Consider the following 72,089-nt stretch of genomic DNA (forward strand, 5'->3'; position numbering starts at 1 on the left):
TGACATGATCTGTGTCAAATTCTCTAATTGTAGAAACAACTGGTACCATTAGGAGGGTACCTGTATTAGGTTAATAACTACTAACAGACATTAGTACATTGTTACATGATTTCATTAAATGTAGAACTAATCTATCATGTTGAAACATTGCCAGCATAGATGGTATTTATGATACTTTGTTTAAAGCAGTCTCTATACTTACTATTCTTCTTAATTAGATTCTATAATCTAAAGCTTGCACTGCAACAGGTTGATGAATCCATCATCCTGATGATGCATGGAAGCTGTGGCTCTGTTTTCCTGAGGTCAAGCCAGTAGTGAGGCTGAGCACATACTCCTCAGGCATATACAGAAACACACACAAGTACATACAATCAGAATACTCAAGCACACAGCAGGCCATGCAGATCAACAAGCACAGAAAGTACCTGGCCCTATCAAATGAAATGCCTCGAAAAGTTGGCTGATGACTCTATGAAGCCATCAGAATTAGCAAGACATTTAGAAACTAAGCACCCAGAACATGAAGACAAACCCCTACAGTTTTTTTAGTGATGTTTCAAGCTATGCGATATTCAATCCAGTGCTTTACAAAATGTCACTGAACTTAATGACAAATGTTTAGAAGCCTCCTTTGAGGTTTCTTACTTCATAGCAAAAGACAAAAAGCCACATACCACTGGGGAAACACTTGTTCTTCCTGCCATGGTAAAAATGGCTGAAATAATACACAGAAAGCAATACAACAGCAAACTACAGTGCATTCCAGTCAGCAAACACTGTTGGAAGACTCATAGAAAACATTGCTGAAGATTTGAAGAGGCAAGTGTCAGTACAAATTACACAGTGTGAGAGGCTTGCTATGCAGCTGGGTGAAAGTACAGATGTTTCTAACATGTCTCAGTTTATGCTATTTTCTCTTTCGATAGTGAAATACATGAAGAACCACTTTCTATAAGCCACTAAAGGAAAGATCTACCAGAGAATCATAGAATCGTAGAATCTTTGTGTTGGAGGGGACCTTTAAAGGTCATCTAGTCCAAGCCCTCTGCAGTGAGTAGGGACATCAACTAGATCAGGTTGCTCAGAGCCTCATCCAACCTGACCTTGAATGTTTCAAGGGATGGGGCATCTACCACCTCTCCAGGCAACCTGTGCCAGTGTTTCACCACCCTCCTTGTGAAAAATTTCTTCATTCTATCTAGTCTATATCTACTCTCTTTTAATTTAAAACCATTACCCCTCATCCTACCGCTACAGGCCCTGCTAAAAAGTCTGTCCCCATCTTTCTTGTAAGCCCCCTTTAAATACTGGAAGACTGCAGTAAGGTCTCCCTGGAGCCTTCTCCAGGCTGAACAACCCCAACTCTCTCAGCCTGTCCTCACAGGAGAGGGGTTCCACCCCTCTGATCATTTTGGCGGCCCTCCTCTGGACTTGCTCCAACAGCTCCATGTCTTTCCTGTGCTGAGGGCTCCAGAGCTGGATGCAGTACTGCAGGTGGGGTCTCACCAGAGCGGAGTAGAGGGGCAGAATCACCTCCCTCAACCTGCTGGTCACGCTTCTTTTGATGCAGCCCAGGATACAGTTGGCCTTCTGGGCTGCAAGTGCACATTGCCGGCTCATGTCCAGCCTTTCATTCACCAGTACCCCCAAGTCCTTCTCGGCAGAGCTGCTCTCAATCCCTTCATGCTCCAGCCTGTATTGATACCAGGCGTTGCCCTGAGCCAGGTGCAGGACCCTGCACTTGGCCTTGTTGTACCTCATGAGGTTCTCAGGGGCCCATTCCTGGAGCTTGTCCAGGTCCCTCTGGATGGCATCCCATCCCTCAGGCGTGTCAACTGCACCACTTAGCTTGGTGTTGTCTGCAAACTTGCTGAACGTGCACCTGATCTTGCTGTATATGTCACTGATAAAGGTATTAAACAGTACTGCTCCCAACACAGACCCCTGAGAGACAGCACTCATCACTGATCTCCATCTGACACAGCCTTTTGAGCTTCCTGCGCTTGCTGAACTAGTAATCAGCATCTCTGTTCCCAAGAAATAGATACATTGTAAGACTTTCCAAAATCCCATGATTAGAGCTAATATGACAAATAATTTCCTTCATATCAGACTCTTCTAAAGAATTAATTGAAAAGTTAATATTTGGGTTGTGTTATGGAGAACAGATTTTTCAAATCAGAAGCATGTATTTGTGTCATTTAAATATTGTCAAATATCATTAAATTACTAAAATATTAAAATTAATTAATTAGTATTATTGAGGAAATAGTTCACCAATATTTAAATATATGGCTTGAAATTATCTTTAAAAGTTTCTAGAAATTGTACATCTCTATGAATTGTCTCAATTTTGAAAAGCTGTGTTTGTAATTTTTTTCTACACAGGAATTCCTTCACCTTTAGTAATAAATTACAATTTCCTGGACAAATTACATGTTTTGGCAAAGTCCAAAACTCAGCACATTATTGTTACATTAGGGCTGGAACTTCATGATCTTTTTCAGTTGGAGTAGGAGTTTACAGTCTTTTAAAGTGATCACCACTGAAATATTTATATGGCTTCAGCCTTGTGTTGACTAAGCCCATTCTGATTTAAAATACCTAGGTTTGATGTTGCCACAATCAATCTGTTTGAAGCAATGTATTTGTATTTAAACTGAGTTTGTGCCAGAATTGGATTTTTTAAAAGATTTTAAAATACCAAGTTAAAGAATTATTTCTATTGGAGTCTTTCTTCCCCTTATGCCATAAACTGTTCCACAGGTGACAGCAGTGGCTTGCAGAAGAATTTTGTATGGCATTTAACAGAGCTGGTGAAAATTCAGGACCTGGCAATGACACCATGACATGGCATTTTCACCATCTGTGAAAAATGGTGGTTCCTAGCTTAGCACCATGAAACACTTATGTTGGGAGGTTTGTTCTATCCTCTGCCCCTCCATGGTGTCCCCTCACTGGTCTTGGGAAAAAACTCAGATCTTTCTGACCACAGGAACTAGCAAGACACACAGAGTATGGTCAACTCATAAAACATGTATTTTGTCCTGCTCCAGGCTGAGCTATAAGGTACGTGGCTGCTCAGCAGGGATACCCTGAACAGCCTCTATCACATAATTAGGTTTACATTGCATTATTTCTTTTCCATTCCCCCCCTCATGAATAAACAACCTAACCATGTTTCTCAGTGGACGTGAGATTTGAAAGAGGCTCCTGTGTTATTTTTCAGACTCTTTAAGTGGGTTTTCCTTTCAAAGCTTCCTTTGCACAGAGTTAAATGAAAAAGTTATCTGTGCATCAACATGTATTTTGGAACCTAAGAAGGAAAGTAGACAGAAATACTGGAAGGCAGCTTATAAGGTCAGTCTTCTGGTAGACCTTTCTTTCTGTGACTGACCAGCTAACTAACTTGTCATATTAATAAAAATATCTTTAAAATGCTTTTTATAAACAGTCCACTAAATTTTTGTTGTTCTATTTGACAAATGTTTATCAATCTTATTAAATAAGATTGATAAACATTTGTTCTGAGGGAAAAAACAACCCAGGTACTAGTAGGAAAATAGTAGTTACCAGAGTTATGATTCTTTGATGTCATGCATCTTATCTAACAGTAGGCATTTTTCTCTTTTCTCTGTTTTGTTTGTAAGCTGCAAGTTGGTTTGATTCCCCCATCTTAACCTTAACAGTTTACAACCTGAAGAAAGTTTGAAATTCATCTTATCAGACCCTTCTAAAACAACCCAACTATTTGCACACACACCAATGCCATTTAGAGGCACTAGCAGCTCTGTTTAAAATCTGGTACAAATCAGGAAACAAGCAAAGTTCAAAGCTCATCCTATTCTAACACTAGCAGAATGAGATGATAAAAATCATGTTGTCTTGTAGCTTTTTCACTGAGGAATCAGAAAAAAAAAATAATACAAGGTTTTCTAGGAAACTGCTCAACTATAGCATAAAACAAAAATGGCAGCATTTGAAATAAAGCTCTTTTCCACTAAAAAGACTTTTCTGGTTTTCTGTAATTTAGTAGTTCAATCAGAAGCCTTTCTTTTTGACTGAGGACAAATTCCTCATAAATGTGTTGTGATTTCTGTTCCCTGAAGAAGTATTACAAAATGGCAACATTATGAGTATATTTGAATAAGGTATATGGCCTTTAGATTCCTTTGTAGTGGACAGACAGAAAATTACTTTTGTTATACTGCATAGGACTGTGGACTATTGGATACTGATGAAGTCATACACAGAAAAGGCCCTGAAAAAAATGGTTAAGAAAAGAGGTCACAGTCAGAACTTCTGTTTTGTGATAATATCAATATATGGTATTAAAGTAGCCTATAAATGACTGGTAAATCATAAAATCCTTCATAATGACAAAAAATCATGAGTAAGTAATTCAGAGAAAAAAGGACAGCAGTCCTTATTTGTTTTCTGAATCACAGTCTGGCCTCTTTTCCAATTAATGCAACAGTAATTTGATTCTAGTAATTAGCTCAAGGCAAGAAATGCAAAGATGTGCTATGTAATTGACAGATCACTACAAGATTCTTCTCTGATTTATATACGTGTAAGCACAACTGGAATTTTCACAACCGAAATTCTGGAAAACATGCTATGGACTCTATTTTCAATGTCCATTAGAACATGATTTTAAGAAATAGGAAAACCTATCAATAGTACACAGATACAGCTCACTCCTCACACACCTTGCTAAAATGAACACTGCATGTACACACCAGCATATACATGCTCATGTTGGCAACCAAGTATCTTGTATGATGGTTCTTTATACCTCTGCATGTGCATATAAAAATGGAAGGCAGGACTTCAACATTAAACTGGTTATCTACTTAAGCCAAAATATACATCTTTTTAAAGGGCATAGTTTCTTAATTACATTTCATCTTCTTTCACCTTCACGTGGCTTAATTTGTGGAGATATGGCAATGCAACTGTTACTCATGTCGGTGAGTATGAGTATCTGCATGAGTTACTCATGCCTATGAGTATAAAACAGCGTACCTGATATGGCATGTTGCAAGAGTCTTACACAAGCCCAGTTTTGCTGTTTATTTAGGCCAATTCACTGAGCTCCCTTTGCATCCACCCTCTTACTTTTTACTTAAGCAGTGAAGCCTCTTACAACTTACCTCTTTTGTTGCATGAAGGAGAGTTAAAATTATGATACCTACACTTAGCATTTGAATAATTTTCCTCTATCCTATGGAATTGAGTTCTTTTCTTTCTTTTTTGACACCTGGAATGCTACACTAAGCTCAGAGATGAAAAATGGGATTTCTGTTATCTTCAAGTTGTTGCAAAGATATGTGTTGAATGAATCTAAAATACAGCATGGACAGAAATTCCAGTTTATTTTGATAGTATAAATGTTTTTGTGAAAGCCCAGGAGCAGTTTACCTCAGTACCTCCAAAAATGAAGGAAATTTCTGATAAAAGGAGTCATCATCAAAACAGTTCGTTCAAACACAATCACAGTAAGGGTGTATCTACAAGGGTATCTTACATTCATGTGAATTCCTAGATCACTTATTTTAAAGAGCAAGAAAAGAAACCTGAATAGAAAACCTCATCTTTCCGAGTAAAAAATGTACATTTTAACACATCTCAGCTTCTGCATGTGTGTGTGTGTGAAAAGTTGTCCTGAAAGTACATATTTTGCCAAACACATTTTCTGCAGAAATCACTTTTGTAAGGCTTCTAAATTTACACTTCTTCATTGATAGAGTGCTGCAATACATGGCTATAAGCTCTTCAGAAGAGATAGGCAAGGAGGGAGAGGCGATGGGGTGGCTCTGTATGTTAGGGTGTGTTTCGATTGTATAGAGCTCAACAATTGTCATGATAAGGTTGAGTGCTTAAAGATGTAAGGATGAGGGGAAAGGCCAACAAGGCAGATATCCTGCTGGGAGTGTGTTATAGACCACCCAACAAGGATGAAGAGGGAGATGAGATAAAGCATTCTACAAGCGGCTGGCAGAAGTCTCACAATCGCTAGCCCTTGTTCTTGTAGGGGACTTCAGTTTACCAGACATCTGCTGGAAGTATAACACAGCAGAGAGGAAACAGTCTAGGAGGTTGCTGGAATGTGTGGAAGATAACTTCCTGACACAGCTGGTAAATGAGCCTACCAGGGGAGGTGCCTTGCTTGACCTGCTCTTTATGAACAGAGAAGGACTGGTGGGAGATGTGGTGGTCAGAGGCTGCCTTGGGCTTAGCGACCATAGAATTCTCGATTCTTGGTGAAGTAAGGAGGGGGGTCAGCAAAACCACTACCATGGACTTCCGGAGGGCAGACTTCAGTCTGTTCAGGTCACTGGTTGAGAGAGTCCCTTGGGACACAGTCCTGAAGGGCAAAGGGGTCCAGGAAGGCTGGACATTCTTCAAGAAGGAAATCTTAAAGGTACAGGAGCAGACAGTCCCCATGTGCTGTAAGAAGAGCTGGCGGGGAAGGCGATCGGCCTGGCTGAACAGGGAGATTTTGCTGGGACTAAGGAAAAAAAGGAGAGTTTGCCACTTTTGGAAGAAGGGGCAGGCAACTCAAGAAGAGTACAAGGATCTCATAAAGGTCATGCAGAGAGAAAAATTAGAAAGGCAAAAGCCCAGCTAGAGCTCAATCTGGCCACAGTCGTAAAGGATAACAAAAAATGTTTTTACAAATATATTACCAAGAAAAAGAAAGCCAGGGAGAATCTCCATGCTTTATTGGATGTCGAGGGAACATTGTCACCAAGGATGAGGAAAAGGCTGAGGTACTTAATGCCTTCTTTGCCTCAGTCTTTAATAGCCAGACCAGGTATCCTCAGGGTATTCAGCCCCTTGAGCTGGAAGACAGGGATGGAGAGCACAATAAACTACCCAAAACCCAGAAGGAAGCAGTTAAGGTATGCCACCTGGACACCCACAAGTCTGATGGGATCCACCCAAGAGTACTGAAGGAGCTGGCAGAGGAGCTTGCCAAGCCACTCTCCATTTATCAGCAGTCATGGTTAACAGGGAGGTCCCAGATGATTGGAGGCTTGGCAATGTGACACCCACATACAAGAAAGGCCGGAAGGAGGATGCCAGGAAATACAGGCCTGTCAGCCTGACCTTGGTATCAGGGAAGATTATGGAGTGGTTCATCTTGAGGGTGTTCAAAAGGCATGTGCAGGACAACCAAGGGATCAGGCCTTGCCAGCACAGGTTCATGAAAGGCAGGTCCTGCTTGACCAACCTGATCTCCTTCTATGACCAGGTGACCAGTTGGTGGCCGGTCACAAGCAGTGTTCCCTAGGGCTCGGTTCTGGGGCCGGTCTTATTCAATATCTTTATCGAAGATCTAGATGAGGGGATCGAGTGCTCCCTCAGTAAGTTTGCAGATGACACCAAACTGGGTGGGAGTGTTGATCTGCTGGAGGGTAGGAAGGCTCTGCAGAGGGATCTGGACAGGCTGGATCGATGGGCAGAGGTCAACTGTATGCGGTTTAATAAGGCCAAGTGCTGGGTCCTGCACTTCGGCCACAACAACCCCATGCAACGCTCCAGGCTTGGGGAGGAGTGGCTGGAGAACTGCCCGGCAGAAAAGGACCTGGGGGTGCTGGTTGACAGCCGGCTGAACATGAGCTGGCAGTGTGCCCAGGTGGCCAAGAAGGCCAACAGTGTCCTGGCCTGTATCAGAAATAGTGTGGCCAGCAGGAGTAGGGAAGTGATTGTGCCCCTGTACTCGGCACTGGTGAGGCCGCACCTTGAATACTGTGTTCAGTTTTGGGCCCCTCACTACAAGAAGGATCCTGAGGTGCTTGAGCGTGTCCAAAGAAGGGCAACGAAGCTGGTGAGGGGTATGGAGCACAAGTCTTATGAGTAGTGGCTGAGGGAACTGGGATTGTTAAGTCTGGAGAAGAGGAGGCTGAGGGGAGACCTTATCGCTCTCTACAACTACCTGAAAGGGGGCTGTGGCGACGTGGGTATCGGTCTCCTCTCCCAACTAACGAGTGATAGGATGAGAGGAAATGGCCTCAAGTTGTGCCAGGGGAGGTTTAGATTGGATATTAGGAAAAATTTCTTTACGGAGAGGGTGGTCAAGCATTGGAACAGGCTGCCCAGGGAGGTGGTGGAGTCACCATCTCTGGAAGTGTTCAAAAAATGTGTGGACGTGGCACTTCAGGACATGGTTTAGGGGACATGGTGGCACTGGATTAATGGTTGGACTTGATGATCTTGAAGGTCCTTTCCAACCTTAGTGATTCTGTGATTCTGTGGAGAAAAGGAGGCTGAGGGGAGACCTCATCGCTCTCTATAACTACCTGAAAAGAGGTTGTAGTGAGGTGGGTGTTGGTCTCTTCTCTCAAGTAACTAGCAATAGGATGAGAGGAAATGGCCTCAAGTTGCATCAGGGGAAGTTTAGATTGGTTATTAGGAAAAATTTATTTACTGAAAGAATAGTTAAGCATTGTAACAGGTTTCCCAGGGAAGTGATAGAGTCACCATCACTGGAGGTGTTTCAAAAAACATGTAGACCTGGCACTTCAGGACATGTTTTAGTGGGCATGGTGGTGTTGGGTTGATGGTTGGACTTGATGATCTTATGGGTCTTTTCCAACCTTAATGATTCTATGATTCTATATAGACACTCATGTTTGAAAAGCTGAAGTGACAGACATCAGCCTTAATGGTGTCAGAGGAATTGGTGACCAAATTATTTTCCAACATTGTTTGAACAAAGCTTAAGAGGTGTGCCCTGAATAAGAATAAGGCATGAAGGAACTTGCACTCTCTAAAATGGGAAAAGAGTTGAAAGGGAAGACAAACATGACAAATACTATGTGTGGGACAGAGAGAGCAAAAGGCTCAGAGAAACACTGAAGGAAAAAAAGTTGTTTATTGTATGAGTGGTTACGAGTACAAGATACCAGCAATACAAAGGGAATTAATTAATTAATTGGTGGAGCTTTCCTTAATCATCCGTATCAGGTTTTTCTCAGCATCTGAGTACGTGTTTCTTTACCATTTACATTGCAGTTCAACACATTTTTCAACTCCTGGACAGGCAAGATCATCAAAGTCTTCACTGTTCAACAAATTCCTTCCAATTAGAGGCAGGAGCATAAGGACACATTATATGAATAGCCTATATTATTTCTCAATGGGTTGTGTCTTTTATGGCAAACCTGGGTCATCTTCTGGAAGAGGAACAGAGAGGGCAGCATGTTCATACATATTCCAGTTGGTAGAAGAACAATATAGCTTTTCTCAGGAAGAAAGAAAGTAAGAGGACATTGAATTATAGAAAAATTTCACATACCTATGGATTTTCCCTGCATATCTGGAAACAATTAAGACTATTTTTGAGGAAGTCACAGTTTTTATGTCTAACATTTTTTAGCAAAGTAGCTTATCTTACAGTTACACCATAAATGAGGCAGAATTTTGTATATTCCTGTGCTCATTAAACACAAATGTGTCTCAAGGGTTAAGTGGATGACTTGAAACTCCATGCATATTTTTTTACATACCCAATATTTTAATGAATAACTGAATGTAAGGTAATCTTTCCAATTGTTTTGAAACTTGTTTGTATAGTTAACATATAAGTGTATAATTATTTGGTTTGAATGTAAGATCTTACTGTAAATGGTATTACAGCTTCACATTATATTTACATACAGTTTCAGACATTTTATAGATAATTTCCCAAGTTTGAATAATTTTAGCTTTTGCATTTGTAAGGAAAATTTTTTATGGTTAAATAAAAGTAAACTGTGCTTAGTCCTATATTTTTTTCATAAAATAACACCATGTTATAGATTAAAGTGTTCTGCCTCTCATATCCAAATTTACAGGCATATGGTATCTGTGTGGATTTTTCACAGACTATTTTTTCACAGTTTTCTGACAACGGTGATTTTGAGAATTTTGAAAATAAGATGACTGTTATAACTGCTGTTATCTTGTACGATTCATCTTTACTAACAGGTAAAAACACTTATAAATTGTGGTATGCTCCTGCTCTCTGACCACACTAAGAACTCTGAGATACCAGGGCTGCAGATACTACATATTTAGGAGAAGACTACAGAGGAATTAGCTTGAGAAACAGTCTTATGTATGGGCATCATTATGCAAGCAGGTTTGCTATTCTTGAGGAGTAACTTTTCTCTGGTTATTGTTGCACTTCTTTTCATTTTTGTGACTTGACAGCAATAACTCATCCTAAACAATGGTAGTGTCAAATATAAAGATTAAGTCATTGTCACTCTGTTAGGAGCAACAACCATGCTATTTCTACAAGCCAGAAAAGGACTTAACCCTTAATATTTCCTTTGTATAACATGTTGTAAGAAAGACAGATTCGAAATAGAAGTCCAAAAAACACTGGAAGAAACTCCCAAAATTTTCTAGATCCCTCATTGCTTATCTTTGAAGTTTGTTTGTCCCTAGAGTTTCAGTCCTGCAAGCACCAAGGAGTACCCTATACTACTTCTGACTCGAATTCTGGTGGAATAAAAAAAAACCCTAGGTAAAACAGCACATATATTCACCTTGCATTATGTTTGCCCTGCCCACATGCAGCATAAATCAATAGAGTTGAGCAGCTTCAGAGATCTAATGACTGCTGCCTTATTTTCATTAAGGAGTTAACTAAATAACTAAGTTAGTAGGAGAGAAATGTGGTTCCCCTCCCTTTCCCTGTCTACTGTCTAGAATACTTCTTCAAGGAAGAGAGCCTGGATTTAGTGTTTTGTGCAACCTGATAACATGCCAAACAAACATACCAGCAAAACGTCACTAGGCTGTAAGCATGAAGGGGATTGGGAGGATATTCTCTCCACTCGCTTGGTGGAGATGCTTCCTAGTATAATACTAATTGGACACAACAGAGAAAGTGACTGCCACTTAAAATATTAAGTGTCCTGAGCTAGGAGCAGAGGCCTTGTTTCCAGTTCTTTTTCTATCCATGGATTATAAGGTTTACATGGAACATTTATTGGACAAAAATCCTGTAGAAATGGGGGAAAAAAAAGATCGGATGCAATCCTACACACAGGAGCTGAAGTGATTCACTGGGAATTTGATGTCATGCTCATGTTTGGGCTACATTTTTCTATAGAAAAGTCCTCGGTATTATTTGTTTGTACATAGACTATCATTTCCCTATGGGGATCCTATCGCTTTGCTTTACCAAATCAATTTCATACAACCTCCAGAGCCTCCGTTATTGAAATTAATTAGGTCAGCTCTCTTCTAGGTGTACGATACTCAATTTTACTGTAGACTGTTCAGGCAGCAGTTACAAAGCAGATGCAGTTTAACTGACATAGCTTGCAATGAATTCCTAATTTTTTATTGTCTGTTCTTTCTGGGCACAAGATGTAATTGTACAGAAAGGTGATACACAGGTTAAACTGTATTAAATGATGCAAAAGTTAAACGATCCAAACAGGATATGCAAGCACCCATTCACTGAAGTTTGCATCCTTGTAATTACTGATTGGGCTTTTACAATCAAAGCATTCTTTCCTGAGCTAAGAGAAATGAAAAACCCTATAGCATCTTCGAGGCTTTCCCAGAGATCCACAACTTTGTCTTTATCTGTGTACATATCTTAAGAGCAGTGCTATCATCATGACTTTAGTTTGATTAATGCCTGCACACTGATGGTACTTGTGAAAGGTGATAAATAATTTCAACACCTTGAAAGTATGCCAAATATATGTTGTATATAATATAAAAATATTAAAACCTCAAAAGATTAATCAAAGTGACTAACCATACTTGCTGCCCAAATTTTCAGTGCTGAAATTATTTCTTTGAAAAGATACAGGCATTCTTCTATTGTCCACACTTTCAGATTTAAGGATTCAATCAGACATACATAATAGGAGCATTTAAAACTGTTGAATAGATTTTTTCCTTCTGTATATCAATACATGTGACATTAGGGTTATTGCAAATTCCACTTTCCTTACAGAGGATTACACCATGGAGAATCCCAGACTACAAAATACAAACAATATTTAGTTTAATGTCTTTTATTAATTAAGTTGTTATTTTATTAGAATACATTTTTCATTAATAGATAGCTATTCACACAGTACATACACTTACTTCATTACACAGTTCCCTCTATCTCTCTATCTCACATACAGATCCACACACATCCCTGTATACACGCTCACTCATAGTAACCTGGTTAGAAGAATGGCTGAGAGACCACCCCCAGCTGTTTAATCAACAGCTATGCAACAGTAGCTTTTAGATCGGTGTTCAGAAAATTTCTAAAGCAATCCTTTCTTTCATCAGTTATACATGTATATGTGTACATACGTATACCTATATTTGCATATAATCTTCTACTCTTTGTATATAACAGCTATTGCCTCCTCGGCTATGTTTTGAGCTGTTCAACCTGCTGTTGACACCAGTGTGTGCTGGTGACTGTGCACCCATTCAGCAGTCTTCTCGTGGATTCAACAGTACCACTGGTCTCTGGAGCGTATCAGTTCTTGGGAGGCTTTCTCATTATACCTCTAAGCATATAGTTTTCAGTTTTTCCACCTGCTATTTTCAGGTAACTTTCTCCACCTACACCCTACACAAACTCACACAGAACAATTTTCTGGTATAGTGATGATAATTTTTGCAAGATCTTGAGATCTTGTGCTATAACAGCAAGGATGCTCAGATCTTTTTTGTAATTTTCCTTCCCACTCCTTTGGCTTCCTTTAAATGTATTTTCTTTCCTACAGTACCAGATCTAATTGTTTTTTTTTCTGTATTTCTCCTGTATGAGTAGGATTCACTCACACACTCCTAATGTAATTACAAAAGGAAAACAGATTTACAACATTAGCAATAATCAATCACTAGCACTGAAGGAAGAAAATACGCAAACATTGTTAAGCAGCACTAGAAAGTTAAGTATTGACTGATTTGCATCCCTAGGATCACCATCTGCAATCTTAGGCTAGAACTGAGTTATTTTCAGTATCACCCATTCTGAATCTTTCTTTGATACTTAGGGAAAAAAATCCTGAAGATATACAATCATGCCCTAGTAAAACTTTTCACCCCCGAATACTTCCTGCTGGGATTCTAGCCTGTGGAGTTATCTGGTGTTATAAATGATTTAGTCCCAAACAGGATTCCAATTCAAATTTACAATTTATTAAGCGAATAGAGGCAAGCAAACAGCACTGAGTGCACCGGGAGTCTCTGCTCCACCAAGACGCACACGGTACAGTTCCTGTTCCTGGTTTATATCCTGTCCGTTAATACATATTCATGAATAGGCGTGTCTTCTTCGGCGCATGCCCTCTTCTCCTTCTAGAATCTTCTCGAATCTTCCTCAGCGTGATCCTGTTCGCTAATACATATTCATGAATAGGTGTGTCTTCTAATACATATTAATGAACAGGCGTGTCTTCTTCAGCGCATGCCCTCTTTTCCTGCTAGAGTCTTCTCGAATCTTCCTCGGTGTGCCCCCAGGATGACCCCAAACCTTATGCATGCACTTTCTTTACACAATGCTATGCGGTCAGTGGTCAAACTGGTTTGAGCTGATATACCAGCAAAGTAGTTTCACTTTCTCCTGTAAAATACCCCTTTTTATGGTGCAGGAGAAATCCATGAAAGTACAGAAGATTACACTTCATCACACGAATCAGATAAACATATTTCACACTGGGAAAAGGCTTCCTCCAGTTTCTGAAATGCACTTAAAAATTACTTCTGCAAAGTAATTTCCTCTCATCCCTAACACATCCTGAATGTTTATTTGAATCACATAGAAACCTAGACACTGTGACTGTGTTAACAATGCTATTCACTTCAGGCTAGGTGCTCCTTTAGCATGATTTTAGCTATAACCCTAAAGAGGTTCTAGTATGGCCTGCGACTTGTAACAAATGTCATAAAACATTACTTTGTTAATCATTACCACAGAACTCCAAAGACACACTGTTATACATTTATGGAAAGTCAACCTTGAAAAACAGTTGTTTTTTATTTTTCCATTTGTGTTCATTGGCTTTATTTCTGTTTCACAATTTTTAAGACTCTTATCTGTCATTTTCAATTAACCCAGGTCACAGCATGTTTTAATGACAACTTGGAACTATGGTTCCTTTTTTCCCCCAGTGAATTTCTGTGTGTCACTTTCTGCATGTATGAGATGTGAAGACAGCCTAGCCTCCAGCACTACAGGGGGTAGTGCTCTCCTGACTCGACTCTGCAGAAGGCTGTTGCAAGTCAATATGAACATCCAAGAACACGAGTTTGACCCAATTGCCAGCACAGACAGCTCCTCCACCATACCCGAGTAGCTCAGGAAGAGAGTCCATAGCCACTGGCTATCTAATGCTTATTGGCTTTTTGGAGCACAGCTGTCCTTGGGACAGTATCCTTGTTCCTTCAGAAGGAAGTTTGTATCCATGAGGTGCCACCCCTTCCCTGGCATTTTTGGGCACAGCTGATTCCACAGTATCCCCAGGAGGTCCACAGTAGTCTTGGTTTCAGCAGTTGTCTGACAATAGTTTTTGTGCTGTTGTTGTTCTTCTTACATTTAGGGGTGCTTTGTAGCTTAATGTGGCATTTTTTAGTGTGGCACCATACAGATGAAGATGGTCATTTTCTTTCTCCCTTTAAGCCTCTCTGTCTGTTTATGGAGGTTCATAAGTAAAATCTGAGATCTACTGAAGGAGTGATTGTTTCTTTCAAGTATTTGGTGCCATGTTTCCTAATAATAACATTCTAGAAGTTCAAGAGTGTGTGCTCATTCAGAGTTTCCCTATTATAAGTAGTAGATCTCTGAACTATTTTTTTAATCTTATTAAGGATCAAGATTCCTGAGACACAACTAAGTTCATAGGATATATATTCTTCAGATTAAAAAGTAAAAATCTGTTAAGGATATCTGGCTAATGGCTATACAAATACACAGAAAACAATCAAAAGAACAGTGACAAATCAACAACTCAACCAACCTAATCCCTCTCAATCAGCTACTCCTAAAACCATTGAAGGTGACTAATTTATTAATTGTCCCTGTTGTAAAACACTCAATGGTGATTCAATTCTCTTTGGAATGCAATGCAAAGGGAGGCAGATTACTGCATAAAGGAGTACAGAAGTTAAAAAAGGGAAGCCTGGGGGAAGAGGAGAGTTTTGGGATTAAACTGGAATTTTTGGGTATGTAGAGGATAAATAATGGGATGTTTACAGGAACTGGGAAGGATCATGTTACAGAGGAAAATGGAGAAATGGGGGAAGGGAAGTACAAAAGATGCCATTGCACATAAGCAGTAAACTTGTCTAGCCTGCACCTGATCACTACAGACTGTCCTGTCTCCTTATTAAATTCTAAGCATGTGAATATGCTCACTATTTCTTCTGTATGTGTGGTCTGCCAGCAAACTTCAAGCTGGACTTGCTGGTGAGTAGAGAGAGAAGTTTAGGAGCTGGGTTCTAGAGAATCTGAGGGTCCAGAGGCCAGCTACCATAGAGAACTGATCCACTGTTTTTTATCTCTGCCTTCAAATTCATAGATGAAAGGTTTAAATATTTAGAGAAAAGGTTTAGAAACCTTATCTTACAAAAAGGGACAAACACAGACGAGCACACATCATCTCCTTCCTGTTGAGACTTGAAAGAATCATTTTGATCTGCAAAACTGAGATCCTGGCATTTAATTAGAACTAGAGGTGGCCTCACAATTCTCTGAAGCAAAGATCATAGCATAATGCACCATCATTAATGCAACTTTTCAGAAACCATTAGATCAGTTGTTCTGTCATTAGTTGATTGAATATTCATCATGAAATCTTGGACAGTTACCTCAAGTTAATTTTACCATACGTGGCTTGAATAAATAGTGATTTCATGACTACTTGCAATTAATAAAAACTGGAGGGGAAAAAAGTAACAGACAATTTTATTTTTTTTTTAAGGAAAAATGGTACAGAGAAATAATAGCCACAAAAAGAAACCACCAAAGTTTCCATGTATAAATTACAATGTCTCAGAGAAAATGCATCAAAAATATCTGTCTTAGACCACAATTCAAAGTCACTAAAACTTTAATTGCAATTTGTTTAACTCTTGGGAACAGAGACATTCAATGGATCATAAGATCAAAATATAGTTTATTCTGAAACTGAATGACATCTTAATTTTTCTTACGGTATAAATCATATTGGCTTGCACTTAAGCCCTCCCTAAAAATAAATTTTGTCAAATAGATATATATTTCTTTAAAGTATGCTTTCTTCAAGTCATACTTTTGTTGGAAAATTTCTAACTGCCACTTCTCCAAAAGCATTTGGGGCCACAAGAGAGTAACAAAATATATAAATAAGCTTTTGGAACTTTTTAAAAAATACATTCATAAAGATTCACAAAGGTCAATATGACTCCAGATTAATTCATTTTATATGTTTGTTTAAACCATTGTCAGTTTGAGATACAGAGATTAATCCTTCTCAAAGCTCAGGTTTAACTTAACCACAGGATACATCTCATTTCTCTGAAACTCAAAATCCTTCCAGCACAGCCTGAGTAAGAAGAAAGTGGTTTCCTTCCTAACTGCTTGTTTTCCTTCAGACACCCCCGTCTTTACCTTAGCATTAAGTGTATTAGCTCTATGTTTTATATCACGATAACAGCAATTCAAAGACACATATAGAGCCCCAAAACAAGTTTTGAAGCAGCCTGTATTAAATTTGGACCACAAGACCTATGTTTGTGTGTGTGTGTTTATCTTCCTCAACTATTTTCATAGGCCTATGGGACTGAAGGTCTTAAGAACTGGAGGTCGCTTTTAGAAATGTGTACCGCCTTCTGTACAAAAGGGTTCATATTCTAATTAAATCTATTGAATAGCACTGTAGGACAAATATTTATGAATTTTTTTTATCTGTAAGCCTAGTAGTTTGAAAGCTTACCAGAAGACCTTACTGATGGCATTGTCTGGTAAGCAGAATGTACAGCAGCTCTTCCTAAACTCTACAGAGCAACAGTTGCCACAGTGTTGGAGCAGTAGGGCAATAGCTCCTTCACCTGTCCACCTTTAGCATGCTAGAGAGGCTGACAGGGATAAGCAGCCAAGGGGCACCAAAAGCAGCTGCAGGATGACAGCCCTGGCTGTTCTGGATGGAGACTGACAAATTACAGAAAACGATTTGCTGCGCTTTGCCAATTTTAATTGGAAAACAGTGTGCCCCTGGAGTCAAAAGTGTGGAAAACAGAGCTCTATAGAGATACAGTTCCTGTCATTCAAGGGAAACACTGTGTCAGTATGTAGTAGTGACGTGTGGAAACAAACTTCACAACTCAAAAGACTTATAAAGCAGATATGTTTATTGTTTTAGATCCTTGTTTCAGTAGAGGGAATTAAAACAATCAGAGCTCTTTGCCTCTTAGTTATGTTACAGAGTGACATATTTTAAAATTCTAAGTTTTCATGTGCAGCAACCATAAGGTTTAAGTTTCACATAGATAACAAAAGAATTGTGTCCAAAGGGATTGGAGGTAAGCTGAAATCATGAGATAGGAGAGTGTCTTATGGGACACATGCTGGCTTTATCGATCAGCTCAGGTATTGTATTTCTGCCATAAAAGCCTGTATCAGGTGAATTTGCGTGAATGAGCAGTGTCTATATGTGTGAATGGAAAAACAGTAACGAGAAATCAGATCAAGGAAAGGATGGGTAGGTGCTAAGAGGCAGCATGTAAATGTCTCTCAAGAATACATAAGGTCTGGAGACTCTCAGTCCTGTGGATCCACAAGAACAGAAAAACTCAGAACCCACAAGAACAGAAAAATTCAGAACATCAAGAATGTCAAGTCTGTCAGGGCCACCAGCATACAATGATACCAACAGTGGGTTGTATAACTTAGACCACATCCTAGGATGCAGTGACTTCTCTGTACAAAGATAACAGAATTATATACAGACTTGCTGAAAAATGGACCCTAAAGCACCTTTCTGAGTTCAGTTAGAAGCCCCCTGGCATGACAACCCTTTTCTTCTGGGATAGGCCTCCCAGCTCTTGCTCTAAACAGGTCACTGTCAGTGAATGTCTGAGTATGAGGCAATAATTGAGCATACTGTGTGAATAGTTATCTATTAATAATAACAGTTTGTTTCTATTAACAGTTTAACTAGTAAAAGGTGATCTAATAAACATTGACTGTGATCTTTTTCTCCCCTGACTTGAACACCTATCAGGAAAATTTACAATTATACTTATGAAACCATACTGCCCTTGCTTGACTCTTGAGGATTAACACAGGCTCACCAGTGGTTGTCTGCCTGAGTCCCATCTGTACCTCACTTGACCACTAAACATTCCATTAATACTGCTCATTCTCCCTTCACTGATCTTCCTCCCTTGCATTTCGTTCGTGTCAGTGTAGGGAAATCTGAGATTTTGCATGTCTACAAAAGAGAGTCCGTTGTCAAGTACCAGGTGAAAATGCTACGTGCTCACTATGTAGTAAGGTGTTTTTGTCTAGTCTATAGCAATCTTCTCTTGTTCATATTCAGATTTACTTCTCTGGATAGTTCCAGGAAACAGAAGAGGTTGTAGTTCTACCACATCTTGCTCTACACTATATATTCTCTGTATTTTTATAATAAAGTATGATTTATACAGAAGGTCTGTTGTCGTAATTCCTGAATTATGCGGCAAAGAATTTAAGAGGACCTCCTCAGACATCAAGTCTCCACTTGTGTTAACCGAAGGAAACATGCCCAGTGATTCCTTTCAGTGATTATGACCATGGTTATTACTAGAAAAGTTTCCTTCTGTTACCATTTCTATTGGAAGCGTATCCCAGGACCTCATTTTTCTGATTGTCAGAAGCCTCCTTGTGACGTCCAATCTTACATGTCTTCACAGCAACTTTATACTTTTCTTCACATTATACAGTCCTTGTTCCAGTTAGTGTCGACCTTTCTTAAAATACTTAGAAGCAGAGGTTTGTTTTGTTAGACTGACATTTTTTGTAAGTCTTTTCATCACCCTTTGACAGTAAGATGGACATTGTAATCCCCTGTTCATCCTTGAAGGTCTTCTTTGTATTGTTCCAACTCTAGTGCATCATTTTTGTTATACGTGAACAAAACTGCTGTAAAAAATACTATCTAGAGTGATCTTAATAATCATCCATTTGTACTGCAGTTTCTCAACTGATACAGCCTAGAATTACATTTGCCTCTTTTTATAATTATATGGTCCCTCCTCATTGATTACAGAATAACAAGATCTAGGCATTTTTCTTCCTTTTCTGTAGTAATGTGTTTCCTCCAGTCATCTTACCCTCATCCTCAAGTTACCTTCTTTCTCCTTGGTACTGTTGACACATTCTAACTTTGCATCACCAGCCCAGATTCCTCTTCCCACTGTCTTAAGAGAACACCATGCTTGTTTGAGTAGACTATCTTGACCATTTTATCTTCCAAAACGTACTTTTCTTCTATATGGAATGGTAACAGGTCTGCTTTTAAGAATATTTCCCCAGAAGAACAATCTAAGAGATAACACAAAGGGCTGTTGGTATCACAAGTGTGACTTCCTCATGAGAAGAAAAAATCCCAGAGCCTTATAACAGAAACAATTTTGAGTTAAACTCAAAAACTCAAGTCCTAAAACCCATAGTGGAACAGAGTTTTGATAGGATTAATGTTGCAGCAGACCTGGGGTATAACATGACCCAGAAAACGGGTAAAACCTGAAATTAGGAATAGACAAAAAATACATTCCAGACAATTGCAGGGGAAAAAAAGGAAAGGAGCTTTAAGCAAAAATGGGAACTATAGCTCATTGTATAAGAAAGAATTACTGAAGATTCAAAGGGTTCTCTCTAATAGAGAGAATAGAGAGTCTCTTGACTCTCTTGACTATTTAAAGCATGCCTTTCACCTGCTATTCATACAAGCAGAAATAACGGACATCATATTAAATCCAGTGTAGCTTTCTGTATCCCTAATTCAAACAAACCCAATTTTTTTAACAGAAAGGGAGATTTGGAAGAACTAGGAAGAAAGATACACTGTACATTTAAAGACCTGTTATAAGCTACTTCTAAGAAGGTATTAAATAAGATTCGTTATTTGTTTAAGAAAGCAAACATAAGATGGAATGGAACTTGCCTTTCAAAAGGCTCTTTACTATCAAGAAAAGAAAAAAAAATAACACAACACAAAAGTTTAAAAAGTAAACATTCCAATTCTGAGAAACTGAAAGGCTTGTTCTCTAGACCCTTCAGCAGCTTCATTGCCCTTCTCTGGACATGCTCCTGTAACTCAATGTCCTTCTTGTAGTGAGGGGCCGAAAACTGAACACGCTGTTCAAGATGGGGCCTCACCTGTGCCAAGTACAGGGGGAGGATCACTTCCCTAGTCCTGCTGGCCATGCTATTTCTGATACAGGCCAAGATGCTATTTGCTGCTTGGGCCACCTGGGCGCACTGCTGGCTCATGTTCAGCTAGCTGGCTGTTGACCAACAACCCCAGGTCCTTTTCTGCCAGGCAGCTTTCTAACCACTCTTCCCCAAGCCTGTAGCGTTGCATGGAGTTGTTGTGATTGAAGTGCAGGACCCAGCACTTAGCCTTGTTGAACCTTATACAACTGACCTCGGCGCATCAATCTAGCCTGTCCAGATCCCTCTGCAGAGCCCTCCTACCCTCAAGCAGATCAACACTCCTGCACAACTTGGTGTTGTCTGCAAACTATCTGAGGACGCACTCGATCCCTTCATCCAGATCATTGATAAAGATATTAAATAGAATTGGCCCCAAAACTGAGCCCTGGGGAACACCGCTTGTGATCAATTGCCAACTGGATTTAACTCCACTTACCACAATTCTTTCAGCCAGGCCATCCAGCCAGTTTTTTACCCAGCGAAGAGTACAACCATCCAAGCAGCCCCCATGAGCAGCCAGTTTCTCCAGGAGAATGCTGTGGGAAACAGTGTCAAAGGCTTTACTAAAGTCTAGTTAGACAACATCCACAGCCTTTCCCTCATCCACTAAGTGGGTCACCTTGTCATAGAAGATCAGGTTGGTCAAGCAGGACCCGCCTTTCATGAACTCATGCTGACTGGGCCTGATCCCTTGGTTGTCCTGTACATGCCATGTGATGGCACTCAAGATGATCTGCTCCATAAAACATTAACATCATTTTACATGCAAGAAAATATCCATGCATTAGTACAGGTAGTGTCCTAACCTGCTTTGGCAACCTTTACAGATATATGAGAGGGTCCTTTTGCTGTATTGCAGCAGTGGATAAGACCTTTGAGGAAATCAATGCACATCTGTCTTTCATACCATCCTGCCTCTGCAGCACTGCCATACCACTCCTCTTGTCAGCCCCTGTTTGCATTAGACCTTTCCATCAATCCCTGAACTGGTTTGACTTACTATTTCCTTCAGTGGACACCACATTGGTTCTGATGAGGCTGCAGGTTGGCACAGGCAAAAAAGATGGCAACCCTGCCTTCTTTTCATCATGTTCCCACTTATCTTCTAGATACCATTGGCCTAAGCCACTGCCTGGAAGAGCAGCTTTTCTCTCACCCCATTGCGAGCCACGAAATGTGTGGATCTCAGTGAGGCAGCTGACATGATTCTAGGTGCTGTAGGAGAGACAAGGAACTTCCCAGGAAGACAATGCCTGTCTGTGCTCACTTGTCACCACATGCTGCCATGTGTGAGCCTTGAACCACCCTCAGGCTATCCCTTTGGCTATGGCAAGGCTGGCAAGACCAAAGTGCTCCTCTGCAGCAATAGTTAGGAAATTGCAAATGGAAGGCCTAGCAGCTAACCTTTGCTTTTGAGAGAAAGTTCTTCTGAATTTCTGCTGAGGTTGCCACTGGTTCTGCTGTGTGAAAGGTTCAGCAAGGTCTAGTGCTGATGTGCCTAGAGCTGAGGAAGGTAATGGCATCTCTGTTGCTCCCACACTACCAAAGTTTCTGGCAGGAGAAGCCTCAGAAATGGCGTACATCAACATCCCTACTTAGGCCTCTTGAAAAGCCCTGAGGTAGAGCTTGAAGCAGTTTGTGACAGGAGGCCTTCTTGGTATGCAGAGATCAAACCTGCCAGTGGTGAAGATGGACACACCAAGCATTTTGTGACCTGCATATCTGCTGATGTCCTGGATCTCCTGTCCCCATAGATTCCCTGTGTCTACCTGCTGGGCAGTAGTACTACTGTCCTGTGTCAGTACAGCTGAGGTACCCGTTCCCATTCTTGCCCACTCCTCTATGACTTTCTCTGCTTCATCTCCGTTTCTCAGAAGATGGTCTCTAACAAATGTTTTCTGTGTTTCCTTTCCCATCCTCTAAAAGGGGCTGCACTACCTCCTTTGTTGCTTACCCTACACCAATGTGCAAGCCTGGAATCCTGCAAAGGCTTTTTTGTACTCCAGATGATCCAGCACAGAGCTTGCTAATGGGTCTTCTTAGCCATCTCCACTACAACTGCTTCCTAAGAGATCTCCCACTAGACAGCTCTGTACTGACAGATCATGAAAACTCTTTTAGAAAGAAAGTTTTTTACAGACTACAAGGACAGACTTTTCTTGATGACTTCCTACTCTGTATACCTCTTGTTCATGTGCATGGGGAGGGATCCCCCATGCTGTGAAGGGGATGAATCCTGGCAGGTGTCAAGATCAGGCAGCTCGTCAGCTGCAGGAGAGAGAAATTATGGGGACCTTGTGGGTCTGCTGCACAACAAGCAAAGAAATCCAAGCACTTAATCTCTGTCCATGCCTCAGGTGCTGGTTCAGTCTCTAGCTTTGCTTTGGTGCACTTCAAGTGAAATACGATGCAGAGGTAATTAATCCTATGCAGTGCGGGCACAATCAGTCTGTGCCACTTGACACCAGACCCAAGAATCAGTCCCTGACCAACTTTTACTTAGCACTGTAGACAATACTTGTGCTGGGTGCTTCAAAAATGAGATGAGCCTCTAACCACATCCTTTGCTGTTTGCTCCAGGAGATTAAAGCCCCCGTGTCTCCATGGTATTTGCTGTCTTACGTAAGTCTGTGTGAAGACAGTCCCTACACACTTCTCACCTGTGAGGTCCTGCCACATGAGTCTTCCAACTACTCTTGCTGCAAAACCCATGGGTGGTACCCATGCAGCCTGCTTCAAAGCCATGCTGCAAGAACGTTCATATGTGTGTCAGTTCCCTATGCTACATTTCTTTGCAAATGCAAAGTGGCAGAACTGAGGAGCATCAGAAGAGGAGCACCAGAAGAGGAGAACACTCTCTTCTGCCCTACCAATCTCTCACTATACCTATGATATAAACTGGAGATTTCCTTCTGAAACAGTGGGCTATTTATTGGGCTGCTCCCACCATGCAGGCCCATTTTGCAGGAAGGTAAATATCTCCTGTATATGGACAGATCCTGAGAACAACAAAGTTTCAATTTGTGCTCCAACCAGATTGGAGCCCTGCCCCATATCTGCTTTTCTTCTTCCTTGCAAGGTGGAAAACAGTGGGCTCTGCCTACCTCTTAATTTTTGCTCATCCCCATAAGGAAAACAGAATCAACACCAGATTTTTCTTGCAAAAGAACTAAGAAGTAATCCTTAACCAGAAGGTACCCCCAGAGCTGGTAACAGGAGCTCCTGGAAGAAAGTGCTGCTTGGGGAGCAGTATGTCTTGAAGGACCTACTCAGCAAACACAAAAACAGCTGTCAACCAGTATCCTCAGACCCCATTTTCATTTCTGTGAAGAAATAGACTTCATTCTGCTCTCAGAATGTATAGTAGGGAAATCAGGCAATTGATACTAGTATGACATTTCATTTCTCATGCAGCCAGGAAATTCTCTATTTTCTTCCTGCTTTCTCATGCATTCTAACTATTGGCTGCAAAATTTCGCAGTTGATTAGGGCTCATGTGAGGGTCTTCTATCTCTTTCAGATTCTAGACACCATCATCTGTTACATCTTCTTGTCCAAGGGTGTGTGCTAACAAGTGTCCCTGCAACTCCATATGCAGTATGATTTGTAGTCACAGAGTCGTAAAGTTTGTTCTCAAGCACACAAGGTTGAGTCTTGTCTCCAGCACATTCTATTGCATGCCTCCAGACCATAAGGGTTGTTTTTTGTCCATCTTCCCAAGCTTTTCTGACGGGGAAGCCAATTCTGAAAGAACCTTCACAAGTGACACAATTCATCCTGAAGTTCCAGAAACTCATGTGGAGTCAAAAAAAGAACACTGAGAATTCAGAAATATATGTTCACATTGGGGAAACTAAACCTAAAGCAAATATACTTCAGTATTTCTTCATAAGGCTTGAAGTCATTCCTAGTTCTCCAGACCCACTTGATGGCCTACTATCTTGTTTCGAAGTTTCAATTCTCCCTCTTTGCCCCATTACAGATTTCTGCTGTCATGACCTAATCCTTGTGGAGGAGAGGGCATCTACTTCTAAGGCCAACAGTGGGAATCCAGTGTGGAAAGTATCAGGGAATGCTTCTGAAAAGGGGGGAGATGGACCTCCAGAGGGATGAAACTGATGGCAGAGACTCTTTTCCAAACAGGTACTCAGTTTATGACAGACGAACTCTGTTTTAAAGACAAATGCAAGATTCCTGCTCAGAATCCCTATTTCCACGAGAAAAGAGACAGAATCCTCAGTCCGTGATTGGCTTGTAAGTGGCCAAGGAAAGAAGTGAAGAAGGGAGACAGTTAGACTGGGGGTGTGGGGACAGGGTAGGTGGGTTCCCCAAAGAAGAAAGAAGTGTTTCATCCATCTGAAGGAGCAGAACTTCTGGATATGCAGACAAAGATATTTGTGCTTAGTGGAGATGGTGATGGCTATTATTCTGCTGAGTATAGATGGCATTCCAGAACGCCCCTCTATCCAGAAAGAGGATATAATCATTATGATGGGCTGTGCAATGGTAACTGATGGGTTACGTTTCTATATAGGAACATCCTGTATCCCAGTCTAGTAAGAAGATAACCCTTAAAGTCCTTCACAAACATTCCTAGTTGGATAAGGCTGGATGACAGATGTGATGTCATGTTGCCATTGAACTTGTCCTTGAATAGATGTCTTCTCCTGGTCATTTGACTAGAAGCACATCCTGGTGTCACCAGATATATTCAGGACTTGTTAAAGTCATCATGGGGACAAGTGGTGTCCCTCAGGGATCTGTGTTGGAACCGTTACTATTTAATATCTTCATCAATGACATAGGCAGTGGCATCAAGTGCACCCTTAGTAAGTTTGCAGGTGACACCAAGCTGAGTGGTGCACTTAACATGCTTGAGGGATGAGATGCCATCCAGAGGGACCTGGACAAGCTCCAGAAGTGGGCCCATATGAACGTCATGAGGTTCAATAAGGCCAAGTGCAGGGTCCTGCACCTGACTCAGGAGAAGAAGGGATTGAGAGCAGCCCTGCCAAGAAGGATTTGGGGCTACTGGTGGGTGACAAATTGGACATGAGCCAGCAATGTGCACTTGCAGCCCAGAAGGCCAGCCGTATCCTGGGCTGCATCAAAAGAAGCGTGACCAGCAGGTTGAGGGAGGTGATTCTGCCTCTCTACTCCGCTCCAGTGAGACCCCACCTGCAGTACTGCGTCCAGCTCTGGAGCTCTCAGCACAGGAAAAACATGGAGCTGTTGGAGCAAGTCCAGAGGAAGGCCACCAAAATGATCAGAGGGGTGGAACACCTCTCCTGTGAGGACAGGCTTAGATAATTGGGGTTGTTCAGCCTGGAGAAGAGAAGGCTCCAGGGAGACCTTATTGCAGTCTTCCTGTATTTAAAGGGGGCTTATAAGAAAGATGGGGACAGACCTTTTAGCAGGGCCTGTTGTGATAGGACAAGGTGTAATGGTTTTAAACTAAAAGACAATATATTTAGACTAGATATAAGGAGGAAATTTTTCACAATGAGAGTGGTGAAACACTGGCACAGGTTGCCCGGAGAGGTGGTAGATGCCCCATCCCTGGAAACATTCAAAGTCAGGTTGGACAGAGCTCTGAGCAACCAAATCTATTTGAAGATGTCCCTGCTTATTGCAAGGGGCTTGGACTAGATGACATTTAAAGGTCCCCTCCAACCCAAACTATTTCATAATTCTATGATCCTATGACTGTGGTTTTTAGGTAAGCCCTCATGCCCATTGGGCACAGGATATCCATGCTGCAAGTCCCAACCCAGAAGAATATTGATCCTGATGACATCCCTGTCTCCAGTGGGAAAGAGAAGGAAGGGAGAGTACCAGCTTCTCCCCAGCTGACAATTCTGGAGTTCTAACATCCATGGGCACTAGCATGTACCTGGTTACTTGATCACAGTACCCATGAAGAAGACTGTGGTCATCAAGGGCTTGCATGCTGAGAAATAGATTTCACTTTTAGACTTCCTGGAGTGGGTTTAAAATGTCACTGAGAATTCTGTCGATGGTTACTAATCAGCAAGGAAAAGAGTGCTAAGTGAAACCACTGAACCTCAGTACAAGAACAGCTATTATAACGGATACCTTGTCTATCTGTCATTAACACATCTGTGGTGTTTTTTCTTCACCCTGACCAGATTTCCAATGGAGTAGCAGTGACTTTCTGTTTTTCAGTGGTCTGTGTCAGGAAGCAGAAGCAGGCTGCTCTGCAAGAGAAGGTCAGCCAGGAACTGAGATTGAAAGCAAGCCAGGCATGAGGGAGGATCCTCACTAAGGGGTACAGTCCCACAGTACCTGGACAAGAACAGAGTAAGTCCGGTGACTGCAGCCAGGTTAAGTCAACAATCCAGGCAATCCAAACAAGACCATAATAAGGTGGTAGGTCCCAGACCAAGCCATAAAGTCAAGTCAGCAGATCAGGGTCAGTATCAGCAAAGTTCATGACCAGACCCGAATTTGGCTGCCATATAGCTCTAGCAGAGACCACAGGCAAGTGTCTGAGCTCTTGAGCAGATCCTGAGCAAAGAATGGGCAGCCTCTGGCTAGGCTTGTCTTTGCTCTTCCTCATGCAGCTCTTTCCACAGGAGTCTGACCCAAGGTTACACTGCTGCAAGGTTATACAGAACTTGAGAAGTCGGTCAAAGCCCAGTGAGAAGGGCAAGAGGTTGCAGAACTTGTTGATGTACTAAGGAACTCACAGCTTAGATGTCACTGAACTTGGGATTCTGCATAAATACCAGATAGATGCCATAAGACAAAAAGCGCATGTGTGTTAGTCTCATGAAGAGGATTGTATGTTCAGACTAGTGTAAACAGATAGCGCTCTGCAACTTGTTGCAGTTGCCAAGAATGAGTCAAGTAGTCACAGTTTGATTAACAGCAGCTTTTATTTCCCTATTCATCATTCTGGAGTGAATGAGAGAGTGGGCAGAACTACCAGCAATGGTCATACATAATCTGAAACAAAAAGAAACTCAGCAGAGGAAACAGGAAGTCCTGTAATTCGCATCCTAAGGAAGATGGTCTTTCAAGAGCTTCTGCCCATACAGTTCTCAAATTTTGACTGAATAAGGAAACCCTGAGCAGCATTTGCCTCAAAGACAGAATGGGTGTCAATTTTTACTCACAAAAGTACCACTAGTGATAAACACCACTTCTGGTGATTTTACAGCGAGAGTACAATTGCTCCCAAGGAGATGGATGAGCTACAAATTTAGAGATTTTCTTCACCTTTTTCTATTCCAAAGTGATTCATAAAATGACCAATGTTTTGCACTTTCACATCGCTTTGTCAGATGAGAAATAAACATTTTGCGTACTGCTCTGCCTGTACCACTGATGTTGGTCCCATAGTAAAACAAGACAATACTAATGATGACATCAGAAGCGCAACCATCCTTCATATATGGTCACAGGTAAAATTTTCAAATTTTATTGGAGGTTTGGGTTCTTTCAGATTTGAGATTAATCTGTTGATAATGTCTAAAAAGGTGAACAATATTTCTATTGGTTCCTTCATGTAGTTCATGCTAGCATGTGAATCTATGTATTTCCTCCTTTGTAGTCATTTGTGAGACACAGAGAAGCCCATGCAGAGTTTGGTCTAGACAGTGCCTAACAGAGCGTGAAGTTTCAATTGTCCATGATCAGGATGGCAACAGGAGGACAGCTTTCTACTCCAATGTTATGGCTGTTTCTCCTCTCCATTCAGGTCTCCCTGGGTAAGTACATACTTTGTTTCACATAAGGCAGTGAGATAGGAAAACAATGTAAATTCAATATAAATAGGTTGCTATTCCATTAACCTGTAAAGTAAAGTGTCAAGAAGGTGTTTAAATACATTTCTGTCTTTAATTCAGTCTCCTTGGTGATCCTGAGAGAAAGAAGGGTAAGGCATTTGTAATAGTTTTGTATTTTACTCAGACATCAGTGACTGGCCATTCTCATTGGAATGCAAGTCCAAGTTTAGTAAACAGCCAAGCTGTAATGGTAACCAGCTGGGTATTCTTACTACTGTCTTGCCTCCCCTGTTGAACTCTGTGTAGACAGAATGAATAACTCCAGGTCTTTATTCAACACCAATTAACATGATGTTCCTATGCTCTATGTGTCCAATGGAGTTTGTCTGGGTAACATACCGTCCCTTCAGTTTTTCCTGTATATCTGAAGCTTATCGCTGTTTGTCTCTCTGCTCTTCTAGAGCTATGTATACATGTTTGAAACTGATGATGAGAGACAGATTTTGGAATAATCCCTATTTTTGTCTCTATACGCATGGAGGTGGCACTATGGCATTGTGACTGGTGGTCACATACCAATATGATGAGAACAAGACTTCATCATTGATACTTCTATGTAGCATGGTCCTAGTTTTAAAGTTTCTCACCAGTTGTGTGGATGCAGTCACAGTTCAATCGGATGGGAAGAGGAGGCACAGGACTTTCTGTGCAAAGGACTGTAGAGAACAATATTAGACATTTGTATTTAGACATCTTTGTAGCAATGTTTGAGTCTACTGTAGAAATGAGAGTGAGTTTTCTGCCAACTTCTTTTTAGTAACAGGGAATAGGACCAGAGTGATTCACTGGCAGATGCAGGTAAGAGTAGCTTTATGTTGACACCATCAGCAGCATCTACGACCCACGTCTCTGCTCTGGCGCTACTGGCACTCTCCATGCTGCCGCAGCCCCCTGCTGGTTCCCAGGCAGGGTACAGCTCCAAGGCAGCATGGGAGACACAGCCATCAGGGAGTGAGCAGGCAAGCTGCGACCGGGACAGCATGCGTGTGCTGAAAACCTCCGCTTAGGGCCTGGGTACAGGGATGCACAGCTAATTCTCATCCCTGGCCTATGAGGGGAATCAGGTCTTGAGCTGGAGCAAGCCAAAATCTGGTGCCGCCTTATCCAGGCAGAGCCTCACTCTGTGACTAGTACCACTGAATTCAATGAAGGCACTTGTGGGACATGCTATGGAGTGTGAAGAAATACAAAAAAGTGTGCCTGTAGGTATCATAAAAAATTCACATAAGATTGATTACAGCAAATAACAGCTTTGATTAGGGTATATTTAAATCTGTTGATTGTCTTATGCCTACCTCTGCATCCAGCCTTGCATGCTGTCACATGTTGAAACCATCAGGTGTAGGATTATTTAAAAATTCAAGTGCAGAGAGATCTATCAGTCAAGTGAGTTTTACTCCTGGATATGGCTCATGGAAATAGGTTATCTGGTTCCTTTAATAATGTACGATTAATTTAACTTTTCTTAGAAAATATTTCTCTTTTAAATGTACATATTTTTTAGCTCATAAAACTCTTTTTTGGACTATGTTCTTCAAATAAACTGTGAGCTGTTCTCCAGAACTCTTTCAGAAGAGTCTTAAAAAAGATTATACTTCTTCTGAGACAACAAGTACAAAGGGATTTTGTAGTTATCAAAGGCTTGTGCTATGTATGCGAGAGACTTTCTTACTCAGGAAATTTGAGGAGAGAGGACAGTTTGCAGAAAAAAATAGGTTTTGGACATCATTAGCTGTCAGTCACTTGAATAATACCGCTTAAATTTTTTGTTTCCAAATCATAATGATAGGCAGGAAAATGTGAGGAAGTCCATCAGTGTTAGCAAAAGGCAAAATTTGTCTATGTATAAGAGATAATCATGGATCAAAGCTATATTGTCTGTGTCTGACAAAGCAGGGAAGAATCAGGCTACAGACCACATGCAGTTGGAGGCAAAACTGCCTTTTAGTTGACTACTGCCAGCAGTTTACTCTGGAATGAGAAATGAAACAATGGTTAGTTACTGAAAGGAGTGGCTGCATTAGCATCAGTTCATGGGCTAAGACTGACATATTTCTAGGGAATATGCAGGCATATTTTCAAATGCAAAGAAAAATTATATAGTCTTGTTTCACAATCTCAAATGACAGCAAGCAGTGTGATATCTAGGAACACCAATCTCTTTTGTGGAAGAGAGGGAAGATGATATATTCCACACCAGATTGTTTTGAAAACTGTTATCAGAAAAACCCAAGGCTCTTAGTGCAAATTAATTACCTTTGTCACTTATCAAACACCATCATTGATCAGAGATGATCTCTGAGAGGTGTCTTTTTCTGGACTATTTGCAAGGTTGGCACAGCTGCACTGTTTTCTGTTCACAGCACTGCCCAGTGCTGGGTGATAATGAGTACTGCAGGTTTCTGTTGGTAGCTGGTCAGGATCTGATACCTTTCTTGCTTCCAGTGCAGTCTTACTCACTACAAATTGTGGCTGTCTTAGCTAACTGTGTCACCTTTGGAGGGGTCACTCCTGTGAGTCATGAGCTGTAGAGCTGGTATGAGGGTACAGTAAGAGTCCGCTGCTCCAGTTGCAATAATGTCTGGTGGGGGACTCACCAGCAAGGGTCCAGCCCTGCAGTACCCAAGAGAGGCAAGCAGGGCAGACCTAGGAGTGGTAGCTGGGATCAAGTCTTGTTGCCAACATGCCTCAGATCACCAGGCAAGTTCATGGTGCAGGTTCATAAGGCAGGTCTAAGGTCAATCTGAGAAGTCAGTCTGTGGCTCAGAGTGTAGAACAACAGGGCCCATGGCCAAGCATGGCTGTGCCCAAGTTGAACACAGATGTACCTACAGTGTAGTTCAGGCAGGGACAGAAGGTCCAGGGCTGTGCTTAAATAGAAGTCTGGGCCCACGGGCAGAGTATGTGAGTGGAGACCCCAGGTAGGGAAGGTCAAGGCCATTAAGGATTATTAGTGCACTCAGGGCACTGACAATTGGATCAAACCTGTCCTATAGATGTTTGCTTTAACTTTCTATGGTGTGTCATGTTTTGAAACAGTGCCAATTTGGGACCTAGGCTCCTTATTAGACTTCCTACGTGACTGCCCTGTAAACCTTCTCTAGCTAAGTGGTCAATCTGAATGATCCTCCAGGCCCCAAAAGAAGTTGCCAGCCCTCTTCAGGGACTGCTCTACCTGTTCCATAACATGCTGAAGTTCAAATTTGATCAAATTGAAGACAAGTCTCAGATGTGGTGGCGAAGCTCTTCCTGATTCTTGTGTGCATTTAGCTTGTAGTTTGTCCTTAACCTGGAAATACCAAGGTCCTGCATGTGGTTTTCTACTATTTGATTTTCCATCCATTTTGTTTTGTCCTCTTTCATGCTCTAAACACCAGTGGCTTTCAATTCACATGGTTCAGTAATGCCAACACAGCATTTCTTTTCCATTTTCTCCTTGAGAAGCAGAAAGCTCATATCCAATAACTTGGTTCCAAGGGCTGTATGAGCCAACAGCAATGGTTAACAGATGAACATGATGAGTACAGAATGATTTAGTTGTCAAGGGGCAGACTTAATTATTTTAAAAGTGCCCCAGGCTTCTTAGTTCCATCACAAAAGCTGCAGAACTTCCTTTCCTCTGAAACATAAAATTAATTTCAAATATTTCAATATTCCCTGTGTAATTTAACTGAGCATTTATATCCAGCAAATAATTACATACCTGCCTTCATTTCAGGTTGGCCTGTATCCCTATCATTAAGGCATGTATCTTTCTCATGTTATCACTGCTTAAATGTCTGAGTACTGCTTGATAAAATCCTTCTTAAAAACTTTTCTTGTGCAGGAGTTACTGAAACTGGTAGCGTGATAAGATACAAGGCAGTTACAGCTCTATTTCCTGTGGTCCAACCAATAGCGAGGCTAACTTACAGTCCCAATAGGCACACACATATGTAACATATACTGATATACAGATATGCGCACACACATGCATATACACCTGTACATGGCTGGCCACACAGACAGAAACACGCAACAGTGACACAAATACAAGCAGCACCAATGGCCTTATCATGAGCAACTGATGCAATCTGTCTTACCTTCTGTAAGGCCTTTGACATGGTCCCACACAACATTCTTGTCATTAAATTGGAGATATATGGATTTGATGGATGGACTATTCATTGGATAAGGAATTGGCTGGATGGCTGCAGTCAACAGCTCAATGTCCAAACGGACATCAGTAACAAGTGTTGTCCCTTGGCGGTATGTAATGGAACCACTCCTGTTCAATAACCTTATTAATGACATAGTGGGATTGAATGCACCCTCAGACAGTTCGCAGATGACGCCAAGCTGAGTAGTGCAGTTGATACGCTTGAAGGAAGGGGACCTTGAGAGGTTTGGGAAATGGGCTAATACAAACTTCAGCTCATGAAGTTCAACAAGGCAAAGTGCAAGGTCTTGCACCTGGCTTGGGACAACCCCCAGGATCAGTACAGACTGGGGGATGAATGGATTGAAAGCAGCCCTGCGAAGAATGACTTGGGGATACTGGTGGGTGACAAATTGGACATGAGCCAGCAATGTGCACTTGCAGCCTGGAATGCCAATCACATCCTGGGCTGCCTAAAAAGCGTGGCCAGCAGGTTGAGGGAGGCAATTCTGCCCCTCTACTCCACTCTGGTGAGACCCCACCAGGATTGCTGCATCCAACTCTGGGTCCCCAGTGGAAGAGAGACATGGACCTAAGTGGGTCGAGAGGAGGGCAACAAAAAGGATCAGAAGGACTGAACAGTTCTCCTATGAAGACAGGCTGAGAGAGTTTGGATTGTCTAGCCTGGAGAAGAGAAGGCTCCAGGGACACCTCCTTGTGGACTTTGAATACTTAAAGGGGGCTTGTAAGAAAGATGGAGGAAGACTTTTTACCATGGACTGTGGTGACAGGACAAGTGGCAACCGCTTTAAACTGAAATATGTAACTTATATAACATAAAAAGTACTATAGGAAGGGAAAAGTCTCTTATCTGTATAATCACTGCAAAGCCTGGAATGCAACCATCTTTGCAAACTTACATACCCGTTTGACAGCCCACATTACAGAACTCTTGAAGATTATAATTTAAAGAGTTCATTATTGTTCCTTTTGGGGTAACTTCCTGTAATGAATCTTGAAGTATGTGAAAAAACTCTTTAGCTGAAAAACAACTCTCTTGTTCCTCGTTAAGATGGAAATTTCTTTGGCCAAAGTTTTTGTTTAGTCTTACTCCATTACCAAAGCAAGCAAAAACAAAGGTTGCTGTACATTGAAGTGACTGAAATTTTACTAGGGTCTTATCTCTTAAACTGAGGTACTGTGTGACCTCTTCATTTTACTTAGCATAAACTTGTGAGTTAATCAGTGGTAGTAGCCAGTAAAGAGCTGACGCTACTAATAATGTTTACATTCCATTAAAGTTTTTGAAGGAAAATTCTCATCTGACAAAATAATAGAGATTGCCTGCTCATGGTGCTTAAACTACACAAAGTTCAAGTGCTTTAATTATTCTGGGGCTATGCGCCATGAGAAGCAATAGGAGTCTACTGGCACAGAACTCCTGAATAATGCAACTCTCTGGATGTGTAAGGCAGTGACACAGGCAAAGCCAACAGCATCACTAGGTGTGGACTCAAATGCTCTCCTACCTTCCAATAGAGTAATAGAGTGGGACCTTAGAATAAACAAATACTCCCACTCCAACAGAGTGGGACCCTGGAAACCATTTTCTATTCTGCCTGTGACAGAGCCGTGGGAGTGGCGGTAAGAGACTCTGGAGCACAGGTAGTTCATCAGTTCCCGTGGTCAAAGGGAAGGGATTTGAAAGTGTCAGTTGAAACTGGCAAATTAACAAATGGTTATAGGACTGGTGCCATAGCCAGGGGTTTGGCTACTCAGACCATAGGGCTTGCTTTGAGAAACCTGTTTTTGGGGGTGCTGATGGGGTCTATTTGTCAAAGAAGGGGAAGAGCATCTTTGGTCATAGGCTTGCCACTCTGGTGAAGAGGTCTCTAAAGTTGCTGGGGGAAAGGAACCTCAATCCATCCCACTCATACCAGTTTGATGCCAGTGCCAGCAATACATGCCCAGAGCCTGGAGAAGAATCACAGGTCAGCAGGAAGGCTATGATCTTACTGGCATCATGGAGATGTGGTGTGATGGCACCTATGACTGGAGCATTGGAACGGAAGTATACAGGCTCTTTAGGAAGGACAGGCAGGGGAGACAAGGAGGAGGTGTTGCCCTGTAGGTCAATGATCAGCTGGAGTGCATGAAGCTCCATCTGGGGATGGATGAGGAGCTGACAGAGATCTTGTGGGTCAGGACTAAAGGGAGGGCAGGGACACGTGACATTATAGTGGGCATCTGCTACAGGCCACCCAACAAGGAAGACTGGGAGGATGAGGCCCTCTATAGACAGATAAGAGCAGACTTACATTCACAAACCCTGGTCCTCATGGGGGACTTCAACACTTTATCCTGTGGAGCATATAGTGGTAAATCTGCTAGCATACATTGAAGACCCTCTTGGAAAGTAATACCATTTAAGCCTGTCTTAATGGCTAAAGCTAAAGATTTCAACACCCGCTCAGCTCCCTTTATTATGGGTTGGAAGTGTACAGGCTCACAAATCACCTCCCAGGGATTTAGTTCTGCGGGAGGGCATTGTCTGGTACCCAAGGCAGCAGGTGCTGGTCCTTCTAAATCGGCTAAAAGAGCAGTTATCAGCAGGGCAGTTTGCAGACTGGCTGCCGAGTTCCAGGGCCATGCACTTTTCCCCCTATGGTCAGTGGGATGGATAGTATAACCCCAGCGCAAAGCACAAGTCCATAAGGGACCAGTAATATTTGACCCCACAGTATCTAACAAGATCCCAGACCTAATGCCAACAACCAAGCTTCAGCTGGGGCAGAGTGGAGCTGATTGGCTTCGGACATCCAGGTCCATGCTAGCCCGTATGCAAATGTTTCCCTTGTATAAGCTCGGTATCTCTCTTCCAGATCTCTTAATTCGAGAGCAGTAAACCCTCTAGTAGTTGTTGTGGAAGGAGGAGTATTTTGTGCCACCATGGGCATGCTCTGTTGTTGATTACTGGTGCCAAGAGAGCAGGGGGCAGGGAATCATCCTCATTCTCACCTTGCCCTGAGGGAAGAGTATGCAAGTTTGATTCTTTCAAAATATCCCCATCCCAATCACCATCATACAAGGCACACTAAACTTTAGTTTCCATCAACTTCCTCCTCTACTCTTCAGCTTCTGCAATTATCTGGGTCTGAAGTTTTGACTCAGGCAGTCTGTTTTGCATTTCTAATTGCTTGCACTTCCAAGTATTTTTTCCATTTCCCTTTTCTCCATTTTCCTTTTTCAGATGTACATTTTCCTCTTTGAACGCATCAATCATATCCATTGCTGCTCTAAGACAACTGCCTAGTAGCAAGCACATAACAGCTTCCCCTTTTCCCTTCTTTAACTTGCAAGAATCTGGCAAGCTCCTGCCAAATCCGATCAGCCATTCACCATTCAAGTCATAAGGCTTCATAACTTACAACCCATAACTTTTAATTCTTACACCTATGAGGGAAAAAAAAAGAATTGGTAACCTAGCTGACAGTGAGAGTGCTCATCCTTCCTCCTCCATCAAGGTGCAGGCATCCCCTGTATCACACTGGAAGCATGGAAGCAGTCTAGCTGCTGTTGCATCTGCTTCAAAGGGGGTTTGGGTAAGCTGATGTTTTATACCTTCCAGCTTGGAAGTTTGGTCTATAACCTTTCCGTAAGTTAGCAGATTCTGAAGAAACTGCCAGACAAAAAATGTCTGCAGAAGCCAGCACTCTGCAGGTGATAACGGCTGCATAAGGGTCCTTTAGCTCTTTCTGAGCACCTGTCCGGCCTATGTGGTGCTCTCCCTTTGACCTAATGGCACTGCTCCCAGCATACATCAGGCCTCAGTGTGAGCTGTGTTAGCCAAAATCTGAGGAGGAGTTGAGTGAACAAAGATGGGGGACAGAATAGGAAGGGTAAAAGTGAGAAAACTAGTGGGTTTAGAAAAGGAAGTTTAATAGGTAAAGCAAAATAAGGAATTCATTCTCTACCTCCCATCGCAGACAGATGTTCAGCCATCTCCAGGAAAGCAGGGCTCCATCACGTGTAATGTAGGGAAAGTAGGGAAGATGAACATCATATCCTCCCTTCCTCCTTCTTCCCCCAGCTTTTATTGCTGAGCAAGATGTCATATTGCATGGTCTATCCCTTTGGTCAGTTGGGGTCAGCTGTCCCCAGCTATATCCCCTCCCAACTTCTTGTGCACTCCCAGCCTACTAACTGGCAGGGACAAGTCAGGAGCAGTAAATGCCTTGGTACTGTGTAAGCACTGCTCAGCAGTGACTAAAACATTCCTGTGTTATCAACGCTGTTTTCATGACAAATCCAAAACACAGACCCCTACAAGCTACTGTGAAGAAATTTAACTCTATCCCAGCTGAAACCAGCACAGCACCAAAGACGTGTTTCTATGACCTGTGGTCCAGCTCCAGCTGCTGGCACGTAGAACTCCATACACACACACACATAGAGTCACCTCACCCAGGGAAACAGTTAGAAATCAATTTTAATAAGAAGACACAATAGACAGTGCTGATTAGGTGCAGGGCATAGCCAGACAAGCACACTGACCAGCAATCTGCTTACCCACCACTGGCCTCTTTTCACAGAATCACAGAATGGTTGAGATTGGAAGGGACCTCTGGAGGTCATCTCACCCAACCCCCCCTGCTCAAGCAGAGCCTCCTAGAAACAGTTGCCTAAGATCATGTCCAGATGGCTTTTGAATACCTCCAAGGATGCCAACTCCACAGCCTCCCTGGGTAACCCGTTCCAGTGTTTAGTCATCCTCATTGTAAAAAAGTGTTTCCTGATAGTCAGACAGAAATACCTGTATTTCAGTTTGTGCCCATTGACACTGGTCCTCACTTATCCTTCTAATTTCCCATGCTTGCTCCTACCCAAACATCCTTGATCCCTCCCTTTCCCCACCTTTGATTCCTCTCCTAAACTTTCCATAATAAGCCTTGTGCAATTCCAAGATACTCTTCTCTTGCATCCCACAGAGTGTCCCATACCCTCAAGGCAGTAGCGCTCGTCAGTCTCTAAGGTGACACGGAAAGCCTTCATGTTGATTCCTCTGATGGGTTTCACACCTGGACAATGGGGCTGATCGCTCTGCTGGGAGAGTCCTAGAAGGGGTCAGGGCAGGGCCCTAACTGGATTATTGGGCTTCCCCCACCTGCCTTTGTTCCTCTGTTCTCCTTTGCACACGGAGGCAAGATTTCTATCACATAACCTAATAAATTAATGCCATGCATATTGTTGTTCAATTACAACAGTGACTGTATTTGATGGAATTTGGCAGGTTTGGTTCTTTTGTTTCAACCTTTGTTTTCACAAACATCTACAGAAAATCATTGTCTATGTCAATTCAGAATATTAACTCAATGTGCTCTATGATTCTGTGATTCTGTGTATGCTTTTTACTCAAGTAGATACGAGCCTTTCTGCAAGTAAAGAATCTTTTTTTATGAAAAGATGTTCCAAAACTCTTGCCTTAAAATTCCTGACAGGAAAAAAAACCCTTAAGATAATTCCTGAATGAGTCAACTTTTTTTCTTTATATGTCATTACATCTTGGGCTACAAGTTTCAGTTTTTCCAATGTTTACTGTGTCTGTGTAAGATGCAGACTCAGACTTGTTCTGTGTTTCTTGGGTCCTAGCAGGCCTTTGTGTAGTCTGGCTTCCTAAGAACTGCTTTTGTGTCCCACCATCATTTCTGCATTTGAATGTAACAAAATTCTCCCTCTGTTTTCTAGTCTTTAAGTCCCCATGCTAAGCTACTGTATAATATTTGAAGCATCTATAGTAGCGGTCCAACACTGTAAAGCAAGAAACCAGTATGTGCATCCCCTGTTGTGTCAGGCTCTTTATCAAATGCTCTGTGATGACTGTAATGTTATTTTCTGAGTCCGTAGTTAGAAGGATCGGGAAACATGTATCCATGTCAAAGTAAAGAGGGAGACCTGGGAGCAGAGCAGGAAACGGGTTCTTTGGGCATCAGCCTTACTCCAGGAGATGGTGGGGCATGAGGAACAACATGAAGACCTACCTGTCTGTCTTCTGCTTATGCTGCTGCATCTCTTGAGATAGCTTGCCATCCCTCATAAGTAATTCTCTTCTCTCATTGTTTACCCCCTGTGGCTAGGGCAAGAGAGGAGGAAATTAATAAAGAGTATTGGGACACTGAGTTGCACGTAATAGTTTGTCTAAGAGGAAGACATTGAGGCAGACAAGGGAAATTGCTTTTTCACACTATACTGAACATGGGTGTGAAGAAACTGGTGTCCAGTTAACATTTTCAGATGGATGTCATCCTGGCAGAACAACAAAGAAAAACGAGGAGTTTCTGTTGGAACCTTTGTGAATCACACAGCAGGGACATTACTCAGCATTTCCTAGCCCTGATAGGTCAGAAGAAAAGAAAGCTCACCTGTCATTAGAAATAACTTACATTTTAGCAGTGCAGTTAGCTCAAACTTGTAAATACAGACACAACTCCCTCAAAAAAAAAACTTTACGCTTGACTATTTAGAAAGGTGAACTGAATAAGTCTGATTTAAAAGTAAATTAAGAGTAATAATAATCTCATTAGACATCTGCAATAGATAATCATGACTAGGCACTGTCCTTTCGATAACATTGCTCTGTGCCTGTGTATGAAGGTGCTGATGAATTGAGGCTGTCAAATGGAACTGGCCCCTGCTCTGGGAGAGTGGAAGTAAAACATGAGGAGCAGTGGGGAACTGTGTGTGATGGTGACTGGACCATACAAGATGCTGAGGTTGTTTGTAAGCAACTACGATGCGGATCTGCTGTTCAAGCCCTTAATCGAGCTCCTTTTGGAGAAGGATCTGGACCAACGTGGTTGTATCGAGTTGATTGCCGTGGTGATGAATACACTCTCTGGAACTGCTCACATACAGGATGGGGTGCTTTTACCTGCCCTCATTACTTTGACACTGGAGTGATCTGCTCAGGTAAGAAGTCATCCAACCTTGTATAACAGAAAAATGGTACAAAGCTGAGATCAAACTTTGTCCTAGCTGGATAAAGCCAAGTACTGCACAGAGGTAACACTTCCTCCATGGCCTCCACTCAGCCAAGGAAAGTTGCACCAGCAGTTAAGTCTTCCACTGACTACAAGTGTATGTCTCCTTTGCCTGGGCACAGCAATGACATAGAATAGAAGTATACATAGTAAATGACACAGAACAGAAAAAGAAACACTATTTGTTTCTACCACAGCTCTCCCAGGCAACAGGAGAGCAGTACTAGACTTGTCTTTGATGAGGAATGGGGGCTAAAAAGGCAAGAAAATGCTGTGTTACACGATACAATTGCCCTTCTCCAAATCTTCATGTAAGCTAAGACGGAACAGTCTGCAATGGCAAACAAATCCAACATCTGTTCATCTGCCATCCTCTGCAAGATGTGCTTGGTTTTGCTCTTTGGATAAAGTACCATTTCAACAGGTTTTTTCTTCCCAGCTTCAGGACATTGCATTTGTCCTTTTTAATTTTTATAAGGCTCCTGTCAGCCCATTAATCCAGCCTGTCTAGGTCCCTCTGAATGACAGCTCTCTCCCGCCACCCCTCAAATGCACTCCATCACCTCCTCCAGATTGTCAGTAAAGATTTTGAACAGAAACAGGTCCCAGGAAAGACCCAACAAGTTTTATTCCACTTGTTGCCAGCCTCCAGGTAGAGTGCAACCTACTAATCACTACCCTCTGAGCCTGAACAACCAATCAGCTTTTTAATCATGTAGTTGTCCACCCACTCAGACTGTAACATCCTAGTTTGGACACAAAACTATTGTGCAAGATGGTGTCAAAGGCCTTGCTAAATGTGAGGTAAATGACACGCACTGGTCTCCTCTCATCCACAAATCCAGTCACTTTTATCAGAGAAAGTAATAAGGTCATACAGGCATGATTTACCCTTGGTAAACCACGCTGACTCTTCCCATTCGCCTTCTTGCGCCCAGAAATGTGTTCCAGGAGAACTCACTCTGTGTTTTTCCCAGGTACCAAAATGAGTCTGACCAGCCTGTCTTTTTAGCCTTTTCTGAAGATAGGTGCAACATTTCCTCTTACCTCTTTCTGGAGCACTTCAGCTTCCTATTCATTTGAATAATGAAGTCTTGAGGACACACACTAGTAAATGGTTATTTATTTATTTATTTGAGGACTGCTATTTGGCAAATGTTCAAAACTTCCCTCCTTCTGTAGCTTCCCAAGGGTTTAGTATTTTCACATACTATGAAACAAGCATTCCCACACACCATTTTCTCTCTTGTCAGTGGCATGCAGGAATTGCCACAACAGTTATTTAAAATTGTCAGTGGTCCTCAGAGAAGTGACATGTGTCTTGCCCATGAGTTATTAAATTAGGTCAGTACAACCAACTCTTGATGCTGGATTTCTTGGGGTTTTTTTCCAGGTTTCTCTGGGCTGCATCTGACTGGAGGGGACACTGCCTGCTCAGGACATCTGAAAGTAAAGCAAGAAGAAACTTGGGTTACGGTCTGTTTTTCACATATTGATTTCAAAACTGCCTCTGTTATATGTAATGAGTTACAGTGTGGCCAAGCTGTGGATATCTTGAGAGGAACCCACTTTGGAGACAGACATGAACCGATCTGGCAAGAAGAGTTTCACTGTGTAGGGAATGAGACTCACCTTGCACACTGTCCCAGAATGCTGCACCATAGTAAGACATGCTCTCATGATGCCACTGTTGTATGTTCAGGTGAGACTTTGGACTTGATGGATGTAATTTGCATGTGTCCTATATGTCTTCTTCCTGTCAACCCACAACCTTTGTATATTTCTGTGGTCCTCAGAGTTCTTGGGTGCTTCCCCTATCATGCCTTGAGCCATCCAGGGAAGGCTAGGAAGTAATAGAGAGCAGACCCACTATCTCTCATTCACTCTACTGAGAGTCTGCATTTAACATGGGCTGTTCTAACCACTTCACTTCTGCACCAGGGATGCGGATCTCAAAAGGGCTGTAGTTTCTTTTATGCTATGCACTCAATAGTGCTGAGAATTCCTTCCATGCCTTTCTTGTATACATGAAAGGTGAGATGGACAAAGTAGACAAGCAGAAACGAATTAATTTTCTGTGCTGCGAGTGTGTATGTTAATCCCTGGCACTTCAGTTAATTATAAAACTGGGAGAGGTATCATACCTTCAAAACGTCACAGGAGGCACAAGTTACAAATTTAAGTTATGTTAAAAAAAAAAAAAGTTGTCAGAGACCTGGATGACTTTAGTTGTGACAGCAATTAACATTAAGAACTCCATCCCCCTGCTGGGGGCTCTAAATATAGCTAACTTATTGTGACCCACTACAAAAGTGATGATTAGACCTAGCAAACACAACTTTTCCTGAGGGCACAAATCAAAAGGGGTAAACCAAACATGGGGCAGAGCTGCTGGTAACACCATGTCATAAAACAAACCTGGAAAGGACTGCAGTTCATGTCCATTTCCCAGTCAAAGGGCTGCAGTCTGTTTCGAGACTGCCTTGGACACTGTCCCACTGGCCATGGTGATCTGAAGAGCTGGTTGGGGAGCTGTGGCAGCCAAACAGCCCAGTTAAGATATCAGTAACTGATACCTTGGCTTCGGCCTCTGTGTTGCAGGAATCACAGCCCAGAGCAGAAATCCAAGTCTTATTAGGGGAAGAATGATTGCAAGGACCTGGCAACAGTAAGAAGTAACAGTGTGAGAAGATAGAGGGACTGCAGGGGGCTGGCAGTAGGACACTACAGTCCTACCCATGCTGCACTCTAAGTTGTTGTGAATATGCTGATGAGCATGGCCTGTTGTGTTCAGAGCCTTATGCTGTGGCATGGATGAAAGTTGAGAATTGCATACTGCAGTTGCTGCTTGCTGGGTAATGTGAGATGACCAGCTACAGAGAGAGTGCTACTAGTAGGTCCTACTCTGAGTTTCCCACATGCTCCAAATTGCAAGGGAATGCTGGAACTGCCTCTGCAAGAAAAGATATTGCAAGGTAGCTGTGGTATTGTGGGGGGAGGAGAGAGCAGAGCAGAGGAGGAGAGACTGAACTTAAGGAGTCAAAAGACATTTAGTCACGTAGTGCAGGCTACAACATGGACAATAAAGACTTTTTTTTTTCAGAGCTGGCTTATGAGCATCCTGGTCTAACATGCTTCCCAGTAACCTGAGACATAGTGAGTGCTAGTTCCTTGCAGCTAGATCTCTCTTACAATTTTCAATGCAATAGCACACACACAAAAAAGTAACTAACTGCTACGTTCCTTTATTCTTTCTGCAGGCTATGGTGGGTACAGGCTGGCAAATGGCAGTACCACATGTTCAGGGAGAGTAGAGCTTCTTCACGGAGGCACATGGGGAAGCCTGTGTGACTACCTGTGGGATTTACCAGCTGCCAATGCCCTCTGCCAGCAGCTGGACTGTGGAGTTGCCCTACTGATACCAGGTGGACAGTCCCTCGAGAAAGGAAATGGATCTATCTGGAATGGCACATTCAGCTGCAAGAAGAATGGCTCACGCCTGAGAGACTGTCCTGTGAGTATGCTAGGTCATGATGAATGCCCTGCTGGAAAAGACGCTCGTGTGGTATGTTCAGGTGAGTATCAGAAAGGTCTAAGAGAAGAACTGAAAAACTCCTTCTTTGAGGAAAAATATGGACCCAAAATCCAGAGGGTGACTGGAGCCAAGCTCCATCTTTTGTCTGCTGCTACCGGCATTTCCAGGACTTGAGGCTGCACTTCACCTGTACCACAAGGCTGCTCCCTGTGAAATGTTCCTAGTGTCAGGGAACAGCAAGAATAGGGCTGCTCCACAAGGTAGGATGAGCTGGGGGCAGAGTGTGAGGACAACACAGGCAGTGTCCTTACCAATAAAGGCACAATCCAAAGCGTGTGCACAGAGGACAAGGGAAGGTACTGATAACAAGGTCTACAGATAGTCTCATACAAGGCAAAGCAATCAATCAGGTGTAGGGTCCAACTAGAGAGTAGCTGGAGTCAGGAGTAGCAAAAGACAAGACTGGAAACAGTTACACTAGTCACAGACTGAAGGCCTCGTCCAGGTTTAAGTGAGGCCTTGGACCAGTACCCTAAGGATGCGTAGCTGGATGCCCTAGGTGAGGCTGGTCAGAACAATTAATTGGTTCACCTGGAGCCCTGAAATCTAGTGCCCTGAATTTAAAAATTGTAAAGAGGACAAGATCCTGATTTCTAGTCATTCTTCTCAGTAAAATAGGGTGGACTGAAGTCTAGTTATGAATATGAAAGTTCAGTGGCCCAGTGGAGTCATTTACTGAATGCTAAGGAAAGTTCATTCCCACTTCCCAGTCACTTTCAGGTCATGCCCATGAGCAGGTACAAACATGACATCTCAGTACTCACTTTCTCTTATATTCAGGGTGCCCAGGGGGCAGGCTGGTGAATGGCACCACATGCTCTGGCAGAGTGGAGATCCAACATGGAGACACGTGGGGAAGACTCTGCCGCTCCCACTGGAATTTGCAAGCTGCCAGTGTTCTCTGTCACCAGCTGAACTGTGGCTATGCAAAGTCAATCCAGACAGGAGACCGTTTTGTGGATGGGAATGGGCCAGTATGGAGAGATGCTTTTCACTGTGAAGGGACAGAATCCTGCCTGTGGGATTGTGTGCAAGTGACTTTGGGCAATCCAACCTGTTCAGCCAGAGAAGCAGCCACTGTTATTTGCTCAGGTAAGTCAGGAGTGGCCTTTTATGGGTAGTGCAACTTCAGACCAAAGCAGTATTGGTGATCTCACTCTGACAAGTAAGTCCAGTATGTCAGCCTGTCTTTAATGCCCTTTCCTTTCCCCCACCCCTCCAACCTTGGTTTCAGCATAAAAACTTCATTTAGTAGAGGCATTCACATTGTTTAGATGTAACTCCTCACAGGATCTAGTCTTTGAGCTGGGGAAGCTTTTCTCACTTCCCATTGCAGACCCTTGTGTGCATGAAAGCAAACAAAGCTTTAACAGAGGCTGTCTCCTTAACCAGTGGTGAGAATTACTTTTTTACCAACATAGAAAGTTGTCTTCCGTCTCTCTCCTGCATGTTATTGCTACTGCAGTAAGAACAGTAGATGTTACTCGATATATTTTCCATCTCTCTTGAGTCCAGGTCTTGCTGAATCACTCAGACTCTCAGGTGGTGAGAGCCGCTGTGATGGGCGAGTTGAGATCTCTCTCCATGGCATGTGGAGCAGAGTCCTGGATGATGACTGGGACATTAAGGATGGTCATGTGGTATGCAGACAGCTCCAGTGTGGAATTGCTGAGAAAGCCTATTACCTTCCAAGGTCTGAGCGAGGCATGGGTCCTGTGGGCTTAAGAAGTGTCCAGTGTGCTGGAAATGAGAATCAGCTGATGCTCTGTAAGACCTCCCATTCTCAGAGAGTGCCAACAGGAGTTGCTGAAGACGTTGGTGTGATTTGCTCAGGTGAGTTACTGTGTGAAAGGAACAAAATGCTTCCTGGGTTGCCTCTAGCCCACCTTGTTCTGTGATCTCATCAGACTGAATAGGCACAGGTCTGAGCTTGTGATACGCACCTGCTTGTATACTCTAAGGGTAAGGAAGCAAGTATAATTTACATAAATGTTTTCTTCATCTGAATTTCTCAAAGAATTTATCTCACAGAATCAAAAAGAAATAAAATACAGAAGTCATAAGAACACTAATTTGGCCATGACTGCCACACATCCTGACTGTCACTTGGGAATTAAATATGGTTTATTTTGTGACATTTCTATATTTACAGATACCTGCAGCCTTTCCTAAAGTAAATTAGAACTGTTTCTACTCTTATCTCATTTTGTAACCCATCTGTAACAGAAGCTGTCTCTGTCTCTGTCTCAGTCTCCGTCTAACTAAATGAGCTTAGATATAAAACAGCTTCTCAGGCTTTCTAAGATAAGGTGATCTCCGCATATACTTAGTATGACTAGACACTCCTTCTTGTTTGCAACATCTCACAGGAATTATTCAAACATTTATCTGATGCAGGAGTAGGCCTTTCCCTTTATGTGGTTTTAGCATCACAGGAGTTCTGCCAACAAACTGTAACAGAGGAACTAGAATATAACAAGAACATGATGCCTTAAAAGTGCCTTAAACCTAGAGCCATTACACTGACCTGTGCACTATCATTATATTTGCATGTTGACAGTTGGGTTTTCTTCCTGCAGGTAGCAGACAGATCAGGCTGGTGAATGGAACAAAGCGCTGTGCTGGGAGAGTTGAGCTTTATCATGGTGGCATCTGGGGCACCATCTGTGATGATAACTGGGATCTATCAGATGCTAATGTAGTTTGCAAGCAGCTGGGATGTGGACATGCCATCAAGGCATTTGTCTCTGCTCATTATGGCGAAGGCTCAGGACAGATCTGGCTGGATGACGTGAACTGCACTGGGGCTGAATCTGATCTCTGGGCATGTCCCTCTAGGGCATGGGGCCAGCACAACTGCCAACACAAAGAGGATGCTGGAGTCCTGTGCTCAGGTGTGTTCAGAGAATCCTTTTTTGAGCCTGTGTGTTGAAAGGGGAGAGTTATATGAAGGGAAGAGGACAACAGTGGAAACTTGCTTGGACAGCCTCTTGATCTCTCTTGTCTACAAGCATAGTTTGTCTGCACATCCCCTTGGTCCCACCAAGATGAAAAAGGGCCTGCAGAAGTCCTTATTTTGCATTAACACACACACACACAAAAAGTGTGTGGTGGGATACTTGGGGAATAAATTGGAGGGTTTCCGTAAAGATTTCAACAGCAAGGGGCTGTGGGTGTTCTTTGTGCTGGAGGTCATCCACTGCCATGTGCCCATTACAGTCAGTTATAGCTGTCTTTGAAAACAATGAAAACAACCCACTGTGCACCAAAGCATCAACCAATCAGAAGAGCATATGGTGGATCTTCTTCTGCATGTTTAAGACAGAGTGGCAGATGCAAGAGAGAGAAGTGAAGGAGAAGCAGAAAAAGACACTGCTGGGGACATGGCTGGAGACATCATTTCCATGCCTGACGAAGTATGCCTCTGAAAGGGCTGTGGCCTGTGGAGAAGCCACACTGGAACAGGTACTCTTCTGAATGGACTGTAGACTGTGGAGGACCCAAACTGGAGCAGATACCAACCCTGAAGGGACTGCAGTCTGTGAACAGCAGTTGGTCAGCCACGTTGGGCCAAGTACAAATTCTGAAGGTACCAGAGCATTTGGAGAGCCCACAGTGGAGAAAATACAACCCTTCAAGGGACTTCAGCCTGTGGAGCATCCATGTTGGAGCAGAGGAAAATGAATAAGCAGCAAGGAGTAGCAGAAAAAAACCACAACCTCCTGCACTGCCAGCCTCACTGAAGGAATTGGGAGGGAAAACAAAGGAAGATAGGACTAACGGAGTGGAGTGTTTCCCTCAGTGTTTGTTTAATTGTTAACGTTTCCTTTTTTTTCCCCTCATTACCCAAAGCAATAATTAAGATTATGTTAGGTGTGAAAAATAAAATTAAGTTAAATTTCCCAAATTGAAACTGTTTTGCCCATGATAGCAGATCATAAATGTGGGAGACACTCTAGCAACACTAGTACCTGGCCTGCCCTTGGACTGGCATAATTGTAGTGACTTCAAGGCTCCAAAGGAGCCTTGATTCTGATATTGGAAATTTGTCATGGTATGGTGTAAGGGGTACACCCATTGTCAGGGGTAAGGGAGAGGATGGAGACAAGGGGGAAGGGTACGAACTATGTGTAAAGAGGTGGGAAATGGAGAGTGTGACAGAACTTGTTGGAGGGGAAGGTGATTGGGAAGAACTCCAGTGGCCTGGAGCCTGGATATTTTTCTGTCCAAGAATATCAGCCTGGGAGATGCAAAGGGGTTACGTTGTCTGTGAAACCCCAAGAGAGTGGTGTGTTGCTTTGCTGTGGTGAAGTTAGCAGCTAGTACTGCTGTAATGGACAAACTGCAAGCTTCAGGCTGCCTGTGGGAGCACCTAGAGCTTAAATTGACTGGCCTGGAGGGGGGCCCTGATACCTTGGGAGGGGAAACTAGGGGCTCATGATAAATTAAAAAATGAGTCCTTTCAGGTAGCCCTAGTTACATTAATTAAGGAGCCCTACAGAAAAGAGTACACTGCTCCCCAGACTGTGACCACCCAATGGGTCTTTACTCTGAGCGTAAATTAATAGAGAAATGTGGAAAAACTTAAAAGTCACTGCTCTGCAGTGGCTATGGCATTGCTGGGACACCAGAGCAAATGAGGTACAGCTGAAAGCTTGAGACAGCAGGACTTTCGGGAGTTTGGGCATAAACTACTTGTAAACACTGTCCTGGACAATGTATGAGGGGTTTGGTATCAGTTTATGGACAGATATGTTGAGTGGTGCCTAATTGTGCTGATTCTACAAATAAAATACCGCTTTGAAAGGACTGGGAAGAAGGGGACAATCAACTGCAGTTTCCTGAACTGCTGGAGTGTGGTTACAGGCAAAGGGAGAGGGACCCTGAAAAGCTTGTGATCACTAATGTTAGGGCTTGAAATCCTGAATTTTAGGTTCAAGGATTCAAAATACTGAGGAAAGAGCAACCACAACTACACGGCAAAAATGGCTATTGGCCCTTTGCCAATCTGCACATATTGGTTTAAGCTCTGGACCAGAATTAGTTGAATTTACTAAGTCATTGGCCAGCAAATCAATAGTATGAGGAAGACCAAACATCTTTGGCTGTCAAACCCTAGCAAATGATGAATTAAGTACTGAAACAGAGTTTGTTCACCTATGGATCCTGTAAAAGCACAGCAGGAAACAGGAGGCCGAAATCCTTGGAACCCCTCTACAGGAGAGGCTGCCGTCTGGAAGGAGATTTGAAGAAGTTTGAAAGGCCTTGGAAATAGCCTTGGAACATACTCAAGGAGCACCAACAGACTCACATACACAGATTCCTGGATGGTGAATAATGTGGTTAGGAAATCGCTTAAACAATGACATTGTGATAACTGGCAGCAGTGAGGAAAACCATTTCGAGCAGAAGTATGGAAAGTAGTACAACAGCTGCTTGAAGAAAGCCTTGCTTAGTATGTCATGCTAATAATGCATATATCCCGGATTCAAAGACAACTCAGTAAGAGAAACATAGCAACTAAGCTGACCAGCTGGCTCAACCTGTCAGTAGAGACTTGGGATGGGAGCATAAAGGAAAACTATTTTTAAATAGATGAGCCTATGGAACTGCTGAGTATGCTGTGAGGGATTGAGGACAGAGAAGGCTGCTTAGACTTGTCTTGGGAAGATATAATGCAAGCACTTAGGCAGTGTGATGTCTGTGGAATGACACAACATACAGTGTGAATGATGAAACAGTGTGCAGTGAGAGAAATTAATGTTTGGAGATGCCTGGCAAGTGGATTTTAGAGACCTCCCCAGCACCACTGGCAGATGCTATGTTCTCATGGTGGCAGAGCATCACAAGGGTGGCTCGAAGCTTTCCCACTCAAGACAGCAAATGCAGACAGCACCCTAGAAGAAATAAACAAACATATCTTATCTGTTGGCACCATGGAATGCCACTTAGGCAGGAATCAGACAAAAATACAACCATTCAAGAATGAGTAGAGTGAGTACATTGCCAGGCAGCTGGAAAAGTAGAGCTGTGCAATGATTTACATAAATCCATACTAAAAACACTAGGTAAAGGGTCTATCAGGAATGTATGACATCCTCACCTTCCTCACCTCCAAGAAAGTTGCATGGCTAGCTATCCTAGAGGCAGGAGCTTGTCATAGCAGCCCAAAAGAAAACCTGAGCTCAACTGGGTGATAAAAAAGAACCAGCCAGCCCTGAGGATGCTTGGATTGGGAAGCCTGCAACAGTGAAAATCCCTAAGTGGTCTCTATTGTTTGAAGAGCAGGGTTTACTTACTACTTAGCCTTTGGAAAAAGAACCATGTGCATTTGCATAAAGCAAATAGAAGAGAGTAATCTTACTTTACCTCATAAACTATATTCTTGTTCATGTGTTTTGCAGGGACAAGGTCTGAATTTTGTAATAAATATATATTGAGATTGGTATGATGTTAACTGTGGTTCCAGAATGAGAGGTAGCGTTTTATTGATTGTAAGTGCACATTGTTACAATGTCAGTACCTATTGTCTGGGACTAAGGGTAGAGTTTATAATGTATGTATTTTATGATTATGATGATGGTAGAGTTCATAATGGATGTATGTTCAAACACTTCTTAATAGGTGTTTCACAGAGTTGAGGGCTGAAATGTATTGCTATAACTGGCAAGGTTTCAGTCACTGAAGGCTGCAGGGGTGCCCTGTGCTTCTGCAGGGGAGCCATTCCAGTTGGCTCTGAAATTATTGTAAACAAGTCATTGCACACTAAAACAAATCAGAGGAGCACACAGCACATAGGCTTCAACATACGAAAGAAATATACCTGCAACTGTGGAGTGTGGCCATCACTGTTGTTTGTTTATGTAGATGCTGGTGAATGCTGGCTAACCGGAGAGGATCACTGTGCGATTTTTTATTTTAAGTGTTTCTCACTTTTGGAGTGGTTTCCTCTGGCACTTTCTCATTCAGAGTGATGAACAGGATTGTTAGCAGATTCTGAATTTCACCCATCAAAGCCAAATTCCTAGCAGAATCAGGCCCCTCTAATTCCATTTTTATGTCTTCACTTCTAGAGTTCCTGGCTCTGAGGCTCGTGAATGGCAACGACTGTGCTGGGAGGCTAGAAGTTTTCTACAATGGGACATGGGGAAGCATTTGCTCCAATCATATGTCTCAACTTACTGCAATAACCGTGTGCAAACACCTGAACTGTGGAGATGGTGGGGAAATCGCAAGAGACTTCAAATATGGCAGAGGTTCTGGGCCCACATGGCTGGACCACATTGAGTGCACTGAGCAACATAGCTCTCTCTGGCAATGTCAGTCAGACCCCTGGGATCCGCAGTCATGTGATAACCGAGCAGAAGAGACCCACATTTCTTGCACTGGTAATTAGAAATGCATCTCCAGTCCAAAACAGGACTCCCAACATATACATAAACCTGTGCATGCATATATGGACACTAGTAATTATGTCATGTTCATTTGTTATCTGGTATATATTATTTCTAGTTTCACGCAAATGGCACAAACATTTTTCTTTGTCTATATCCCTAATGTAAATGAGTGACTGACTTAAAATTACATGAGTGTCATCAAGTGCAGTTACCCAGTGGAAATCCTGGGGAAGTCCCTGATAGGATGGTGCCACTGCATATTTTTAAAGCAAAAATCTATGATACACAGTCAGTCTGTGAGATTTGAGTTAGGATCAGACTTCTCAAGAAGTTGAGAGGCATGTCGGTGTTTCTACATCTATGGAGGCATATCAGTGCATATGTACATGTACACGTTGGCATGCACATAGCCATGGACAAGTGTATGAATTCTTCAGTTCTAAAGGTCCACTTCTAATGCCTGCTCTTATGACAGTATTTCATACCTGTGGGTTCCCACTATAATATAAATGAATTCCAGATGGCATTCAGATTTCCTGAAAGGGATTGCAGCTGCCTCACACAAGAAGAAAGAAAGCACAGTCATCAGGAAGATTATTTAATTCATAGCAATAGCCAATGATCCATCAAGTACTAAATAGGCCATATATATATCATAGGAAAAAAGTAACTTGATGATTAAATTTCAGGCATTTTATATTCCTTCACTCTTTTCATAGAATAATCAGACTATTCACTTCATTATTTAAATCCTGCAGGAAGAAAAGAGGCAACATCTCCAGCCACATTTGCTGATTGTCCAAACTCTACAAGTTGTTCAGGTACTCCTGTCTCTCTGTTTCTCCTTATTTGTCTCTATGGACCTTCCTGCTGTTTCAGCAATACAGAAAGTTTCTGTGTTTTGCAGACAGGGAGAAGTTACGAGTCATAGGAGCAGAGGATGGATGTTCAGGCAGAGTGGAGATTTGGCACAAAGGTTCATGGGGAACAGTCTGTGACGATTCGTGGGATGTGGCAGATGCTAACGTTGTATGCAGGCAGCTGGGCTGTGGATCTGCTCTGTCTGCTCTGAGTGAAGCTGCCTTTGGGGAAGGGACTGGTCCCATCTGGTTGCAGAAGGTGCACTGTAAAGGAACAGAGCTGTCTCTTTGGGACTGTCCTGCTAAGCCCTTGTTCGGCAAAAATTGTGATCATAAGGAAGACGCTGCTGTGGCTTGCTCTGGTTAGTGACTGGTCCTTTGGTTCATTACACAGATCTGGGAAGGAGGTGGATAGAGCAACATTACGTCAGCTGTACATCCCAGTGACTAGCCCCTTCATAATTTTGACTGCAAGAACCTCATAAATGATGTGAAAATGTTTTCCCTATTTTTCACACTTGCTTCTTCCTTAATCTGGACTCACCTTCCTTTTGCAGGTGTGACAGAAACAACAGCATCACCCACTAGAACAGGTAAAACATTCCTTCTTCTCCCTTTCTTCCTCCTGTCAGATGAGGAATTAATGTCCCTGCATAGCAGGTAAATCAGCAGTATATTCCAGCTCACCAGAAAGCACCTCCTGCAGCCTTTTGTAAAGGAGAGCCAAATGGCACTATCTCCAGCCGCTGAATTCTAGTTGCTTGAGCAGGACCCACAACTGGCCAGCAAGTGACCTGCCTCACCCTGCTAGCATGGGCACAGTAGGAGGCTACAGAGGAGCAGCCCTTTGGGTCACCGATTCTCTCTCTGTTGCTTCTTCATTTCCATTCAGATCGTCCCCACCGCTCTGCAACATTGAATATTTCAACGCCTGCCATCCTTTGCATTATCCTGGGGGCCCTTCTCTGCCTGGTCCTTGCCATTCTTGCTGGACAGATACGAAGTGCCAGGGCACAGCAGAGAGGTGGGTCCCTCAGAACTGGTATGAAATGCCTCCTTGACATGGCTGGCAAGTGTTTGTCCATGGCTGGCTGAAGAGGCTGGGGGAATGGGTGACTGAGATGAATGGCATCTGCTGACACAATGAGACTTTCACTTACTGTCTGGCAGTGAAAGAGCCCAGCAATGTTTAATCCTCAGTCTGCACCTCTCGGTGACTTTCTGGGTACCAACCAGGCCATGTAGACCCCATTAGGTCACTTCTACTTTTCAAGACCCCAGCCTGGGTATAAGCAGATAATGTGTGAGTAATCATTGCCTTTTACTTTCAGGCTCCAGACTATCCTATGACCCCTTCTCTGAGGCTGTCTATGAAGAGATCAACTATAATCTGATGCGGGAAAAGCAGGGCATGACTGGCCTTTCAGGTCTGTGTGTCTTGCTCTTGTCAAGGGAAAATTCCTCCTTGTGGCCCAGATCCCAATCTTATACTTTACAGCTCCCAAATCTACTGGGAAACTTTGAGGAGAGGCGTTTCCAGTCCACTGGACTCTGCCAATTCCTCTCCTAGGGACAATTCATTTTGTGCTGTCCTCACTGCAGCCATAGAGCATAGATCACTACAGGTCAAACAAATAAACAAAAAAGCAAAAAAAAACCCAAGGAAAAAAAATGCTTTCGCTGTAATTATTTAAAGCAGGAACAAATAAAGGAATAATTTGTATCTCCCTCCCAGTAGCTATTTGTGTCTGAAGGCTTCCTCCTGTTGACTGCTTTTCTCCCTTCGTGGCTTGCCTCCCCCATGAGGAGGAGGTGTTATGGGGTCCCTGAGGGATTCTTGGCTCTTTCACTGTAAGCCTTGCAGGTGTGACAGAAACAACAGCATCACCCACTAGAGCAGGTAAAACATTCCTTCTTCCCCCTTTCTTCCTCCTATCAAATGAGGATTTAATGTCCCTGCATAGCAGGTAAATCAGCAGTATATTCCAGCTCACCAGAAAGCACCTCCTACCTTGCAGGAGTAATAGTCACTGCCCAAGAATCTGCTTGACTTAGGTGTTATTACTGCAGCCTACTCTTTTCCTCATTATGTAGTCTTAGCAACTAAAGAGAGTTTAATCTGATACCACACTCTTTTTCATTTGTCTAGATTCTTATGCAGAGAGTTCAAAAACAAAGGCACAGTTTTATAGTGGGGACAGTTATGAAGAAAATGGTCCTGGAGTAATTCAAGGTAATGGAAGATGGGGATCCTACAAAGAAAGAGACACAAAATCAGGGTAGCTCTTAATTTCCGAAGCATTAATTGGTGATTAAAACTTTTTTCTTGCTGTATTTCATGTCCACTAGAGATGTTCGGATGTGAACCAAAAATTTCTGTATAACTCTTGTGGTGGCAGAATGTCATACAATCTTATATACAAGTGCTAGTCTTCTCTTCTATATGAGAAGTTGAAAATAAATGTTTGCTGGTAGTATTGCGCTCCTGACAGGGATCCAGTCACATGAAGCCAATAATTTGACAACTGCTTCTCCCAGAAATTGCAACAGCTTGTAAACTGTTGCTTCATTTCTGAGATAGAGAGAATTAAGACAGAGGAAAAACATGCTCCAGATAAGAACATTGGTATACCATTGGAGTTGATTAAGGAATTTTAATCGAAGTGATCTGAAGAAAATGCAGTTTGCCATATGTGGAGGTTGTTTAACTTGAAAAAGCTGAGGAAAAGCAAGTGTTTGGAAAAGAACTGTATTTTCCTGGACCTGATTAAAAAGCTCTCTTAGCTATTGCCTGGTCTCAGAGAGATCAGCTGCCAGACACAAGCAGTTTTTCACCTCAGCTGTCCATATCCCTCACTCTTTGATGTGCTATGTCTTTAATTTTATTTTCTATTGGTCTTCTTGTATTAAGATTTTTTTATTCTTTAAAATTAAACTAAAAACTTTTCCTTACTTGCTTTGAAATGCTCATAAAGAAGGCAATTATTCCAAATAAAATCTCTTTTTCTTGTTCAGACTGAGTACTAGGTAAAAAGTGAAACAGGAGCCCTTTGATTAACTTTTAATTTTATATATGTATTATTTGTATGCCCATGTGTGCATGTATATACTATAAAACAGTGAAAACTAGTATACTCTGAGGCATGGTTTCCAGTTAAGTACAGACCACAGAGCTAGCTGCCCCTGAGGAATTAGAGTTGACTACTCACAGAACTGAGTCTGATGGATGGACTATTCAATGAATTAAGGAATTTGGTGGATTGCCACATTCAAAGAGATGCAGTTGACAGCTCGAAGTCCAAATGGAGATCAGTAACAAGTGGTGTCCCTTGGGGGTATGTAATGGAACCGGTACTGTTCAATATCTTTATCAACAACATAGACAGTGGGATCGAGTGCACCCTTAGTAAGTTTGCAGACGACACGAAGCTGAGTGGCGCAGTTGATACACTTGAGGGAAGGGATGCCATCCAGAGGGACCTTGAGAGATTTGAGAAGTGGGAGAATATGAACCACAACTCATGAAATTCAACAAGGCCAAGTGCAAGGTCCTGCACCTGGCTCAGGGCAATCACCAGGATCAATAGAGGCTGGGGGATGAAAGGACTGAGAGCAGCCCTGCCATGAAGGACTTGGGGGTACTGGTTGGTGAAAAGCTGGACATGAGCCAGCAATGTGCACTTGCAGCCCAGAAGGCCAACTGTATCCTGGGCTGCATCAAAAGAAGCGTGACCAGCAGGTCGAGGGAGGTGATTCTACCCCTCTACTCCGCTCTGGTGAGACCCCACCTGCAGTACTGCGTCCAGCTCTGGAGCCCTCAGCACAGGAAAGACATGGACCTGTTGGAGCAAGTCCAGAGGATGGCCACAAAAATTATCAGAGCGATGGAACCCCTCTCCTATGAGGAAAGGCTGAGAGAGTTGCGGTTGTTCAGCCTGGAGAAGAGAAGGCTCCAGGGAGACCTTACTGCAGCCTTCCAGTACTTAAAGAGTCTTATAAGAAAGATGGGGACAGACTTTTTAGCAGGGCCTGTAGCGATAGGACAAGGGGTAATGGTTTTAAATCAAAAGAGGGTAGATATAGACTAGATAGAATGAAGAAATTTTTCACAATGAGGGTGGTGAAACACTGGCATAGGTTGTCCAGAGAGGTGGCAGTTGTCCCATCCCTGGAAACATTCCAGGTCAGATTGGATAGGGCTCTGAGCAACCTGATCTAGTTGAAGATGTCTCTGCTTATTGCAAACGGGTTGGACTAGATGACCTTTAAAGGTCCCTTCCAACCCAAACTATTCTATGTTTCTATGATTATCTGAATTATGAAATGCAGTGGGGAAGCTTACTCGAAATAAACCCTGTCACTAACTGCCTCCTTCTCCAGATCTTGTTCCCCCTCCTGTCCCTCCACCATTTTGATTTCCACTTCCTACTTCTTACCGCAATGTATAACCATTATTGGAGCTATATCGATGTCTGGAATACCTTAGAGTCCTCAGGAGGATTCTTGCTTTCTTATTGTTCATTATCATCATAATGTCAGTATTACAGGTCCTTGGTGCTGGATCATCAGCTACTGCTCTCTCTAGTGGAAGATTTCTCCCTGTTATAGTTAATACCTGTACTGTTCCAGAGGTCTCTCCACTGCCTGGAAATACCCTGCAAGATGGTTATGATGATGTGGCAGAAGCTCCTGGACCTAAAGATGCTTCTCCTTCTGAGCAGAATGAACAGGAAATAATTTGGATCCCTGAAGGAAGTGACAGAAACAAGGATTCACAGACAGGTGAGGCCAGAGGAGCAGTGCTGTTAGTTTTCATAATTTATAGTTACTGTACTGAACTCAGGGAAGATCAAGGTGCAGGGTACCTCAAGCAATCACCTAGGTTTTATCCAACCACTGTCAGGAAGGAACATTACCTACCTACACAAAGAGTGTAGGCTAGATGTTTGTTATTGTTCTTACAGCCATTCAGTAGCAGTGATTCCACAACCTCTGCAGGTAATCTATATCTATGCTGTGTTTTCCTTACAGCTGTAAAATTCTTGCCTATGGCCTAACCTAAGTCTTCACTGCTGCAAATTAAAATTGTTACTTCTAACTATAGTTGATGTGGGGATAGAGGAGTTGCAGTCACCTTTGTAACAGCCTTTTAAGTACTTGAAGACTGTTAACATACCTCCCTTCAGTTCTGTTTTGTATTTTGTTTCTCTAGACTGCAGCAACCTGTAATTTTCTACTTAGGTCTTGCTGACTAGATCTCTGCTCATTCTGTATGTCTCCACCCAGGCTGTGTCAGTAGGTCTGACAAAAAGTGCTTCAAAACCAAAATTTTACAGTATTTCTGTACAGCATGGTACTAAGACCTTACTAGTGTCAGGTAGAGCAGGAGGACCTCTTCCTATGTCTTACATATGTCCTTCTGTTTATGCATGCCAGTGTGATGTCTCCCTTTTTTGCAACAGCATTGGCACTCCTGACAGTGTTCAATGTCTGGCCTGATGCAATTCCAAATCCTGCTCTGTAAAATACCACATACCATTAGACACCAATCGTTCTAATTATGCAGTTGATTGTTTCTCCCTTCATCTTTTAAGTATCCTTATTAGATTTCATTCTATTTCCATCAAAACTTTGCCAAGATCATTTGAATTATGACATAGTATGGTATCATCTGGAAAATGTAATAAGAACATGTGTATTTTATCTTAGGACTTAATAAAAATACTTAGTTGTCCATAGGGCTGTAAAAGAATCTTACTTGGTCCAGTGAGCTACACTAAGAATACCATTTTTGAATGAATTTTTACCCAGTCTATAGAGGTTTGAGTTAGACCATATTTGTCTAGTTTACTTCGAAAAAACTCATGTGAGGTGAATGACAATTTGCTCTACTCCCTTATAAAAGCACTTTCAGATAATCAAAAAGAAAAATCAGATTTATTTGGTGTGATTTATTTTTTATAAATCCATGTTGTCTATTTTCTACCTGCTTTTTTTCTTTTCTTTACAAGTAGTTTATTTGTTCTCATATTTTTCTGAAGTTGAACTTTCTGTATCTCCTAATCTTGTTTCTTCTCCCACACACATCACCTTAAAAATAAGCACATGTTGTTCATGTTTTCCCACTCCTTCAGAGCCTGTTCTCTGAGTTCTTAAAGACAGTGGATAGTGGCTGGAGGATGGATTCAGCTAGGATTTTACCCTAGCATAAATTTTGTCAGGACCTAATTCAAAAAGAATTAACAAAAAATATTTAAAACAGATTTCTCTTTCTCCATACACTTAACATAATTGTGGAACACCTTCTGATCAACAGCTGAACTCCACCTTTTGGGGCAGTGATAAATATATTTGACAGACTGAAGGCATGAAAGATTAATCAAAGTATTTTAGGACTTAAAGTGATTGGAGAGACGTTAAGAGAATTTTTTTTAATGGACCATGATGATATTCATTTTAACATTATGCATGAAGTACATATTTCTACCTTAAATGAATGCTCAGTGTCTTTGTGAACCTCACTTGCTGTTGACTTCATACAAAGCTGCTCAGTTTTGGGTTTTTTTGCTGTTTGCAAAAACTGTGTATAATTAAGGTACATTCATCTCTCTCATCATTTGTTTGTGTTCTAAAAATCAGAAGATAGTAGGGGTTGCTAAATCTGGTCATCTGATGGAGGTTCCACCAGGGACAAGGACAGATCTACTAAATTTGCAGTGTGTCAGATAACACTTCAGGCAGTAAAACAGAATGGGGTTATCTAGGGAAGAATTGCCTTTATTAGAAGTGTTTAAAGTGAGATCAGTAATCCGTTTTCTGGGAACAGTAAGCTTGATCCTTGGATATGTATACATGTACCGGGAGGCAGGATGAGACAAGCATTTCTCAGGTCTTTCACAGCCATGCCTATCTATGGCTCTAATTTCTGGAGAAGACAACGGCCAGTCCATGCTGCCAGCTGGACAACCATGTAAAGGTAATACGTACAGGACATGCATTTATCTGAGTGTTCTTCCCTTCATATTTTCAGACTGGAGTCCTAAAGTGTCAGAAAACAGGACCTCTGAGGCTATGAAAGATTCATCCCCTGGTCTTGAAGATACAGGCTATGATGACATTGAAGAGCTGGGACACTGATAGAGCCTGCTGAGCTGTACTGACCACTTTTGGAAACACACCTCTGTTCATAAAATGCTAATCGGGTACTAGTAGAACCAGAATAACTTGCATTTAGGATTAGTTTACCAAAGTTTGGTTTACTTGCAGAGAAGTGATTACATAATTAGAAGAAATACAAGCATGACTGTTTAGACAATCTTTCCAATTTCTCTTATAATTCCTTGTTGCCAAGACTGCCTGGACAGTTTTTGCTTTTTATTTCTAAGTATTTTCATTGTAATTTTTTTTCTATGGACTTAATTTTTCAACTTATGATATTTTCTTATTAGAAACTGTTTAAAGATCTCTTCTCAAATTTATGTTTCTCCTCACAGACACATGGGGCAGTTTTCTGGAGATTATTAGGAATGCAGACTGAGCTGCAAGAAAATCATCAAATTCCTGTTTCATCTTTTGGATATTCTTGCTTGTCACACAGAATGTGAGGACTCAAATTAATTTTCTAGATAGTGCTTTGTGAGATGCAATATAACTCAGCAAGAGGTTATTCTTGTCCTTACTTTAGATGCAGGTCTGTCATCTGTATTATGTACAAGTGAATCACCTATTTGATTGGTGGGAAAGCTTCTCTTCTCTTTTCTCACTCTATACCACCATGACTTATTGTCTCCCAAAGTCATACCAATTATACAGTAAGAGAAAGTTTCATTTCTTTCAACAAATGGCAATTGGTGGTCATACCTATAGGTATGTGTCATGTCACTTCTTTTAATCATATGAAGGCAGACTGAAAAATTCCGTATGTTGATGGAATAGAAGGTAAAGTATTGTCGCCTTGGCTTCTAAAGAAATTTCTTTCACATCATGAAACAAAAAGCCTCCCTTGCATTCTGTCATTTCTCTTGGCCTCCATCTATCCCTCAAAATCTGAGCCCTTCTAGTAGGCACTCCCTCTCCACCCAGAAAAGCTGCTAATGTGAAGGAATTTTTTAAAGAAGAACTTTATTCAGATCAACTAAGTATCTCAAAAGAAAAACATCTGGAACTTCAACATGGATATGATTTTTTTCTCAGATCAGAGGATAAATGTAGTGGAAATGCAGGCTGTTGAGAATTTGCCTTGAGAATGCCAGTGTACTGATGTGTCTAGAGGAAATACCTGTGAGAGTCACCATAATCTAGATGAGACTCTCATTTGTACATAAAAACAACAGTTGTTCTAGCCATCATGATACATAAAGATATGTGAGTTTGTCCCAAACAGCTGAGAAGACACACAGACAAACAAATTGTTTCCCAGACAATCTCACTAACCTCATTAGCCCAGCATCAGGATGCCCTACAACCCTGTGCCAAGGACTGAGGCAGAAGAGGTTGCACTGAGATGAACTGAATACTTTGTATTCAGTGAGTATTCTGGCAAATCTATGGACGTCTCCCTCAGCACTGAATGAACTTCCTGTGGAATATTGTGAGAGCACAGGAGTACTCTGTACTGCTATGGTTCTGTGATGCATAGGATGTTTCTATCTGTGTAACTTTATCCTTTCTGAGCTAGACCAGAAGTAATGTGGAAGAAATTCAAAAGGAAAGACAAGTCTGGCAAAGACAAGGCACTTTGTTAAAAGAGGTCCTAAGGGAAAGCAATCACCTTGACATCTAGCTTCAGGCAAGAGTGGTTTATTTCCCTGGTTAAACATAGGTTCACAGAAGGACTTAAAGCCATTGCAGCAGCCAACTCTTTTGAGAAACAAATTACTGATTGCTTCTCCAGCACCATCAGCAAGACCTGACAGGCATGCTACAGGCCTGCTGTGAGACACAGAAGGAGGGAAACACATACATCCATGTAATTTAACTGCCTCATGCTATCTGCTTTTGCTGGCTCACTAATAGAAAAACTAGGAAAGCTGAAATAGTGTTTGCAAGGAATAGGAAAAGGCAGCAGAAACTGACAGGGGCAGTTTTCAATTTTCAATTTTTCCAGAAGCTGGTGCATGATAGGGGATGTGATATACCCACTCAATGCTGTGCTCTTTGGCCCAGGTGTCTATAAGGTTGTTTCGGAAATGAGTCCCACTGTCCAACTCAATTCTTTCAGGGGTGCCATGTCGCCAGAAGACTTGCTTTTCAAGGCCCAGGATAGTGTTCCGGGCAGTGGCATGGGGCAACTGATATGTTTCCAGCCATCCAGTGGTTGCTTCCACCATTGTAAGCACATAGCGCTTGCCTTGGCGAGTTTGTTGTAGTGTGATATAGTCAATCTGCCAGGACTCCCCATATTTATATTTCAACCATCGTCCTTCATACCAGAGGGGCTTTAACCGCTTGGCTTGTTTGACCGCAGCGTATGTTTCACATTCATGGATAACCTGTGCAATAGCGTCCACGGTCAAGTGCACCCCTCAATCCCGAGCCCCTGCTTGGAAGGCAGCTGTGCTCACCACTATACCATTATTTATGCCAGAAATAGGTGTAGCAGAATATTTATCCCTGTCAGAATTACCTATACAGGATAGGACTTCCCCCCACGGGTGCACCAGGCTGGGCTCCAGCAACCAGGAAGGAGGAATCCCCTGAGCCTCAGAGATGGCAACAACTGATGTCCTTGGCATGATCCAGTTGACCTGAGTAGTCCCTAGGTGATTGTATATAAGGCTATATAACCCTCAATGTGGCAAGTGGACTGATCTTGGAAATGTGCCCAAAGTGTTAAAATTTGTAACCAAACTTCTATAGTGCACCTGAATGGGGCCTGCCCAAGGAAATTTTTAAGATAATTGGAGTAATCGGACTGAAAGCATATTAACAGAACACAAGAATTATAAGAGATTTAAAGTGGCTTACCTGTGGGATCTATCAGGCAAAATTTCTTCTCTGAGAGATGAAAATAGATGCTTACAGAAGTATGTATAAAACCTTCTATAAGTAAGCAATCACTTCAAATTATTAAATGAGAAACAATATTCGCTAATGAGCAGGATGAAAACCAAGAGAATCAGGATAAGGTTGAGCTCATTACAAATCCGTCTTTAAAATTTGTGAAAAAAATCAGGTACAAAAGGAAAATACACAATTGCAAAGGTATCACTTCAATTTAGAGAGCGATTTAAATGTCACGGACTCTGATAGCAGAATTCTTGAGTATTGCATAAAAATTTCAGCCTCACCTAATTTTACTCAGTTTGATCCCACTAATCCTCCCATACCTTTTTTCCCCTATACCGCCTTTAATTCCTTCTTTGAAACAACACTATTCCATAAATAATATAAATAATGTACCTAGTGGAAATACACATTTCTCATAGCTCCTGTCATTAGACAAACACCAAGATATCCTGCTAGGAAGCAAGAAATGTCCAAGAAAAGGACAAACAAGGGTCAGCCAGTATTATTTTAGCAGCACAAAGGCCTGTATTTCTGAGGATGCTTGGAGAAAGATCCTGACCCAAGGGAAAACACACAATTTCTAAAGAGCTTGGACCCTCCTAAGGAACCTTAAAGATTTTGCCCTTGAAGAACAACAGAAATATAGACACACAGGTTAGGTCAGGTTACAGTTTATGTGTCACACTGCCAGAGATCCTACCCATCAACATCCCTCCCTTCCCGATAACTTAAGTGCTAAAAATAACAGCGTTTGAAAGGAGTCACTGCGGGGGATGAGGGTTAAAATAGCATTCCGAGACCAGCACCACCTCACATTAGAGTGCCAAAGATGCAAGGTTCACTCACCAGAGCAGAAGGAACTATGTTTTAATTCATATTGAACTTACTGTAAATTAAGTACTGAACCATCACAAGCTGAGATGAGACACACTTCCTTCCTCGGGAGCCTTCTCGCCTCCTGCCTCGCCATGGAGAAGGCTCTCTCCCAGCTCCCACCCCCACCCCTCCTCTTCCTCCCAAGCCGGGCTTCAAAGGAGAGACAGCAAAGGGCACCCGGCAGCTGGGGCCGGGCCCCAGCCACGCCAGGGTGGGCAGCGGCGCAGGGAAAGACGGCGAGAAGTTGCTAAAAGGCACAACGTGGAGCTCCCGCCACAGGACGAAAAGTCGCTCCGCCCCCCGCCTGCCACGGGGGAGGTGCCCCTGCCGCTGAGCCTCACTGGGTAGCGGCGGCGGCGGCGGCGGCGGTGGCAGCAGCAGGCCGGACGGGAGGGCACGGAGGTCGAATGGGGCGGACGCTGGTGGAGCTCTTTTACGATGTGGTATCCCCTTACTCCTGGCTGGGGTTTGAGGTGAGGGAGAGGGGAGACGGAGGGAGGCCGCTCGTGGGGCGCGCTGCCGTTCTCCCGCGGCCCGGGCCTTTGCGGCTGCCTGCTGCCGCTGCTAGCACCGGGCCGGCCGGGCCCGAGCGGTAGCTCCCGAGGCCGCCTCTCCTTCAGGAGGCGGCTGAAGGGCAGCTCGTCCGGCCGACTGGCGCTGCCTTCCCACCGTGCTGCAGGCAGCGCCCTTCCCGCCTTATGTTTTGGGTTTATTTTTATCTTACTTGTAAGGGGTATTTCGGTTTCTTCCTCATGTGTTGAAAACCAGGCACCCTAAGGAAGCGTGTCTCAGCCAAATGGTGGCATGGCCTGTGTGTATTTGGGTGTTATTGCTGAACGTTTTGCTTTAGGGGTAGTTGATGTTGGACAAGTGCCAAGTGTCGACTCATGAGCTTGATATTTTCCTTATTTACTCCTGCTTAGCTTTGTATAGTCATAATACGAATGTGGTCCTTTAAGTTTTTCTGAGATCAGAGTTCTCTGGTAGCATCCAGAAAACGATTTTAGAACTATCACTAATATAATAGAAAAGGATTTCTTTGCAGTGTCTATCTAATGCTTTAGCTTATTTCCTAGCTGCACACAGCTCAATAGACATCTCTTCTGACTGTTAATCCATCACTACTTTTTCATGCCACAGGTGCTCTGCCGGTACCAGCACATCTGGCATATTGATTTGCGCTTTCGTCCAGCTTTCCTTGGTGGCATAATGCAAGCAACTGGTAGGCAATATGGGGAGATTAGATCTGTAGGGAAATACTATCGACACTAGTGGGCAAGCTCTTAGTGAGTGGAGAGCCCATGGAGCCAGCTTTAAACTAAGTTTTGGCACCAATAACAAATTAACTATAGGACTGTGGAGCTCAGTAGTGACTGAGAAATCAGCCACAAGGAATTTGATACTGTGCAACTACACAGCCACTGTTTGTGGCACATACAGTCTATGCCAAAGTTCATCAGTTCTAAAATAGGATAATAATAATTTGATACAGAATATTTTCCTAACAGTTTTCAGTTGAGTTCAAACCAGAATTAATTTGTGGAACACCTGAAGTTTGTAATATGTATGAAGAATCCAAGTATGCCGTAAAATAGTACTTGTGGCCTTATTAGAACAAGTTAATCACTAAGACTTATAAACTATGAAATTAGTAAGTCTACATTTGTTTACCCATGCATTAGTAGTTGTTTAGCTTAAAAAGTCATCTGTGTGAATCAACATAAAGACCTACTAGGACATTTGCACATTGATTTAAAACTGATTCTGCTAACTTAAAGGGTTGATCTGTGCAAAACTAAAATAAATCATGTTTAAATCCTAGCATTATCTTTGGAAAAGCTGTGTATGTTCCAGTAAGCCAATATGAAATTATACTCTTCCTTAGGCAAGTATATAGATGAGGTCTAATTTGTACAGTTTTGTTTTGTCCACTGTTATTATAATACAGTTGAAAATCTCAGCAGAACTTTTTCTCAAAGGTAACAAGCCCCCAGCAATGTTGCCAAAGCGTGCAGAATACATGCTGAAGGATATAAAAAGGATGGCAAAATACTACCAAGTGCCTGTACAAATTTCAGAAGATGACTTCCAACGTGTACTGGGTACAGGTAAGTAAGAGGCTTAGCTTAGCTGGTATCTTTCAACTCAAGCACTTCTGGTTCAAGTTCTCCATAACAGTAAAGGTAAAGATTAATTCCCTGTCCACAGACTCTTCCTGTATCTGTGAGCAATATGAAGTATGTGCATTTTTAACCATAAAAGGAACTTCTGGAGAAATATGCTTGTGAATGTTATTAGCATGGAAGATACTGTGAATCAACATCAGCTTTACTGTTTGGGGACTGTTACAGAGAAGATGATACCGTTCTTAAGTAGCACTTGTGCAGACCATATCTGTTCCTGATCCTGTGCCTTGTTTCAGTATGTTTCTCTGTCTCCCCACTAATCCTAGGCAGTCTTGGGGCCATGCGTTTTATCACAGCCATTGATATGACACAACCACAATACTTGGAACCCTTATCTAGGGAGTTCTGGATACGTTTTTGGTCACAGGTCAGTATTTTATGAAGCCTACTTCTCAATCCTTTCTCAGTCACCCTTCCTGTCCCACTTCGTTCAAATGTGGAATTTGAGCAAGAGAAAGGAAATATCTTTTAATGAAAAGTCATAGGAGGAAACTTAAGGTCATAGTGGTTCAGAGGCCATTACAAGAAAAGAACTAGCTCATAGTCAGCTTTATTTGCCTTCTTTTAGGTATGTATGGTGAGTCCTTATGAGCCGAGTGGTTCACTAGTTCATATCAGAAAGGACTTAATACATTCCTAGATTAGGTGACTTAAAACTTTTTCTGAGGAAATTTCTCCAGCAACTAGTATTGTTTTTATTTCTATTTTCTTAGAAAATGTGGTTCTCAAGTCCAGAGCTGAGCTTTTGTTCTTAAGTACTGAATTACTTATTTTATTCTTTTACCAGCGTGAAGATATCAGTCAGCCGGAGAATATATTGGCTGTAAGTGTCTCCTCTTCGTTGGTGCTTCTGTGTTTCTGATACAGATTCTTATTTATGGCTTGAATCAGTAATAGACTTGAAGACAGCTTAGTCAAATACTCACTTGGAGTTTTGAAAATTTTCATCTAGGAAATTTTCCCTAGCAGCTCTGTTTAGAATGATTGGGTTTTATTTTGGTCATGCTTTAAATGGCACTCAGAACCAGAGTCTCCTTTTTTGTTAATTCACATGGCGAGATGGGCAATGAATTATCTTAAGAGTAGTGAAAGTATGAACAGTCTCCAGAATACATTGAGGTTTTGCTGCTATATGAAATCCTCAGGTGAAATGCAACTCTCTGGGGAAGTTGACTTTCCTTGGAATGATGGAGCCAGGCTTTATTATTAAGTTCAGTGCCATATTGCCCTTTTACATGCTTAGAAATAACACTCTTTTGATGTATTTCCTTTTGCTCTTTAGATTTTGTTTAGTACAGTAAAAGCTGTAATGGCATGTAAGTTAGTACACCGTGAGATCCTGTTTAAGGGCTCTCATTTCTACATTGTTTTATTTTTTAAGTTCTTGGAATGTGAAGAAAAGAGAGGAATTGTCCATGACTAGTCCCTCCTATCCAACATCCCCATTTGAAACCTGAAACTTGCAGTCTTCCCTGGAGTCTAGTCCTTGCACGTCAGCTCCATCGAAGTGTACCTCTTTCAGTAGAATTTCAGCAAAGGTTTGCATTTTGCCTTTACAAGAGGCAAGATTTGAAGGATGTTATTAAACTGTGGTGTGTTAACCCTGGTAGGCAGCTAAACACCACGCAGGTCCTTGCTCACTTCCCCACACTGCCCAGTGGGACAGGGGAAGAGGAAAAGAAGAATAAAAGCAAGAAAACTTGTGGGTTGAGATAAAATTGTTTAATAAGCAAAGGAGAAGTGGAAGGAGAAAGAAAACAAAAGATGCAAAGGAGAAAGAAAACAAGTGATGCAAAGGCAGTCACTCGCCACCTCCCATGGGTAGACTGATGCCCAGACAGTTCCCAAGCAAAAGGTGGCTAACCTCCCTAAACTCCCTTCTCATTGCTATGCATGATGTTTTAAGGCATGGAATATCTCTTTGGTTGGTTTGGGTCATCTGCCTCGTATGTGTCCTCTCCCAACCTCTTGCACACCCACAATCTGTTCATGGGGTGGGGCAGGGAGAGGGAGAAACAGAGAGGGCCTTGACACTGTGCAAACACCATTCAACAATAGCTAAAACATTAGTGTGTTATCAAATCAGCATTGGTTTGGTCACAGATCTAAAACACAGAACCCCAGGAGCTGCTGTGAAGAAAACTAACTCCATCCTAGCCAGACCCAGTATATAAATATACACAGAAAATCCTCACATAGTCTGAATCCATCATTATTTAAATAAAGCAAGGACATGCAGAACTTCAGAGAAACAAAATTCATACTCAAAAAGATCTCTGTGTCACTGTTTGGCAGTATATGAGTATCCCCCTTTGTTCAGCAAGGCAGAAAGGGAGGCAGCTCCTTGTTTGCTTGTGTCTGTCTTCATTCACTCCTGCAGCAAAGTACTAGACTTTCCTCTCTTCTGGAAATACGCTATCCAAAGGTGGGTGAGTGGTCCCAGCCCTTTCATCTGAGTCTTTATAGGTGAATTTATTTTACACATCAATTGGAAAAATGGAACTTTGTTTACTTCATACAGTTCCTTAGTATTTTTTTACTTCTTTTTTTAGTCAGCAGTAACTTCACATAAATTACTATAGAAGTGATGTATAGTCTTTGAATCCTGTCGCAGTCCACTTAAATAACCCTTCTGCCCTAACATGGTGAGGACCAGATACTACATCTCTGTAAATATTGCCGTCTAAACATTGTGGCTACCAAGCATACACAGCATTTTGTTCTAGTCCAGTGCTACGCTTGTTTATCTCCTGTTCAAGCAGAGTCAAAAAGAGCTCCTAATCTCCCTGATGTGGAAGTAGGAGAAGGTAGAGGAAAATACGGATGCTAAATGAAAAAGTGATTGAGAGGAAAAAAAAAGGAAAAAATCATTAACACCTGCATGTGCAGGATTACTGGTCTCTGCAATACTGTAAGTGTTTTTTAATATTTTTTTTAAAAATGGCATGTCATTCAGGTAGTTGGCATGGAAGTTAACATCTTTTGTGAAATACTTTATTAAAATAGGTACTTGTAGCTTCCATGTTATCTGGTAAACATTGGACCTTTACTTTTGGCCACTTTATCTTGTTCCTGTATGGGAGAGCCACAGAGGAAGCTAAAAAGGTATAGCAATAACACTAGTAACTTTAACCTCTGTGAGTTACAGTCTCTTTCATGCAGTATCACTTATAGATCCTGTGTGGCCACATTAGTCATAAAAACTGTTTTTGTCTTGGCAGGCTTGTATAGTAAGATTTTTCTTTTTCAGAACAACTTTTTTTTTTAAGTTACCCGGTAAGTCATTGGATCAGAGGTTAAACTTAGTATTTATCTTTTTTTTTTTCCTTTCTTTTTTATTTTGTTCAGGAACTCCTGAAAAAAAGTGCGTATGTGGGGCTTGGAAGTTTAAAATATCCCTTCTACTTTGTATCTGAGAGTTGATAAATGATGAATGGGTTGGGAATACAGCAAGACAGATGTACAAGAAGTGCTTCAAGGGTATTTTGTAATTTTTTTGGTAATAGACCTTGGGTGATAATACTGAAGATTAAATTAATTGGACCATAGTAGGAATTAGAATATTTAGGACTGGAGTACTCTTAATTATATCATCTTTTCTCAGGTTGCTGGACAGGCTGGGCTATCATCAGAGCTCTCCCAGAAGCTACTTGAAATGATTTCATCCCCTGCAGTGAAGAACCGCCTGAGAGAGACAACAGAGGAAGCAATAAAATACGGGGTGAGATGTTTCCAATGCCATTTGTCATCACAGCTATGCATTCCTTCCCTATTAAGAATACTGGGAAGCAAGGAACAATGAAGGTGATGATTAGAAAGCACTATAAGTGCTTTCTTAGCACTATAGAAAGCAAAGTGGTCTTTGCTTTTTGAACATGTGAAAGCTAATTCACTGTTGTTGGTAGTTTATCTCATTGTCAGGTTGCTTTTTTTGCTCCTTCAAAAGGGGCATACAGGCTCTGGAGAGTCATCGTTAAGAATGAAGACGGTAAAAAGAAGGGGAGGGAAAAAAAGTTGAAGTTTTTGCTTTTTATTCCTGAAGATTGATCATGTGTCTGCAAAAATTTCTCTCATTATAACATTCTCTGTTTATCTCCATGGTGTCAATAGGCATTTGGGATGCCTGCTGTTGTGGCACATTTTAATGGGGAACCTCATCTCTTTTTTGGCTCCGATCGTTTAGAGCTGCTAGGCAGCATTATAGGTGAGTATACCTAATAACATCACTTTTAGTTTCATGCTTTCACCTTCTTTTAATGAAATATGTAATACAGCTAAATAAAACACTCTTAAGACCTTTCAAATATTAAATAATATTGGTTATCCTTCTCATGGGCTGAAACTGCTGACTGGAATGTATCTCAGTATATTTAGAGTGACCAAAGATGTAGCCCTTTTCCAAACAAGAAATAACTTGAGTTCTCCATCCCTTTTTTTTGGTACGTTTCAAGGCTTTGTGCGCCACATGCCATTCTCAAATTACTACTGAAACTTAGTTTTCAAAATGTTCATATTTAACCTTTTGGTACTGGGCATTAGGTCTTGACTAAGATTAAGACTATGGCTGATACTGCTTTTTCTGGTAGTTTTGACAGTTTTATATCTGTTCCTTCTTAATAAAAAGCATATTATCCCAGCTCCCCAATCCATAACTTGCAATTGCCTAACTACACAACTTTTTAACAGAAATTCCTATATTGACCATCCTTCATACAAACTTTAAATTTTTTAAGAGACTTAAAATTGAGACTTAAGATTGTGATAACTAGTAAAACCTGCTTTTACATGAGTTAGAGGACATTTGACTATTGGGCACTAGGGAGAGTTTGTCACTAGAAAGAGTTATGCACCTAACTAGCTCTGATGCATTTGTTGAAAATTTTCAGCAGAAAATCTAAATTAATGTAAATTAAAACTAGTCATAGGCATAAACAGAAGGGGATTTTTTTGAAGTTTATTTTCTTTTCTAGATGGGTTTCTGGTTCTATAAAAAAGTTCTTGATGAGAATGAGGAAGATGAATACCCAACACCCACTATGATAGTCACTAATCCTAACTGGAATGTCATGGCCTGGTTTCTAGTCTCAACTCCAAGGACTTCAACAGATTTTCCTTTTGTTTCTCTGACTACCCAGCCTTCCACCCTGTTTCTCTTCTTACCCCCAGCCCCTCAGAAAAGGAGTCCTAAAAATAACTGGCTTTGTCCTCATGTGGAGTGCCACAGACCTGTAGAATCTCTCATCTGTGACAGAGGAAAATAATTCTTCTATACAGCTTCAGTTGTAACTAGACAGTGAAAGATTTATGGAGCTGGCTGAAACATGCCAGACAAGATATAAATCTGTATTTCATCATCAGTAGTTATCCTTCAAAAGAAGAGTAGGAACAGTCATCCTACTGCAGAAGTGTGACTGGACAATCACTTCTATGTATTACATTTTAACTTTCTCTTTTGTGCTGGTTTGTCTTGCAGGTGAAAAATGGCTGGGACCAGTTCCATCAGTTCCAAGACCCAAGATGTGAAAAGTCCTGAGGAAATAAATACATAAGAGTGAAAATACATATGTACATGGTCAGTCTTCAGTGATTATCTGACTGTATCCAATTTTATGGAGGGATGGCTTTCTTGTCCTTAACAGCTAACTTCACAGCTCAGTCTCATCACTAATTACAAAGAAGTTCAAGGGTTGCCAGTATTACCAGTATGGTGAGGTCTTCACCAATACAGATGTGCTTCTTTTCTTTCAACAGATTAATGATTAACATTAAAGAGTAAATATTTAACTTCTTGCAGATTAAACATTCTTCTTTCCTGATTAGTTCTCTTTCTCTTACTCTACAACCATGAGGTGTTTATAAACAACACAGCAATTGTTGGTATGGGACTGTGTCTCTGGGTTTCTCATATGTTCCTGCCTGTCATTTAGAAACACACACACAACAGCCTAAGAGAAGCTGGCCACATCCTCCTTTTATTTTAAGTCCAAGATCACAGAATCACTAGGTTGGAAAGGACGTTTAAGATCATCAAGTCCAAAGATGATACTTTGTAGACAGTAGAAGCACAAGACAAGATGTTCATGCTTCCTTTTACTCTCCAGCATGGCAATTGGAGGGGACATGAGAGGGAAGAGTGGAAGAGAGAGGGACAATTCAAGCCCAAAGAAAAATTTAGGGAACCAATCAAGCAGTTCAAAAGTAACTGTTCCCTCCTGGACAGGATTTTATAGACTGTGCTCTGCAGTGACTAACATTTGGGGAGGCCACTACACACATGCATTGTCGGTCATCAACCCCAGACCTGGTTTTTAATTAATGCCAGTTTTACAGTAATGTCTTTGGAGGACAATACCTCCAAATACCTACAGTGAATACCATGTAAGTTTGGTTAGTAACTGAACCAGTTTTTCTTCCTGAAGGATGGCCTAATTGCTACCTATCCAAAGGTGAGTTGGATATGGCTATGAGGGACCCCATCATATAGTCTGCAGAAGGAAAGATGTGCAAAGAATAAAATTAAAATCAAACCACTTCATTTTTACTCTCATCTCTGATTACAGTAGTTAGAAATTTCACACAGAAATAGATTGAACCTGGCCCTGTATTGGCTGAATTGGCATAACACACTTGAATTAATTTGATTTGTATGAGGCTTGATTTCTCAGGCTGTCTCTGACACATCACTGAAGGAAGCAGAAGTAGCAGCAGCTGGAATTCTGGTTTTTGTCACTTTTTGAACTTTAAGGTAAAGCATATTCATGCTTGTTCACTTGAACAGCAAATCCTAGAACAAAGCATCAGAAAAAAACCCTGTATTCTTCATGTTCTTACAGCTGTAGGTGGTGTGGGAGTATCTTTTGTTCCCCCATCCACAATTTTTCCTTCTTACACTTCTTTCAGCTCTTCAGGAAATATCCTATAATTTGAGATGTCCTTCCTCCTTTCCACCAGTGCACCCATTAGTCTTTGGGCAAACCCAGCCTGGAATTTAAGGAAATCTTTGTGAGATATAAAAGATGGTACATTCATTTGGGAGTTAGAACGATAGGGAAGTTATCATGTATGTGGATGTCATAGGCATCTTTGAGTCCCTTGAAGCCATGTTAAAAATTTTTTACCCCCTGAAATTTGCTAGACTCCAATTTGTGCTATCAAACTGATTCTGAGGTTGTGATAAAAATGGAATGACTGAAACATCACTTTAAGTCAGATCACCCCAGTGACCTGGGGCTACTGCCACAGGCAGTGCTATCTCAGAAATGGGTAAAATGGGAGATAATGAACTCTGGTGGGAAGGTGGGGAGAGTGCAAGGAACATCTTGAAATAATCTCATGGTGAAAGCCAGGGTCTCATGCAACTTTGTCCTTTTGACCAGCTAGACTAAAAAAAAACAGCCTTTGTGACAGAACATTGTTGATTTGGCAAATGGACCAAATGAGATCGATCTTACAGACTGCTATGTATTTCTCATAATTATCCTTAAAGGCCCTTAGACCTACTTGGAAATGAAATGCTCAAAGCCTTAGCTACTAAAATAGTACTTAAAAACTACTAAGATAAGGAAAATCCCGAGTTTGGATTTTCCTTACATTGCTTATTGCCTGTGATAACCACTAGTAAGTGGTTACAGCCTTTGCATTTCTATCAGTGAGAATGCATATTGTTGCAATTCTGACTGCATACCAATTTCGAGCAAAAGTTGCCTGTTTGGGAGCAGAGCTTTGAGGAAATTCTGCCTCTTGCTTAGGC

General features: G+C 42.0%; 2 protein-coding genes across 2 annotated transcripts; both read left to right on the forward strand.

Moving 5' to 3' along the window:
• Nucleotides 1–27,708: 27,708 nt before the first annotated feature.
• Nucleotides 27,709–58,406, forward strand: LOC309412978 (antigen WC1.1-like; the record flags this gene model as incomplete). Its single annotated transcript, XM_082010036.1, has 17 exons — nucleotides 27,709–27,851; nucleotides 28,094–28,164; nucleotides 39,032–39,346; nucleotides 40,811–41,119; nucleotides 42,678–42,992; nucleotides 43,793–44,104; nucleotides 44,528–44,845; nucleotides 45,592–45,906; nucleotides 50,086–50,400; nucleotides 51,168–51,230; nucleotides 51,317–51,631; nucleotides 51,827–51,862; nucleotides 52,162–52,293; nucleotides 52,601–52,696; nucleotides 53,419–53,502; nucleotides 55,899–56,051; nucleotides 58,300–58,406. 17 exons carry the CDS (start codon nucleotides 27,709–27,711, stop codon nucleotides 58,404–58,406), a joined length of 3,399 nt encoding a protein of 1,132 aa, XP_081866162.1.
• Nucleotides 58,407–62,551: 4,145 nt separating this feature from the next.
• GSTK1 (glutathione S-transferase kappa 1) lies at nucleotides 62,552–69,862 on the forward strand (the record flags this gene model as incomplete). The annotated part of the gene is made up of 8 exons (XM_082007914.1): nucleotides 62,552–62,626; nucleotides 63,294–63,375; nucleotides 64,133–64,261; nucleotides 64,606–64,706; nucleotides 65,127–65,162; nucleotides 67,944–68,060; nucleotides 68,450–68,543; nucleotides 69,813–69,862. The coding sequence occupies exons 1-8, from the start codon at nucleotides 62,561–62,563 to the stop codon at nucleotides 69,860–69,862; spliced, it is 675 nt and encodes a 224-aa protein (XP_081864040.1). The 5' UTR covers nucleotides 62,552–62,560.
• Between the last annotated feature and the right edge of the window lie 2,227 nt (nucleotides 69,863–72,089).

This window comes from Phaethon aethereus (assembly GCF_964289735.1).
Source record: "Phaethon aethereus genome assembly, chromosome: 1".
Taxonomy (NCBI): domain Eukaryota; kingdom Metazoa; phylum Chordata; class Aves; order Phaethontiformes; family Phaethontidae; genus Phaethon; species Phaethon aethereus.